The 69,195-nt window shown below is 44.7% G+C and overlaps 2 protein-coding genes and 1 non-coding gene across 4 annotated transcripts; 2 read left to right on the top strand and 1 right to left on the bottom strand.

Moving 5' to 3' along the window:
- Positions 1–814: 814 nt before the first annotated feature.
- On the bottom strand, positions 815–25,817 carry SPATS1 (spermatogenesis associated serine rich 1). The gene is made up of 8 exons (XM_072733114.1): positions 25,675–25,817; positions 18,448–18,595; positions 14,868–14,989; positions 13,304–13,465; positions 9,401–9,521; positions 8,758–8,820; positions 3,193–3,308; positions 815–2,949 (listed from the first exon to the last, which is right to left on the bottom strand). Exons 1-8 carry the CDS (start codon positions 25,799–25,801, stop codon positions 2,921–2,923), a joined length of 888 nt encoding a protein of 295 aa, XP_072589215.1. The 5' UTR covers positions 25,802–25,817; the 3' UTR covers positions 815–2,920.
- Positions 25,818–41,325: 15,508 nt separating this feature from the next.
- On the top strand, positions 41,326–41,429 carry LOC112914279 (U6 spliceosomal RNA). Its single transcript, XR_003233828.1, has one exon. It is a non-coding gene; the product is annotated as a U6 spliceosomal RNA (small nuclear RNA).
- Positions 41,430–55,830: 14,401 nt separating this feature from the next.
- AARS2 (alanyl-tRNA synthetase 2, mitochondrial) lies at positions 55,831–68,101 on the top strand. Of its 2 annotated transcripts, XM_025991002.2 has the most exons (22): positions 55,831–56,107; positions 56,924–57,115; positions 57,663–57,808; positions 58,029–58,196; positions 58,946–59,090; positions 61,127–61,272; positions 61,496–61,604; positions 61,945–61,983; positions 62,093–62,204; positions 62,697–62,830; positions 63,237–63,381; positions 63,637–63,809; positions 63,933–64,046; positions 64,135–64,275; positions 64,882–65,019; positions 65,108–65,217; positions 65,375–65,483; positions 65,779–65,901; positions 66,144–66,254; positions 66,793–66,876; positions 66,978–67,088; positions 67,459–68,101. In XM_025991002.2, the coding sequence occupies exons 1-22, from the start codon at positions 55,865–55,867 to the stop codon at positions 67,621–67,623; spliced, it is 2,958 nt and encodes a 985-aa protein (XP_025846787.2). In that variant the 5' UTR covers positions 55,831–55,864; the 3' UTR covers positions 67,624–68,101. The 2 variants fall into 2 exon arrangements, with proteins under 2 accessions (XP_025846787.2, XP_025846788.2); XM_025991003.2 differs by lacking the exon at positions 66,793–66,876.
- Positions 68,102–69,195: the final 1,094 nt, after the last annotated feature.

Raw genomic sequence — 69,195 nt, 5'->3', positions numbered from 1 at the left:
CCAGGTTGGGGAGGCTCAGTGTTTACTCTTCAAGTCATCAGGGGCCCCCCACCCCCAGGGTAACCCTTCCTAGAGTTCCCCAGCATTGGAAGGACACCACACAGGTTCCCACATCCTTTCCCAGAGCCCACTGGGAGGCTGGCCAGTAGACCATCCTACATCAAACCCATGGCTCAGTTTCAGGTCAAGGCATCACTCTGTCCTGATTTTCAGCCTCTCAGTCACTGGCATAATCTGGAGGAACTCTGGCTCTAACATACTTCAGCAAGTCAAATCCTATAAACAAGGCTTTTTATCTGCTCAGCTTCTGAGGGCCAAATGCCTCAGAGCAAAAGGAAACAGTCCAATCAAACTGGACACCTCATACTGGAAATGTAGACAATGAATGGAATGATACAGACTATTTGTAAATCGTGCATGGAATGTAAATTATTAGCATCCTAATATCTTAATATTTGATAACTGAGAGTGCTGAGACTATACTAACAGGATTGGAATTGTCTTCATTTAGTTTATTTGGACTTCAGAGCCCCTAGCACTAAACAGAATACTCCCTCCACCATAGGGGCCCATTGTCATTTTTCTCAGGATCTGAAATTAGAATACCTTGCGTACAATGCCAAATTGTTACCCTAATTTTTTTTAAGATTTTATTTATTTGAAAGAGAGAGAAATAGCATCAGAGCATGAGCGGGGGGAGGGGCAGAGGGAAAAGCAGACTCCCCACTGAGCAGAGAGCCCGACATGGGGCTCCATCACAGGACCTGAGCCAAAGGCAGACACTTAACTGACTGAGCCACCCAGGCATCCCAAGTTGTGACTCCAATGAATTTATTTGGAAATGTCATGTACAATCTGTTTCTATTAAGCCTGTGAGCTGCAGTTATTTAAAGAAATGAACATATGCACACACCCACATGCACACCTGCACACCCATGCTATTTACCATGGAACCTAAAGTGAGGTGAAGGTAATTTTCACATCTTAAAAGATCCAATATTTTTGTGCCTAGAAAGAAGGACTGGAATGACAGTCCTTCTATGTCATCCACATATTTTTCCCATTTGGCCATTTGGTCTATGCATTACTCTCCCCAAGAGATGCATGCACATGCCTTTATGTCCTGCCCAAAGTTAGCAGTGGAACTCCTCACCTGCCAGCTTTTGTCAATGCCATGGAGTAAGTCCTGGCCACTGAGATGTGCCCACAGAGAACCCCAAATCCAATAAAAAATTACCCTGACTTCCAGGAGACGGAATGTGGCCCTGCAACTCCAGGAGGTCAATTATTCAATAGCTTTCTTTTTTAATCATACCTAGTTCAGTTTAGAGCAGCATGTAGGAATTATATAGACCTCCTTGAAATTTTGAGACTGCTATGCATCTTCTAAAACTGTACTTCAGTTGCTTAATACATTTACTGGGACTTTGGAGGGACTTCTTCCTCCAACACACCAGAATCCCCTCTGAGAGCAGTTTCCTGTTCCACCTAGATAATCCCATCTGGAAATTCCTGCAGAACCATTTTTTGCGTATACACTGTGTTCTCCATTACCCATCCACACGGGTGGTTGCAATTGACCTTTTCATATATTTTAAGTAATAGAAGCACAAAAACTTTTCTCAGGAGTGAATGTATCTGAGAACATCTGTTGACGCCTTCTTTTTTCTTTCCCTTTCTTAATTACTTGGTCTTATTTTCTTTTCTGGATTTTGTTGGGGATGAGCTTTGTGTCCCAGGGGCAAGAGAATCAGCACAGAGGCATGCTGATGCTAACCCAGAGTGGTCAGACACAGTTGTTGGCAATATAACCACCATGTTTTCTGCTAGTTGGTCCAATGATGTGTATGAAGAAAGCACGAATATACTGTGTTCTAAACCTGCTTCATTTACTCTGGCTATGTCTAGAGATATTGTTTTGACAGGGAAAGAAATCATATCTTGTGTCTTGGGCATTTTGAGTGTCAGTCTGGGCCCCAATTCTCTTTCCACTTTAAGGTTTTAGGAGACCAGACCTGCACCCCCCATTAGCCAACCAGAGGGTCTCCTTGGCAGAGCAGACTGGCTATGAAAATGCCGAGTCACTGGCTTGTCTACAGAGGATCACAGCCCACCTATATACAGTTGACTTCTGTTCCCGTCTTTTTCTCCAAGTATTTGCTTCTTGTCTGATTGATGAAAGGCCCTAAGATTCAGGAATGGTACTCACTGAGCTTTCGTTCTGCTTGGCTGTGTGAACAAACCATCAGAAATGGGGAATGGAGTAGCAGGACAATGTACGAATTACCACTGGCGATCCAGCCTTCACATCTTTCTGACATGTACCAAATGAATAGGAGAGAAAAATCTCAAATAGTATTAATAAAATGAGAACAATTTTACCAAACTAATGAAAGTTTCATACCTGCATTCTACCATTGATTTGAGAGCATCCTTCAAAAACTAAATTTAATTGAATAAAACCGAAGGCAGGCTGTCTACCGGTAGAATTGCATCAGTGTTAAGTTCCCTGAATTTGGCATTTGTATTGCAACTGTTGGGAGATCTCCTTGACCTTCAGAGATACATATTAAAGTATATAGTCTATAGGAGTAAAAGGTTATGACATCTGCCACTCATTCTCAAATAATTCCACAAAATAATAATAGCAATGAGAGAGAGGGAGAGAGAATGCACAAATTTTGACAAATGTTAACAATTGTAGATTCTGGGGGAAGGATATGTAGGTAGTTGCTCATTGTATGATTCTCACAACTTTAAGTTTGAAAACTTTCAAAATATAAAGTTAAGAAAAGCAAAGCACAATGATTACTCATCAAAGTCAAACATTTGATTTAGAACAGTCACACTGACAGAAGTGGTCAATTGGAAGAGGCTCTCCAGACTACAGTCAGTGCATGCTCCATGGGCCTCTTTCTGTTCAGGATTGTCTTGGGGAATCCAAAGAACCTGTGGATAGAGGCATGGAGTTAAAGGTTGTGCTCCATTACAAGACTAACCATGCTCAACCAACACACTCAACTAGCGATGCCTGGCCATGATTTCGGCCCAAGGGACTACGTTGGGGTAAAGGACACCATCCACTCTGGGAAAGGCTTTGCCTTCTCTCCTCTCTACTGCAAAGCCTCTCAAAAGCCTCTTCTGGGCTTGCCTTCAGTTTTTATACTATTCTATGAAGGTTATTTAACCCACCAGCAGGGAGCAAATTGTGTATCAAGGGGGATGCTGGTTGCCAATTGTCAAGCTCCTCAACCTCTCTTATCTCATTCTTCAGCCTGTTGGCCTTCTCCTTCACCCAGAAAGGCAAGCTGTAGGAAGAAAACAACACCTGAGTTTGAGTTTGTCTGATGCAAAATGTACAAACACTTTCAGGACATAAGGAATTACATCCTCCAAAGTAAGAAGTCCTCCAACTTAGGACTGATGACAAAATAAAACACCGTGTTAGTTTTCAGCATTTGTCTCTCTCCCAAAGTCAGATCTCTTTTCTGCCCTTCTCTGCCCAGTGATCTGACCCCTGCAACTTGCATCACCTTGAACCCATCATATGCCCCTACCTTTGAGCTGGGCTTGGCTAATCCACTGGAGGCACCAGCAGGAGACCAGAAAGCAAGGAGAAGTTGGGTGAATTTCTCACCTAGCTCCTCTACTCCCGTTGATATCCTGAGGAACCCCAGTTTTGGCAGTGGCTGCATTTTCCACTGCCACAACCTCTTCCAGAAAATCTTTTTCCATCTCCTGCCACACTGAGCAACAAGATCACTCTTCTTGCTGTTCAGACCTGGGAGTGGTAACAGCTTCCCACTGGAGAGAGCCTCTGACTGTTTCACCCTTTCATGTGAGTTCCCTCAACCTGTTTATACATCTGTAAACAGCCCTTTCATTACGCTCTCTTCAGAATCCCACCTGAGTGTGCTTTGTTTTTTTGTTACGGCCTCAGCTAATGCAGACGCTTAGCCTCCTCCCAAGTCTGTAGAGATTTGAAAGGACATATGCTGGGCTACACTGCGTATGTTCCAAGAGTTACCAGGAATTGTGACTCCTGATGAGTCAGAGAAAAGGGATGAAGAATCATTTCATCTTTTGGCAGCTATAATTTTCATACATCTAGGGAGAAATGCACCATGATTGGAAAAATGCCCCAATAAATCTGCTAGCGATGAGGAAGTCCCTGCAAGCAGGAAACAGGGGATGACCACATGGGTAATAGGTGGGAGTCAAGGGTCTCATGCAAAACTGACAGAACAATAGTAGAAGCCCAAGTAAGACCGGTATGGGATATAGAAAGATTCTTCTATAGAAATAGAATATAGAAAGATTCTAGCATATAGCAATATAGAAAGATTCTAGCATAAAGAATCACTGGAACAAAACCACAAGCTTTCCTAAACATCAAAACAAATAATTTCTTTAACTTTTCTTGAAGCAATCAAAACAGTAAGACTCATGGTAAAAATAATATAATATGCATAATAATTGTAACAAAATATGATAGAATTGAAATCAAATATGTCAAATCATTAATTCAAATTATCTTAATTCACCTATTTTTTTTTTGAGAGAAAAAAACACAAGTGAGTGGGGGGAGGGGCAGAGGGAGAGAAAATCTCAAGGATACTCCCCATTGAGTATGGAGCTTGATGTAGGGCTCCATCTCACAACCCCAAGATCATGACCTGAGCTGAAATCAAGAGTCTCAGACACTTAACCAACTGAGCCACCCAGGTGCCCCTCCATTCACCTATTAAAGAAAAAAAATTTTAGGGTGGCTCACAAAATCAAAGTCCAATTCTGTGTCTAAAAGACAAACCTAGGGGCACCTGGGTGGCTAGTTGGTTGAGTGTCTGCCTTCAGCTCAGGTCATGATCCTAGGGTCCTGGGATCAAGCCCTGTATTGCTGAGCAGGGAGCCACCTTCTCCCTCTGCTGCTCCCCCTTGCTTCTGCTCCCTCTCTCTGTCTCTCTCTCTCTCTCTCTCTCACACTCAAATAAATAAATAAATAAATAAATCTTTTTTAAAAATAAAAAATAAAACACAGACCTAAAACAAAGTGATTTGAAAATGTAAAAACAAAAGAATGGGTAAAAGTATATTAGTCATATACAAACAAAACAAAGTAAGAGATGTAATCTTTATATCCAGCAATGTATAATATAGGACAAAAAGCATTAAATGAGAAAAAGAAGATTTTAAAAAAAATTTAATTACAGTCAGTTAACTTACAGGGTTATATTCATTTCAGGTGTATAATTTAGGGATTCAACAATTCTATACATTAGTCAGTGCTCATCATGACAGGTGCCTTCTTCAATCCCCAGGATTTGCTTCACCCATCTCCCCACCCACCTCCCCTCTGGTAACCACCAGTTTCTTCTCTACAGTGAAGAGTCTGTTTTGAGTTTATCTAAAAAGAAGATATTTTTATAATGTTAATGGCTACAGTTAACAATAGAGACAGAAATATATTAATATTTGCACAACCATTTTCAGTCCAAGCTAGGACAAAAGAACAATTTTAATTAAAAAGATAAATCTGGGGCACCTGGGTGACTCAGTCAGTTAAGCATCCAACTCTTGGTTCAGCTCAGGTCATGATCTCCTGGTTGTGAGATCAAGACCCACGTTGGGCTCTGCTCTCAGTGCAGTCTGCTTCAGGTTCTCTCTTCTTCCCACTCACATGCTCACTCTCTCTCACTCTCTTGCACATGATAAATAAATAAATAAAATATTTTTAAAGTAAATCTTCTGGGTATGTATCTAACTTTGCATCTTGATGAAATAGACCACCTTCAAATATATATAGAGACAATCCCCAAATTAAACATGTATTACATCACAATGAAGAGTTGTTAAGTTTCATAAAATAAAAGTAATAAAAACAACATGTTCTGGTCATTAGATGATAAAAGTAAAAATGAATTACAAAATAAAAATCAAAAACCTCTTTCACTTGGAAATTTTAAATCAAGTAATGTTTTAACCAAAAGAAAGAGACCAACACAAACTGCAGAATTCTTCAAAAAAATAAGGATAATCTAGGGTGCCTGAGTGGCTCAGCCAGTTAAGTCTCCAACTCTTGATTTTGGCACAGGTCATAATCTCAGGGTCGTGGGATTGAACCCTACGTTGGGCTCTGCACTGGGCATGGAGCCTGCTTGGGATTCTCTCTCTCTCCCTCACCCTCTCCCCCTGTCCCTTCCCCCTACTGTCTCTCAAAAACAATTTAGATAGATAGATAGATAGATAGATAGATATAAAATATATATACATATGGATAACCTACACATCAAAATGTATAACATATAAGCAAAGCAGTGGTCAGAGGCACTTTCATAACCCTTAGTATAGATATTAAGAAAAATTTAAAACTTTAAAAATTAATTAAATATCCCATTCAAAAAACAGAAAAAGAAGGGCACCTTGCTGACTCAGTTGGTAGAGCATGCAACTCTTGATCTCAGGGGCATGACTTCAAGCCCCACACTGGGTGTAGAGATTACTCAAAAAAAAAAAAAAAAAGAGGAGTGCCTCGGTGGCTCAATTGACTAAGTGTCCAACTCTTGATCTCAACTCAGGTCTTGGTCTCAGATCATGGGTTCGCACCTCACATTGGGCTCCAGGCTGGGTGTGGAGTCTACTTTTAAAAACGAAGAAGAAGGCGGAGAAAAATAAACCAAAATAAGCAGAAAGGAGGAAATCATAACAATAGAAGCAAAGATTAATGTTTTAAAAACAAAGAAAGAGACAATATGTAAAAAGAATACTAAAATTTTTAAAGCTGCTTTTAAAAGAACATATACACAAACAAACCACTATCTAACCTAATGAGGAAAAAGGGGGATAGAGCACAAACACACAAAATAAATGAAAAGGGGAAAACAATAAGTGAAAGAAGAGAGGAAAAAAATTTTTAAAGATTTTATTTATTCATGAAAGGCACACAGAAAGGCAGAAACATAAGCAGAGGGAGAAGCAGGCCCCCTGCAGAAAGCCTGATATGGGACTTGATCTCAGGACCCCAGGATCATGCCCTGAGCCAAAGGCAGATGCTCAATTACTGAGCCACCCAGGTCCCTGAAACTTTTTAAATAATAAGACTTTTTGGAATAAAAAATAAATTTGAAAATGTAAAAAATTGATAATATCCTAGAAAAATTAAATATATGAAGATCTTGAACAGTCCTCTATGTGTTGAGGAATAAGTATGTTCCCTCTGTACCCAGTTTGTTGAAAGTTTTTACCATGAAATTTTGGCGAGTTTTTTCAAAAGCTTTTTCTGAATCTGCTGAGATGATAATGATTTTTATCCTTCATTCTGTTAGTGTGGTAGATCACACTCATTGATTTAGGGACATTGGACCATCTTGCATCTCTGGAATAAATTCCACTTGATTATGGTATATGATCTTTCTAATGTACTGTTGAATTTGATTTGCCAATCATTTGATGAGGATTTTTCATCTATGCTCATCAGGGATATTGGCCTGTAATTATTGTTTCTGGTAGTGTCCTTGTCTAGTTTTGGTATTAGAATAATGCAGACCTCATCAAATGAGTTTGGAAGTGTTCTTCCTCTTCCACTTTTTTAGAAGAGCTTGAGAAAGAATGAAATTAACTCTTCTTTAAATTTTGAGAGAATTCACCAGTGAAACCATTTGGTTCTGGGCTTTACTTCATTGGCAGGTTTCTATTTTTTTTTATTTTTATTTATTTATGATAGTCACAGAGAGAGAGAGAGAGAGAGAGAGAGAGAGAGAGGCAGAGACATAGGCAGAGGGAGAAGCAGGCTCCATGCACTGGGAGCCCGACGTGGGATTCGATCCTGGGTCTCCAGGATCGCGCCCTGGGCCAAAGGCAGGCGCTAAACCGCTGCGCCACCCAGGGATCCCATTGGCAGGTTTCTAATACTGATTCCACCTCCTTACTAGTCATTAGCCTGGTCAGATTTATTTCCTCATAATTTAGTCTTGTTAAGTTGTATGTTTCTAGGAATTTATCCAGTTTTTTCTAGGTTGCCTAGTTGTTTAGAGTATAATATTTTTAAAGATTTTATTTATTTATTTGAGAGACAGCACAAGCAGAGCGAGGGGCAGAGGGAGAAGCAGACTCCCCACTGATCAGGGAGCCCATTATGGGGCTCGACCTCGGGATTCCAAGATTATGACCTGAGCCAGAGGCAGATGCTTAACTGACTGAGCCACCCAGGCGCCCCTGGAAAGTGAAATTTTTTATACTGACACATATCGTTTTCTAGGTCTAAACCCTACTTGGGAAAATAGCTGAGGTTCAGAATGGAGCTGAACTTAAAATATGAGATCAGAGGAATGATAGTTCCCCTCAAGCATGAGACTATTCCGATGGGTTTTTCTCTGCCTCTTCAAACTCTACCATCCTCCCTGGCTGCATTCATTTAAGCATGGGTCTTTCTTTTCCAACAGCTCTTAGGTTTTAGAAATCAGGGACCCTGTCTTTTTTCTCCAATAAAACTCCCCATAGTGCATACCTAGCACAACACAGGGCCTCTGGCAGGCTGTCCATTGTATTAGCTGAAGACGTGGGCAACCCAGCTGCCAGACTCCATAGTACTTGCCCTCCAAGTGTCTCACCAAAAACCCTCTATACAAACTTCCCCACCCCTGCTGGTGTGTCAAAGGTCCTCTGTGTTGGGTGTCTATGAGCTCCTCCATAGGAGAAAATTATAAATAACTGATAACTTTGTAAAGATCGGTTAGTATAAAACATGGTGAGAGAACTCACGTAGGAATTTGTGGAAGAGGCTCAAGTGGAATAAATGTATCATATTTCTTTTCATAAGGCACTCTGAAAAAAAAAGTCAACCATAACATTGGTATGGCTTCTACTTCTATCATTGTATTCAATAAAATGTCTTATTTTCTGGTTTTAATGGCCACCCATGGGCTTCAAAACTGTAAAGCTATAAAGGTGATAATTCCTATTTTAATTTTTACTAAACATGCTTAAGCCAAACATGATCAGTTTTTTTTAAATATTAATGTAATATGCCAACTCTTTTCTTTTAACCTAATGAACCTCCCTTTCTCCTCAGTCGCTTCAGTCTTAGTTTCAAGTGTACATCAATCCAAACAGAAGTCACTAATAAACAATCTGATTCTGTATGAAACTGAAAAGTCTTCAGATTTGTGGTAATAACTAATAGGGGCAAAATTAACAACCACATTTTGGTAGTCAAGATCCTGTGTATAATTTCAATTACACATATGCATGTGTACAGACACTAAGGAATGAGAGATGAAAGTTTTTAGGAATTGTCAGCAACCATGTTTTGTTGGAATCTACTCCTTATGAAATATACCTCATATATAGTACAGAGAGATTCAATTCCTTTAAAATTAGTGAACTAATCCTGGCATTCACTTACATGGAGAAATTCACTGGTGGGAGAGTTGATCCTGCTTTGTGGAAGTCTTTACTCTGTTCTGGGTACATATATGGGTTATCTCCTGGAGTTAACTTTGGTATTCCATTCCTAGGATCAATATCTGTGAAAGATATTTAAAAACAAGATCATAAAAAGGACTGAAGGCAATCCAAAGATATGCTCTATAGATATGACAATGGAAACAGGAAAATGTCATGTTTTATTATGAGGTACATATTATTATGCTGTTTGTGATTGTCTTCCCTTGAGAAGACGAAAAGTGTGCTTGAGAAACGCTGTGTTGGGAGATTTTCCAGAAAGTGTCATGATTACCTCACCCTGGGAAAGAAGAATAGCTTAGGTTCAGATGGGATGTTTTTTGGTTTAAAGTGAATGGTGAATCAAAGGTAACTGCAACGAATGAGAAATTGTTTGAAATCTGAGCATTGGTGCACTTTGAATCCCTGTGTCCTATAAAGCTTAAGAAGCAACCGTAATTAGACTCTGCCTCTCTGACTGGATCTCAGAAGGAAATTAGCTAACGAGGAAGAGCTATAGAAGACAAAAATTATATCTTCAGGCCAATTTCCTTACAACCCATAACCACAGACCACATTTTGTTCTTCCATTTATGACAACAAGTTAGGTCTTTAAGGAACTCCACCAATGGCCTCATCATAGCTAATGGGTTAGAGTCAACCATTTATGAAACATATTTTGATTGGGTTTTTTCTATAATAAATGTGTTGAATTTGGCTCTGATCATGATCCTGGGGTTCTGGGAATAGCCCTGAGTAGGGCTCCGCGCTCAGTGGGGAGTCTGCTTCTCTCTCTGCTCCTCCCCCAGCTCGTGCTCTCTCTCTAATAAATAAATTAAATCTTTTCTAAAAAGAGAGAGAGACTTGAGAGACATTTTAACTAATCACTAAGTGTGGATCTTATTTGGATCCTAATTCAAACTATAAATATGTTTAAATTTTGTCATTCATGAGGCAACTGAATGTTTGAACACTAAATATTTAGTGACATTAAGAAATTATTCACTTTTTAAGATATGAAAATGGTATTGTGGTCATATTAATAAAAATAATCCTTATCTATAAGAGGTACACACTGAAAATATATACAGATGCAATTATCTGATGCCTGGAATTTGCTTTAAAATAATCCCTGGAGGAGAGGGATAAAAACGAAACAAGATAAGCCACATGTTGATAATTGCTGAAGCTAAATGATCAGGTAATATTATGCTCTTCTCTCTAGTCTGACATATGTTTGAAAATGTCCCCCCAAAAAACCTTTTCTTTGTAATAAAGGCAAAATAGGGATTATCAGTGGAGTTAGGGGAGAAAATATGTCATATTCAGGAAGAAGCCTCTCAGAAACTTCAAATATAAAGACAATACTCCATTTCTTAAACAGAATAAGAAGCATGCAAGTGATTGTGATAATTTATTCTATATACTCAATAAATATTTCACAAGTATACCTCTGCATTTATTTAGTATGTATAAAGACCATAAAACGAAGGAAGGAAGGAAGGAAGGAAGGAAGGAAGGAAGGAAGGAAGGAAGGAAGGAGGGAGGGAGGGAGGGAGGGAGGGAGGGAAGGAAGGAAGGAAGGAAGGAAGGAAGGAAGGAAGGAAGAAAAGAATAAATAGAAGGGTAATAATAATAAAATTCAGGATAATGTTTACTTTGAGTTAGAAGGGAAGTGATAGGCTAGGGTTAGGATTTGAGTCAGTCATGATCATCCCATTTATTTTTGATAAATACTTGCTACTGGCCCAGTTCTAGGCAGTGAGACACAGGTGGAAGGAAGGCTCCTAAGGACCATATGAGAAAAACTTCCCTTCATTCTAAAAGGGGAAGGCAACAAGAGAGATTCCTCTTTTTCATGTTTTGAAATATAGGCATGATGCATGGAACTGCAACAGTTCTCTTGTGGCCATAAGATGACAAGTGTGAAGACAAAAATTCAACACAACTTAGAATAGCAACACAGAAAGACAAAATGAGTCTATATCTTTGATGACATCACTCAGCAACCAGTCCATATAGGCCACCTAGATTCCAAAGCTTCTTGTTAAATATATAATAAATATCTTTTGATTTAAGCCTCTGATAGTTTGGTTTTCGTCTTACCGTGACCAAGAGCTTCCTAAGTACTCTACAGCTAAACTTAGTCCCTTCCTGATTTTTCTCAGTTGTTTCATATTTAAATAAATCATTTCTGTTCTACAGTATGGCTGCATGTCAGCTGGGAGTGAGAAGGGTGTGTCCAACAGGCTCATATGATGTCGGGGCTTTGGTGGAAAGCTTTGGGTCACTGTCCGCAAACCACACTGGTATCTGATATCCACCTTATCTCTGCTACTCTCTGAAGGTTGGCATTTTATTTCTGTTGTCTGCTAAAATGTGTCATCTAGTCTGATCCTCAGGAAGCCAGCCTCCTCCACAATGAATCAGGTGAGGCATAAATCTGTTCTATGATCCCTGGCCTGATGGTCCCCAGTGCACCATACGGTGATCTCCCAGCATTTCAATTGTGAGACCTGGGCAGCTCTCCTGGCTTGCCCTCTTCATTTCATCCTTTCTCTGTGTCTAAACCTCCTCTGTCTTCATGGGGCACAAATGCAGCTGTTCTTTCACATCTCCTGGGTGGGTGAACCCCTGAGGCTGGTTTTCTGCCCAAACATTGCCCACAGCTCTCACTACTCTGTTGCTCAGTCAGAGCAGATGCCATTCACTCTGACGCTGGAGGTCCTCCCTCAACCACACTTTGAAGCAGAAACCCCAGCTAGAGCCACATCTGATCACCTGCTAGATTTTGGTGTCAGGAATCAAGCAGGATGCAGGACTCCTCAAGGCTCCCGCATCAGTGACCACTCTCCTGTCTCCCTTAAAAAGGTTTCTTGGGCATCTCTATTCAAACAAAAGCTTTGATCTTCAAAACTATTTGCCCCTGCTACAAGTTTAAAGGTCTGTTTTGAAACTCAGAAATGAAAACTTTCAGGGACGCCTGGGTGGCTCAGCAGTTGGGCGCCTGCCTTCGGCTCAGGTCATGTCCTGGGATCCAGGATCCAGTCCCGCATCAGGCTCCCTGCAAGGAGCCTGCTTTCTCCCTCTGCCTATGTCTCTGCCTCTCTCTCTCTCAGTCTGTGTCTCTCATGAATAAATAAATAAATCTTAAATAAAAAAATAAATCTTTAAAAAAATGAGAACTTTCTCTTTTTTTCTCTTTGTATTCCTGCCACAGCAATACATTCAGCAATGGCTGCCTCCTATACAGGTATTTCTAGAGAAAAATGTGCTATAATGGTCCATTGGTACTCAGCAACCCTAGGATCTTTTTGTAAATCTATTTTGGGTAGGTTGGGACAGATAATTCACCATGTTACAAATATATATATATGTATATATATATATATACACATATATATATATTCATCTCAATTACTTTTAATATAATAAGCTATGAAATAAAGTGTGCACTTCAGGTTAGGGTTTATGGGATATTTTCCTTTTGAAGACTATAATGCACAATTTAAATACATATGATGGGCAGCATCTAACTGAAACAAAAATTATTTTCTTCAGACATGAATGAAGGTTTCTATTAATAAATAGCTGAGAGAACTTATCTGAGGACTTAAATGTCACATTAGCATTTTCTGAAATTCAGAGAAAAACAAAAATGTGGATCAGCATATGTTGGGAGTTCTTTGCCAAAAAGTACAGTCTGCCAACCATACCCTTCACTTTCCTTTCTTCCTGGCTGCACTAGAGTGACATAGTGACCCCAGAGGGCTGACACCAGCCACGGAACATTGGGCCTGCAGAACCCAACTCAAGAAAGTATTTTTAGGCATGGCACAGTCAAGGTCCAGGAGGAAAATATTACCATATTTCTTCCTCCCAAAGCACTTGTCCACTATTCTCTCTGATAGAGACCTCCTGTTGCCAAGGAAGACTCCATTAAAGAAACACTGCTTTCCAACATGGTAGGTGTGGATATTGCTGCTAAATCTCGGGTAAAATGTCCACTCAGGACGATGCCCATCTTCTGCAAGACATCAGAAATCCTTCCATCAGCATCTCTCCCAGCCTCACATAATGCAATTAAATGACAGAAAAGTTGTCCCAGGGTAACTCTGACTGTACTGTACTTTATCAACGTGTATAATTCCTTGCTTCCACATCAGGGGCAGGGTTAATCTCTGGGAGATTAGGTTCCAAAAGGAAGGGAAGTGGAGAGAAAGGTATCTAAGAGGCCTCTTTTTTTTTTCCTTTTTACCCACTCATCCAAAAATAAAGCCAATTTTATGGTTGGAAGTGATGTACAGAATGGGAAGCTCAGAGAGTTTTATAAGCACCTGTGATCCAACCTTCACTCTGATAAGCAGATAGGAGGAACAGAAGGCCCATCAACCAGGGAAGGGCCAGGCCAACCATGGCAACTTAGCCAGATAGACCATGGTGTTGGCAGCAACAATGGTGCACATATGCACTAGAATGACACAGGAAAATGTATCCATGAAACCCTAGCAAATGAGGACAGCCCCTGCGTGCCCTCAGGCAGGTCTTTGTTTCCTCATTCAATCCTTTTTCTATAAAATTGCTAAAGTGAGGGATGCCTGGGTGGTTCAGCGGTTGAGTATCTGCCTTTGGCTTGGGCCTGATCCCGAGTCCAGGGATCAAGTCCTGCATCGGGCTCTCTGCGAGGAGTCTGCTTCTCCCTCTGCCTGTGTCTCTCTTCCTCTGTATCTCTCATGAATAAATAAATAAATAAAATATTTTTTTAAAAATTGCCAAAGTTATTTTAAACAATGAGAGATCCTTAACAGCTCTATGGTTGCTTGAGAAACCCTTGGGCTCTGTGGTGGCCAAGAAAGAACATGGGCTCTGGAAGCAGGCAAGTTCGGATCCTTATCCCATCACTGTACTTCCTAGCTAGGTGTTCTTGTATGAGTGACCAAGTCTCTCCAAGTCTTCTGTGTAAAACGGGTAGGTCTATATTAGCCACCTAGATTTATATGTATTCACACAGAAAGAAATCCATGATCTCTTATGTACTATTTTCCACTAGTGCAAATATGGTTGTATATATACTACAACCTATATATACATAAGTACATACGTATACACACATACATGTTTCAAAATTCCTCATGGCTATGGGGAAAAATGGGGATACTGCTGGAAAACACTGGAGAAGGGGTTTTTATACTCTAAATATTATTTTAAAACTTTGCCATGGTACTTTTATCATTTTTATATAAAGCCATGTCAGTTTTGAAAAATATATAATGATAGCTCTGCAGCAGAGTCACTGTAAGAATTAAGACAAAATGTGTCAAACACCTAGCACTTCCTGAGTCTTCAGTGAACAGTGCCCAATAGTCTGGCAGACTTCTGGAAAGCCCTGGACATGCAGGCAGGCAGAGGAGGTGCTATGACATACTCACTTGTCTGTAATTTAAGCAAGCTGAACTCCTCAGGATATTTATCCTTCGGGTCCTCAGGCAATGATGTTTCAGAGGAGTGAACAGAATGTGAGGAGGATTTCAGATCTAAATCTGCAGCAAGGCTGGAAAGAGGAAGAGGAACAATTAGATTCTTCTATGTTCTTAAATGGGTAGTTAGAACCTGATTTTACACAGTTTACACTAGAACTACCCTCACAATAACGAGGCCTGCCCCTCCATAAATGTCCACATCCTATCATTTATTTACTCACAGTCTGACGGGACTGACACATAGTGAAAAGAAGCATCCTAAAAAACAGTGTGGTGGCTCTCAAAAAGTTAAAATATAGTATCCCCATATAACCCAGTGATTCCACGCCTACCCAAAGAATTGAAAACAGAGACTCAAATACTTGTAAACAAATGTTCTTTGCAGCGTTACTCACATTAGCCACACAGTGGAGACCACCCAAATGTTCACTGGCAGGTGAACTGATAAGCAAAGAGTGACATTGACATACAATGGAATATTATTCAGCCATAAAAAAGAATGGAGTTCTGATACATGCCACAACATGAATGAAACTTTAAACATTGTCCTAAATGAAATAGGCCAAATACAAAAGGACAAATATTGTATGACTCCATTTATATGAAATATCTTAATAGGTAAATTTGGAAAGACAAAAGGTAGAGGTTAGTAGATTAGGATAGATTAGAGTACCAGGGTCTAGGGAGAGGGGAGAATGGGGAATCATTGCTTAATGGGAACAGTGCTTCTGTCCGGAGTAATGAAAGTGTTTTAAAAATAGCAGTGAGGGACGCCTGGAAATCTCAGTGGTTAAGTGTGTGCCTTTAGCCCAGGGCATAATCCTGGAGTCCCAGGATCGAGTCTCACATCCGGCTCCCTGCAGGGAGCCTGCTTCTCCCTCTGCCTATGTCTCTGCCTCTCTCTGTCTCTCATGAATAAATAAATAAAATCTTTTTAAAAAATAGCAGTGATAGTTGTGCAACATTGAAAGGTAATTAGTGCCAGTGGGTAAAAATGGATAAAATGGCAAGTGTTATGTTATATATAATTCACCCCAAATTTTTTTTAAAAAGGAATGATGTACTGATACATGTTGCAACATAGATGAATTTTGAAAACATGACAATGAATAAAAGAAGCCAGACACCAAAGATCACATATTCCATTTATATGAAATGTCCAGAATAGGCAAATCTATAGAGATAAAAAGTACATCAGTGGTTGTCTAGGGCTGGGGTGATAGGGGACATGGTGGGAGTGGCTGCTCAAGAATACAGGCTTCTTTTGGGGGTGATGAAAGCATTCTAAAAAAATGTTTTTAAGATTTTATTTGTTTATTTATTTGGAAGACAGAGTAAGTGAGGGAAAGAGAGCACATGAACAGGGGCAGGAGAAGGAGAAGCAGACTCCCTGCCAACCGGGGAGTCTGGCATGGAGCTCAATTCTGGGCCTGCAAGATCATGACCTGAGCCAAAGGTAGACGCTCAACCAACTGATCCACCCAGGTGCCCCAAAAATGTTCTAAAAACCATTGAATTCCACACTTTACAAGGGTGAATTACACACTATGTGAATTACATTTCAATAAAACTGTCACCAAAAGATATGCATGTTTGATAAAACCATTAAATTGAAATGAAAAATCAATAAATATAAAGAGAAGAGGAAGACGTAATCAAAAAGCAAACCTAAACTGAAATGGTTGTAATAACAGAGCATTGCGTTTAGTGCTGAAGTTCCTGGCCATTAGGAAAAAACCTACAACAAACTATTTTTCAGCAGAAAAAGCAATCACTTCTGGTTTAAGTGATGTTGCATTTGACAGGTGGCCTCAGCCGGTGTCTTTAGGTATCTGTTATCAAATCATGGAATATTTTCTTATAATATTACATCACTGTCATAGTTGAATAGCTTCCAAGCAACTTCATGATCCTCGTCTCATTTGCTCTCTGCTAATACCCCTATGAAGTAGGTAGGACCAATATAATAATTTCCATTTGAAAAGGAAATGGACCACAGAGAAGGTAATGCTGAAAACACACATAGGGTCAGAGCTGGAGCTGCAGTCTAACTCTTTTATGGTGCCTAGAAATCATAAACAACTATAGTACAGTAACTCACAACTCTTATATAGCATGATCTCTGGTTTTAAATTTTATTTTTTTTAATTATTTATTCATGAGAGACACAGAAAGAGAAAGAGAAAGAGAAAGAGAAAGAGAAAGAGAAAGAGACAGAGACACCGGCAGAGGGAGAAGCAGGCTCCATGCAGGGAGCCCGACGTGGGACTCGATCCCAGGTCTCCAGGATCACGCCCTGGGCCGAAGGCAGGCGCCAAACCACTGAACCACCCAGGGATCCTCTCTGGTTTTAAATAAACATATGAATACAAATATCCTTTAACTTTTATAACATGCAGATAGAGCAAAATTGCAATAACTCAGAGTCCCCCCACCCAGTTCGGAACATATGATAATTTTAATATTCGGGTGATATATGTCTCTCCTAAATATTTTTTTTCCTAAATATTTTTTAAAGGCTTTCCTAAACAAATTATATAGAAAAGATTGCAAAGATAAAAGGAATTTTCAAAAAAAAATTTAGAACAAATAATGTTTGTTTACTCAACAAACATTATCTAAGTACGTTTTGTGGCAAACACCATTCTAGACACTAGGAATTCAAAGATAGTCTCAGCCTTCAGGAGCTTAAGATCTAGGGGGAGAGGGCACCTGGCTGGCTCAATGAGTATAACATGAGACTCTCAGAGACATTCCATGGTCCATCTCAGGGTTGTGGGTTCAAGCCCAATGTTCAGTGTAGAAATTACTTAAAAATAAATCTTTAAAAAATATATTAACATTGATTCTTTAAAAGGTAAAATTATCATGATTTATAACATTGTTTTTATACTTTCAAAATTTCTACAATGCACTTACTTTCATTGTTTTTAAAAAAGGCTTTCAAAACTTTTTATCGTAAAGAAATCTAAACAGAGAAAAGCACTTACAACAAATACAGTTTTACAAACAATTGTAATGCCAGCCTTCCCCTCGCACTCTTCCCCTCACCCACTATTCACCGGAAACCATGTGTGTGTCCCCATCCTCAGGAATTAACCACTATCCTGACTCTGACTCTTATGGTAATCATGGCTTTGCTTTTCTTTAAGATTTACCACTACGTATGTATTCCAAAAAATATAGCTTAGTTTCGCTTGCTTTTGAACTTCATAATAACAAGCTTGCACAGGCAGCACATATTGTATGCCATGGAGTCTTCCAATCACTTTCCATGTATTTACTTATTTAATCCTCAAAACAATTCTATGAAATATTATCTCCATTTCATAGATGAGAAAACTGAGACCCAGGAGGTAATATTTCCAAGTTCATACAGATGAACTTGGCAGAGCTAGGGTTTGAATGTAGACAGTCTGGCTCCAGAATCCATGCTCTGGCCAAACATGACATGCTACCTCTCAGAATGTTGGGCTTCCTGGTCAGAATTTACCCCAGTAGTTATGGTCTTCATTGCACCTTTACTTACTCTAGGTGAACAGACACTTTGCACGGGCCTGGAGGCTCACTCACACTAAGACATGTTTCAACAGAAGATGAGGGGCTGACCTTTCTGCCAGAGGGTGTTGTATTGGCAAAGCATCCCTTAGATTCCAGAAAATCACTGTGTTTAGTACCTGAAAACACATCACCATTGGATTTCATTAAGGAAATTATTTTTTTTAAACATATTTTTTTAATTTTTTTTTAATTTATTTATGATAGTCACAGAGAGAGAGAGAGGGGCAGAGACATAGGCAGAGGGAGAAGCAGTCTCCATGCACCGGGAGCCCGACGTGGGATTCGATCCCGGGTCTCCAGGATCGCGCCCTGGGCCAAAGGCAGGCGCCAAACCGCTGCGCCACCCAGGGATCCCCATTAAGGAAATTAAATGCCCACCCCTCCCTCTTGTTCCCTAGATTATATAAATTAGTTTCAAAAACTAACATTTATTGAGCAGTTATTGTTATTGTGTATTGGGGATCATATTAACACCTTACACACATTATCCCACTTAATTCCCATAACTCCTCACAGACATAAGTATTGCTTATCCTTCCATTTTACTGATGAGAGAACTAAGGCTCAGATGAGGTTAAGCAACTTGCCTAAGATCATACAGAAAATAAACACCTAGGTCCAGATTTGATCACAGCTCTTGTGACACTAATGTCAAAAATCCTAACTACAAAAAAAAAAAAAAATCCTAACTACTATGCTAGACCACTTGTCCCTCCAGAGTCTGCCTACTTTGAATTAAGTGGAAGAGAGAACATCTGAATCAAGCTATACATCTGTACATTGTATTGAGCATCTCAAGACAATATTCCAAAGGATTTATTCATGGAAAGACTGATGAATAATCCAAAGAAGTGCCATCAGAAATTTCCATGGGTTCCCCTCACACTGTAGTTGTCATTAATTTATATATACGTCTTCCCCACCAGACTTATTATGATGTCTTATTCACCTTCGCAGTATCCAGAATAGTGTCTGACACAAAGTAGATGCTCAACAAATATTTGAGCACATAAGTGAAAAAGAATTATAACTCCCCAAACCACTTTCAATTACAAATAAGGCAGTCCTGAAAGCCAGGGCTGTCAGCTAGAGAATCATAAGTATTATCTTCACTCTGCTATACAATTACTGATTCGTGAAAGTCAATCTGTTCTCTCATCATTTTATAGAGCTGTGTGCCTGGCCAGTCACTTAAAAAAAAAGTCAGATGAATGGTTATTGCATTTCCATATATGCATAACTTTACAGAGCATAGAAGCTCCATAGATACAATGTAACCTGTAGGCATAAGGAAATTACAAAAAGTAGGAATCAGACCTACGTGACTCTCCAGTAATTTCCCTCCCCCCGCCAGTATCCCCATTCTTGGGTTTTTCAGGATATGGCATAGGGACTTCCTGCATCAAAATTACTTGGGAAGCCTGTTAAAAATACAGATTCTCAAATCCCATCACAAACCCACCGAATTAGAGTCTCCCTAAGTGAGGCCTGGGAACCCGCATTTTGAGTAAGTCCTCCTTCCCCTCCAGCAATTAGCCTCATGTTCTGCAGTGATATTGCTTCTCTTCAAGTCTAGCTCCACCACTGCATTCTATCCCATCCCACTTGCTGATTCACAAATGCACAGAATTTCTCTAATTTGCTTGGTTACGAGGATCACCCTGGGGCGCTTGTTCAACATACGTATTCCAGGGCTATGACCCAGACCTACAGGGGAAGACCTGGGTATCATTTGGTTAAGAAGCATCTCAGTAATACTCAGAGCCAGGCAAACATAGGAAGAGTTATTCTGGAATATGCCACAGTACCTAGAGCAGTCCCAGGTAAAGGAAGGGTCAACAGATTGCTTGAGGTGTGAGTAGCTGGGTGAAGTGGAGCCCAGGGGAGGGGCTGAAAAAGACATGGAGCTATGAAGAAGAGAGCACAGGTTCCCAGTAGCCAAAGGAGCAACCACCCACCTACAAGCCATGAAAGTAGTGTCAACAAATGTAATATAGACCACACTGACCACAATGCAATACAATTAGAAATCAATAATAAAAAGACAGCCAAAAAACATCCATAAGCTTGGAAACTCAAACCACACTTCTAAATATTTCATATAAAAGAAGACATGGTGATGGAAATCATGAAGTGCTTAATGGTCAATGACATAAGTACTATAAATCAAAACTTGTGGTTATCCAAGTAAAGCAGTAAGTAGAAACTAGAACCTGAAATGCATTTACTGTATATCCTGTATTTCACCAAATATGAGGCACCAGCAATTCTAATAACATTAGTATTTTATGTACTACAAAGAACAAAGGCTGCCAATTAAACTGTGACAGAATGCTTTATTATATATTTATTGAATCACTCTCTCAGACTTAATTTTAGATTTTAATCATGGATCATCCATGTGCATGTTCAAAGAAGGAAAATATAAGCAAAACAAATTGGTTCATATAAGCCATTCTGAAACCTTGCATTCAAAAGTCTGATTACTGAATCACTCTTCAACTCAATCAGCTATGTCCACATTTTCCACCTAAATTGACCTCAATGCAACAAGTATGTGGGTGATGCAGCACTTCTTAAATGAGTGCTCCTCAAAGCCTCTGGAACATTCTTCCAAGGCACTGACACACCTTCTGCGTTATTCAGTGCTCATTCAGCAAAGTTTCTAACAATGACTTCACATTTGCTGCTGGGCCCACTCAACCTCAGAGATGACAACTCTGAAAAATGTCCATGGTAGAACTGACTGGTTAAAAAACAAAGATTCCAGGGATGCCTGGGTGGTGCAGTCAGTTAAGCATCTGATTCTTGATTTCAGCTCAGGTCATGATCTCAGGGTCTTGAGATCAAGTCCCCCGTCAAGGCTCTGTGCTCAGCACGGAGACTGCTTGAGATTCTTTCTCTCCCACTCCTTCTACCACTCCTGCTGATACACCCTCTCTCTCTCTCTCTCTCTCTCTCTCTCTCTCTCTCTCAAATAAATAAATAAATCTTTAAAAACAACAAAAAAACAAAGATTCCAAAAGTAATGAGCTAAACTTGCAATGCAATAAATAAGGAAAAAAAGAATAAGCCCCTCAAAATGATAAGAAAGGATATAATAAAATAAAAACAGAAATTAATGAAATGGAGGTGGGGGGTTGGGGTAACTGGGTGATGGACATTAAGGAGGGCACATGATATAATGAGCACTGGGTGTTACATAAGACTGATGAATCACTGAACTCTACCTCTGAAATGCCCAATTACTTGTTCAAGGTTACAGAGCTATAGAGTATAATTTATAAAATGTAGTTTGATGTTACAGTAATCAAGATGGTATGGCACTAACCCTAACAGATAAATCAAGAGAACAAAAGATAAAATGTACATAGAATAAAGTTTTATGTAAAAGTGGCATTTCATATCTGTAAGGAAAGAATTGATCATTCAAAAATACTGTCGGGGCAGCCCGGGTGGCTCAGCGGTTTAGCGCCGCCTTCAGCCCAGGGTGTGATCCTGGAGACCCGGGACGGAGTCCCACATCGGGGTCCCTGCATGGAGCCTGCTTCTCCCTCTGCCTGTGTCTCTGCCTCTCTGCCTATGTCTCTGTCTCTCTCTGTGTGTCTCTCATGAATAAATAAATAAAATATTTTTTTAAAAAAACCTTCCATAGCAAACTATAAACTGAAGGAAAGTTTATAGCATACATAATATGAAAAAGAGTTAACAGTTACAACAAATAATGAGTTTTTATAAATGTATAAGATGAAAATAAATACACAAAGAGAAAAAAAATGGTCAAAGGACATGATTAAGTAATTCATTAAAACATACACACACACACACACACACACACACACACACATAGCCCATACACATTTGAAAAAAAAATCCATCCTTCCTAATAATCAAAGAGATGAATTTAAAACAAGATACCAGGGCATCCCAGGTGGCTCAGCGGTTTAGCACCGCCTTCAGCCCAGGGCGTGATCCTGGAGACCTGGGATCCAGTCCCACATTGGGCTCCCTGCATGGAGCCTGCTTCTCCCTCTGCTTGTGTCTCTGCCTCTTTCTCTGCATCTCTCTGTGTCTCTCATGGATAAATAAATAAAATCTTAAAAAAAAAACAAGATACCAATATTTGCTATGAGTTTGCAAATACCCAAAGTTGGCACAGCTTGGGGGAATGGCATTCTTGTACATTGCTAGTGGAAACATCTCCATCTTACTAAAAAGCACTCAGCCATATGCATCCTCCAAAGCCTGTGAGAAGTGCACTTCTGATGCAGTGGTTCTACTTCTAGAAACATATCTGTGAAAAAGGTATGAAATTTACCTATAAGTGGTTGACTTTATTTTTTTTTTAGATTTTATTTACTTATTCATAAGAGACATAGAGAGGCAGAGTCATAGGCAGAGGGAGAAGCAGGCTCCCTGCAAGGAGCTGGATGCGGGACTTGATCCCAGGATCCAGGGATCATGCCTAATCTTTTTTTAAAGATTTACTTATTTATTTTAGAGACAGAGAAGAGAATGCATGAGGGGGTGGGGGAGCAGAGGAAAAGAGAGAGAGAATTTTGAGCAGGGCTCAGATTCAAGCCTTCTGTCGAGGCTCAATTCCACGACCCTGAGGTCATAGAGTCAAAGTGAAAAGTCAGATGCTTAACATACTGAGCCACCCAGGGCCCCAGTGGTTGCCTTTTCATAGCATGTAAACATTCTAATTATATTTGCTCTTAGAGGACTGGAGAGTTCACCAAAGCAAGAACTGGTTGCTATGGATTGTTTTTTTTTTTTTAATTTTAGGACCAAATTTTAAATATATTACATAACCCTGAACAGCAAGCGGTGAAATCGTGTCTACAAATTTAGCATATTTCCTTGTTTGCTTAAGAAGTTTTGTGTTGGCAACTGTCTAGAAAGTGGCCTGTGGTTGCTGTAGCAGGCGAAGACTTGTCTGACAGGCAAGGCAGGTAGGAAGAGCCATCTCTCTGCTAAACAGGCAAAGAGCACATCCTCCAAATTGAACTGACTACAGGATCATTCTAGAAGTAACTAAGCCTCAAATCCAACCTGTAGACACTTAAACATGGCCTCTGGCTGCCTCTCCGCAATCCCTCAAGTAGAAGAGTGCTAGAATTGCAAGTCTGACCCCTCAGGTTCTGACAATGATGCTCTCTGGTTTTTTTTGTTTGGTTGGTTGGTTTTGTTTGTTTGGTTTTTTTAAGATTTTATTTATTTATTCATGAGAGACAGAGAGAGAGGGAGGCAGAGACACAGGTAGAGGGAGAATCAGGCTCCACACAGGGTGCCTGATGTGGAACCCGATGTAGGACCCGATCCCGGGACCCCAGGATCACCCCCCAAGCAGAAGGCAGGAGCTACACCGCTGAGCCACCCAGGGATCCCCCAACTCTTTGTAAACAAGTAACATCCAGTTACTTCAAGCAAGTCTATTACCTCCCCAGCCCAGCTCCCATCACCTGCCCCACCTCTATCTAGCTCACTGGGCTGCGGTGATACCAAGCAGCTAGGGCACATCCTTCTTGAATTGATAAATGTTATTCAAATTCAATGTCCAGTAAGCCGAATGGTAGGAAACTCTAACAAGTTCTAACAAGTTGGCTAAAACACTATGATTCAACAGAAAGGACCTAAGAGAAAGTTCTGGCAACAAGAAAGGAATTTAGGGAGAAATGGAGACTTTAGAAGAAAGTCTGTTTCTTTGGTACCATCTGTGGAATTCACGCTAATTATTTCCATTTCTTTAGGCAGGAATAACACCTTACATAACCAAGGCACTTTCACATACTTGTCATCACAGTCGATTTACACAATAGCATGGTCTGGCAGCAGAAAATAATACATTAAGCCAAGTTAGCTTAATATGGATACCTTTTAAACAAACACTCAGTTTCTCACCCCTGCTTATCTGCTCAACAAACAACCTAAGTGTATGTAGGACCGTGGTTTTTAACTTTTTTGGATCACAGAGTCCCCTGAGAAGTAATGAAAGCAATGGGCTCTCCTTGCTGGAAAAATGCACATACACCCACAGTTTTGCATTCATCGCCAACTGGTTCGTGGAGCCCCTTCCTGCTCGAAACCCATGAACTCCATGTTAATCTGAGCTCAGATACGGTCTGCTGACGGGACACACCTACAGAACAGAAAAGGAAGTCATACACCTTTGCTTAATGTGCTCTGGGGAATCTCAGGGTCCGGTGCTCTTCTAGTACCCCTAACTCAAAAACATGAAGCCCCTCTACCCCACCTTTAAAACAACAGCTCCCTCCATCACCTGGAGCTCAACCTGGAAGCTGCAAAAAAAGTCTGGAGCTTAAAGTTAGAATCCCAAAGCCTTTTTCTCCTTCACCTAGCCACATTGGGCAATTAATGGTTCTAACTCCTTCTGCTCTTCTGGTCCCCGCCTCTGGGTGGGCCCGGGGAGTCATACTTCTCTCTCCATGCAAAGGAGGAGAAGGAGAAGATTGGAGATCAGTAATACAAAAGACTGAGAACCAAGCAATGATCTGATGGGGCAGAGACAGAACATTCTACAATGTTCCCTTTTTGCAGCCTGCAGGACACTCACCTATAAATGCCAACCTAGGCATATACTCATTCCAAGGTTTTCCGAGAAACTATGGCTGTTCCGCTCCATGATCCTGTTCTCTAAAGGCAGTGTGCCTCCAAACACCCTTCTCAGCCTTCAGAACTGGTTAGGGAGCCACCATCCATTATTTAATTTAAACCTTTCCTTAAAGTATTCATACTTTCCACCTGAGCTGCCCCAGCCCATAAACAGTGCCACAAATATACTAACAGCTGAGCAAAGGGGGGCGGGGGGAGTAGTAGATGAAAGGGTATAGGTTTGGGGGACCAGAAGACTACCGTCAAATCTCAACTTCACCATTTATTGATTGAAGTCCTGGGCAGCTCAAACCTCTGGCTCTCTTTATCATTAGTAATATACCCCTGGGGCCGTTATGAGATCCAAGGAGGTAATTTTGAGAATCTCAGCTTTGAGCTGCTACCTGCCTCATCAGATCTTGGCTTAACACAGAAGTGGGCTACTATTCAGGGAGTTCTTTCTATATGCTCGCAAACTGGCCTCCCTTTAAATTTTAAGTGGTCTGAACTTCTCAGCTTTAGTATGCTTGGATCTGGGGACCAAATCCACACCCAGCCCTCCTGACTTCTTCAACTCAACTGTATCTCTTCTCCACCACCGTCATGTCAGAGTCTCTTTTCTCTTGAACCTTCTCCAGCTCTCTGCTGCGGGTCGCTCTGCAGATGGAGGGGAGATGATAGTCCCGTGGAGAGCTTCCAGCGTGCATGGACTCGGCTATGCATGTGCTGATTTTAAGTATTAAAAGCAATCCGGAGACAAAGAAAAGACCTTTGTAAGAAAGGCATCCATCAAAGCAAAGAAAGAGAAAGTCCACAAGCCCTTGAAAAGCCCAGAGGGCAGGGCTGACATGTGCATCAGAGCCTCCCTGCCGGCCTCCCTCTCTCCCTCTCCCCGGACTTTCCTCGTCCGGACGTCCCCTGAGTTCCCCTGGGGTCTGTCTCCGCCCGGGATCACTGCCCCGCCCGCCCCGGGTGCTTCTTCCCTTCCCATCCCCGGGCTTCCTTCCCCCGTTCCCCCCCCTGCGGAGACCTCCACCGTCTGCGCTGCGAGACCAACGCACCACCCGGCGAGCGAGGAACCCGAGTGGAGCGCGAGGGCGAGGGGCAGCGGGGCGGCCAGCTGCGCGGGGCGGGGGGGGGGGGGGGGGGGGTCCCCAGGCCCCCGGGGCCGCGCAGGGCTGTACTCCCCGCCCCTGCCAGCTATGAGAGCTGCTCAGTGTTTCTGGTTTTGTTTTTGTTTTTGTTTTTTTAAGAGTTGTGATTTTTCTCCAAGCAGATATCATTATTGGAACTGTAGCCCCTGGTGGCAGTTGAAAGACAGGCCTTGCACAAAGCTTGCAGATGCCTGTTCATAATTGGCATTGATTAGGCAGGATCACCTACCACTTTTCTGGGCCAGGCGCCCTGCTGGATGTTATCTTCTCTAAGCAGCCAGCTGCATTTTTCAAAATAGAAAGCTGAATTTGAGCAAGGACTTGCTCAAGGTCACCCAAAAAACTGAGATTCATTTCCAAGTTTCCTCCCTCCAAATCGACCACTCTTTCCATCATCCCGACTTGAATGTGTCTCTAATTCTTTCCAGCATCTAATTAATCTTGCATGGAAAATTTTTCCCCAAGTCTGGTTTAAGTCCCTCAATTCAAATTCAGACCTAATTTCTCCCTTGGTGAAGTGGAGAAAAAATTAGATTGTGTTTTTCTTCTTCTTTTTTTAAAAGATTTTATTTATTTGAGAGAGAACGTGAACAGAGGGGGGAACAGAGGGAGAGGGAGAAACAGACTGTCCCCCTAAGCAGGGAGGCGGACAAGGGGCTCAGTGGCAGGATCCCATGATCATACCTGAGCAGAAGGAAGCAGCTCAACCTCTCAACAGATTGAGCCACCCAGGTGCCCCCATGTTTTCACTCTTAATAACAACTCCTTACCAATTATAAAAGAAATAAATGGTCATTGTAGAAATCTTAGAAAATATAAAAAAGCAGATACCCAGAATCCCACAATCCTAATAAACCACTTTTTCTGGATATCTATTGATGTATATCAAATCACCCCGAAACTCTGGGGCTTTAAACAACTATCATTATTATCTCCTGATTATGGGGGTCGACTAGGCTAAGCTAGGCTGTTCATGTTTGGGGTCTCTCATGAAGTTGCAGCCAGAAGGTGCCTGATGCTTCCCCATCCACGTCTGGTGACTTGTGTTGGCCATCAGCTGGGACCTCAGCTGCGGCTTTGGTGTACATTTCTAGCAAGTTCCATGGTAAGGTCAGTGGGACATGGCCTGGTCTTTAGCTCCCAATTTCCCACTCTGAGGTTCAGGACTCCATTTCATGTTCACTGACCGGGCTCAGCTCTGAGAAGGGACAACAGATAGAAGGCAGGGTGGTGTAAGCAGGTTAACGAGGCAGGCTGCTGCAAGCACCAGATGGGGAGGATCCATTCCGGTTCTTGCTTGGCTGGGATGCCTCCGGCAACCCCAGGCCCTCAAAAGCAGGTGGAACAGCTCTAAGAATTAGGTGCCCAGGGATTCAGAAGAAACTAGATAGCAGAGGGGGAATACTATCAAATAAACTCTACCATATTCCTTTTGGCCAAGGCCAAACACAGAGTGCCTGAGAAATTTGAGCCTAAAAAAATGGCATTATCTGATGGCCACGTGGTCAGGGACACTGGTAAAAAGCCTCTTGTGTTTGGTAAGCCTCAGGAGCTGCAAGCTAAATTGAGGAGGGGGTCCCAAACATTACCTTTCCCCCCAACAGCACTGCAAGCAGCCCATATAGGGGAGCCTCCCTTCCCCAATGTCAAGAAAAAGTCAACGCAAACCTTCAGTTAGTATGCTTGTCCCACAAGTACCGGCAGAGGGCAGTGTAAACCAGGCCATGGGAAATACAAGGCGACAGAGTCTACTGCTGCCTTCAGGCTGAGGCATCACAGGACCTCAGACAAAGAGGGCGCTGGGAAAAGGAGGGTAGAGTGGATTATTGACACGCAATCACCTTGGAAGACCTTCAGTGGTAGGCAGGGGGGCTCAGCAGAGACGAGGGAGAGGGAGCATTAATGACCTGAGAACCCACTAACACTACCAGCACCCAAATCTTCAAAGGGCCTCACCGATCAGTTCACGTCTGGAAACGGCTCCCAAGCACCTGCTATGTGCCAGACTCTGTGCTAGGGGCAGGGATTCAAAAGCGAGTAAAACCCAGCCCCTTCCCCAGGGGAGTGCCTCTGGTATGCCAATCTCTTTAGGTTCACAATCTCATTTAATCCTTACAATTTAAAAATAAAAAATAAAAAAAAAAAACAATCCTTACAATAGTAAAGTGCTAGAAGAACCATCCCCCTGAGAAAAGACAGACTCCAGGGGTGAAGTACTAGTCCAGTCATAACTGACAAAGGGGGAGTATAAACTCAATCTCTCTAGATTCAGAACTGAGAGTCTCACCACTCTCCGAGAGCCTTCTTAGTACGTGCTCTCAGCAGGGAGAGGGTCCATTTGCCATCTCTGCATAAGCCAGGCTATTCCCATCCTAGGCTGCCGGAGTGCCCAGGAGAGGCCTGGGGTGATGCTTGTCCCCAGAAGTACAAAAATCCCCTTGGCCCAGATATCAGAATAATAGAAACAAATAAGATTTTAAAATATATATAACATATACAATATATAAAACAGACACACAGAGTAAGGATACCAGCAAATGGAGTGCAAGGCCTGTTCTCTATAGATTCAGAAGGGAGAAGGTTAAATTTGATGGAGTTGTTGTAAAATTCCTTGAATACCAGTTTGGACCCAATGAGAAATGGTCTCTACAGATCCCTCAGTAGAAGAAGGAGGCAAAAGTGGGGTATGCTATGTATCCTCATATCCACCCTTTGCCCCTCCAGGTCCACTCCCCACTGTCCCCACCCTACTCTGTGCCCAGAGACTGACCAGTATGGAATACATTCCCCAGATCCCTTGGGAGGTAATGGAGAAAAGGAAGAAGGGAGAGGGAGGGAGCTGTGCACCTCTACACAAGCTACTCAGCATCTCTGAGACTCAGTTTCCTCATCTATAAAGGGGGATAATAGTAGTACCCACTTTGAATGGTAATGAAGAGGATTAATGAATAAACACACATGAAGCACTTAGAATGACATGCACATGGTAAGAAACCAGCAAGTGTGCACTTTTGTTAAAAGCATTTCCTTCTAATGACTGATATCCATAACGAAGGACAAGCTCAAATCTGATGCAAGAGGAACTGAACAGCATTTGGCCTATTCTCTTGGAGAAGGAGAGAGGAGAAAAACAGTAGAAGCATCTTCATTGCTGCATGTTGTTGAAGAATTAGAGGCCTTTGGGAAGAGAGTAAGGTCATCCCCTGCTCACCACAGGCTCTGATAAGAGGGCTGCAAAATCCCCTTGCATCCCCACGCAGGTACTGAACCAGGACCAAGGACAAAGAGCCTCCAGAAGGACTGGCTATTGCAAGCAAATGCCTTCTGGGGCAGATGGGCTCCTCTACACAAACTCTAAGAAAAATGTAAAAATGGCTGGGCAGAGAGCCTACTGATCTGAGAAATTCTCCCCCAGAAAAAGAGAGTACAAGACAGAACTAGAGCAATCATCTACAGTGGATTAGGAAAATAAATGCAAGTTAGTGTGTGAGAACAGCCTAGCTAAAAATACCTTAGCTGAAGTTGTGATAAGGGTTATCTGATCCTTTTTATAAACCATAGGTGTGACAGAAGGGTTACCCAGTTCATGGTGAAAGAGCTAACTAGAAAATAATGCTACCCACAGCTCAAGCTGGTGGTAAGATGGGTCATGGGTCATCCTACTGAGCTCTGCCATCTGCTTCTTCAGGTCCACTTCCACCTTTTTTTCCCCTACAGGCTTAAGAATAAACAGACTTCTCTGAGAAAAAGAGAAGAGGGAGAACAAAAGCCAGTAGATTGCCTGATGTGGACTGAAGAAGAAAGTAGTAACTGGTGGGAGAACTGCTTTCGCTCCGAGTGGAGTCAATGAGAGTTTGAGACTTAGTCAGGTGTTACTAATCCATTGGGTGGGACTCCTGTCTTTAGAAATATCTAGACTCGGGATCCCTGAGTGGCGCAGCAGTTTGGCGCCTGCCTTTGGCCCAGGGCGCGATCCTGGAGACCCGGGATCGAATCCCACATCGGGCTCCCGGTGCATGGAGCCTGCTTCTCCCTCTGCCTGGGTCTCTGCCTCTCTCTCTCTCTCTCTCTGTGACTATCATAAATTTAAAAAAAATTTTAAAAAAATAAAAATAAAGAAATATCTAGGCTCAGAAAAACAAGATATGTCAATGCCTTCCTAAACATTGGATATCAGCTGTTACAAAATGGCAGCACGGTCACTGATAATAATTTATGGAGGGCCTCACTCTGCACCAGGCATTGTGTCAACTGCTCACTCTCTCACACTTCAGGAAAAGTCTATGGGGTTGGTATTATTACTATTTTGCTCTCTAAATCTCAGTCTGAAAAAATTAAATAACTTCCCCAAGGTCACAAGATATTTCAGATTCCGGCTCACACCAACCGTATGTGCTCCAGAGAACCAGTTCCCTGCTTAAAGTTAGGGCACATCCCAAGAGCACCTGGCAGGCTCAGTCAGGAAAGCATGCAACTTTTGATCTCAGGGTCATGAGTTGGATCCCCCCATTGGGTGTAGAGATTACTTAAAAATAAAATCTTTAAAAAAACATTTCGGTAACTGGGTAATGGACATTAAGGAGGACACGAGATGGAATAAGCACTGGGTGTTATGTAAGACTGATATATCACTGAACTCTACCTCTGAAAGTAATAATATATGTTAATTAATTGAATTTAAATTAAAAAAAAATTTTTTGGTGGTGCTAATACCCCTCTGTCCTTAGATTTCACATGCCCCACCTCTCCATTATTGCTCCATCTACATATTGCAATCAGGAGCCCAGGTAGACCCTAAAATTGGAAGTCTACACCTTCCTAGGAATCAAACACCGACTCCCTCTCTGGAAACCTCTCAGATAACACTGAACAATGACACCAGAAAAGCCCAGTGCTTATCAAAGACACAGAGAGGCTAGGGTGCGTGCATGTGTGTGTGTGTGTGTGTGTCCTGTGCCACTGCCCATCCCAACATCTAAAAGAGCTCCAGTTCTAGTACTCCTTGCCTCTCATCCTCACCTTATTCTTCTTGGAGGCCCTTCCCAACTTGTTTTTTGTTCAGACCCCACCATCGCTTCTTTCCTTCCTTAGGTGTCAGCCATCTGCTTCACTTAGCCTTTTACTCTCTGCTTCTGCAGTTTGGGCTTTGTATCAGTCATCTATTGCTGTAATACTGCTCTGTAACAAACTTCCCCAAAACAAGTTTGTTTTGGCCCACGACAAGCATATATTTGATCACTCATGAATTTAGAGGCCTTCAAGGTCAATAAGCTTTAGACTACAGGTCAGCCTGGCTCCAAGGTGCAGCTCAGATTCAGATTTGCTCCCTGAGATGGGTCTCCCCAAGGCACACGCTTCTCATGTCCAATGGCATAAGCACAAAAGGACTAAGTGAAATGACATACTGTCACTTCTGCCCATATTCTGTTGGCCAAAACAAATTACACGGGAAAGACTAAAATCTCTGAAGGGAAGACATATACTCCATCCATATCATTGATGGGTAACACAGAATCAAATGGCACAGGGTGTGGCTGTGTACTTTTAATACTGGGAGGATACCGTGTGTTGAGAACAATAATTTGATCGAATGAACTTCTTCCATCCTCAGTAGTCCCTCCAAAACACCCACGTGGTTTGAGGCTGTTTGTTGGTCCTTGTTACTGTAACTTTGTTAAAGATTTTATTTATTTATTTATTTATTTATTTATTTATTTATTTGAGCCAGAGAGAGAGAACAAGCAGGCAAAGGGAGAGGGAGAGGGAGAGGGAGAAGCAGGGAGCCTGATGCAGGGCTCAATCCCAGGACCCCCAAGATCATGACCTGAGCAAAGGCAGATGCTTAACAGACTGAGCCACCCAGGCACCCGGGTCCTTGTTACTTTAAAGTAGAGGGAGGGGCAGGCTCAGCCGTTTAGCGCCCCCTTCAGCCCAGGGCCTGGTCCTGGAGACTCAGGATCAAATCCCACGTCAGGCTCCCTACATTGAGCCTGCTTTGCTCTCTCCAGCTCTCTCTCTCTCTCTTTGTGTGTGTCTCTCATTAATAAATAAATAAAATCTTTTTTAAAAAAATAGAGGGAAACACACTTTCTCTCCTGTCTTCTCCAATTCCTGTGACAAAACTGTGATCCACTTTTCTGAGGCCTGGACTGCTCACTGGGTTTGTTCTATGGGGCTTTGGAGAGAGTAAGGCCTCACCTGCAGGGCTGCCCACTTCCTCCAAAACAAATGTCCTCATGATTCTTGTGCCCCGGAATAAGGCATGGACACGTTCTCCCTACACACTCCAATCTTTTCAAATTCCTGTTCTGCTTTCTCATTTTCCAGAAACACTCTAAACCAGATGTGCCATTCCCCCGGATGAAACAGGTCTTTAAAAGTTCCAAATGTTCCTTGCTCAGCTACCCAGGATTCAGATTTTGAGAAGGAATCGGGGCAGGCAAGAGGCAGAACTGCAGACTTTGCACATTTTTCTTTTAAGCAGAGACTCTTGAATACAAAGCCCTCATATTTAGGGAGCAAGTCTTTCAGAGCAAATGAAGAAGAAAAATTCAGAAATCATCACTATTGGAAGCAGCATCATTCAAACACAGCTTCGATTTATTCTAAGGGATGGCATTCAAACCACTACTTAACCAGATCCACTCAAGGGGAAGGAATCCATTTATTACTGTGACAGGCAAGAGATGTTAACCAGGAAGCCCACAGCCCCTGCTACTCACACTGGAGACCGTGGTCTGAAACTGAACCATTAGCTGCAGAGCAGTCTCTCCTGGTGATGACAGGAAATGAGAGAAAAATCTATGAGCACAGCCTTCAAGGCACCCTTGCTGGCTGGGGACTGTCATCACACAGCTGGACATTAATAAATTTACACCAGTAAAAAGAAATGAGAGGCACATCATGTCTAGTCTCAGGGCCAGAGCCAGTCCACTTCATATCAGAAGCCCATGGCCCTGTAGGAGGTCCCAGGAGGACTCAAATACATAGAGAAAGAAAGTAGAATGCTGACTGCCAGGCACTGGGGAGGGGCAGAGGGAGCTGGTGTTTCCTGGGGACAGAGTTTCAGCTGAGATGGATAAAAATGTCCTGGAGAAGGGTGGTGGTGGTGGTGGCACAGCACTGCAACTGCACTGAATGCCATCCAGTTGTACACTTAAGACAGTTAAAATGGTAAGTATGTAGCTTTTACAATAAAAATAAATATTTTAAGCCCACAATGATCAGAAAATCTGTCCAGCAATTCACCTAAGTGCACTTTTCTGCATCTATGTTATATTTCAATGACAAGGTTTAAAATGGTAGAGAAATAAATGTGAAGATGAGAGGAATCAGTCAGTTGGGCTCTGCCCCAGGCTCAGATCATGATCTCAGAGCCCTGGGATTGAGCCCCACATTGGCCTCCTTGCTCAGTGGGGAGTCTGCTTCTCCCTCTCCCTCTGCCTGCCACTCCCTCTGCTTGTGCTGTCAAATAAATTTTTAAAATTTTAAAATCTTTAAAGGGACACCTGGGTGGCTCAGCAGTTGAGCATCTGCCTTTCGCCCAGGGTGTGATCCCGGGATCCGGAATCGACTCCCACATTGGACTCCCTGCAGGGAGCCTGCTTCTCCCTTGGGCTGTGTCTCTGCCTCTATCTCTCTCTCTGTGTGTCTCTCAAGAATAAATAAATCTTTTTAAAAGTTGGGCTGAATTTATTTTTTAAATCTTTTAAAAAATAATAATAAGTGCTGTGAAGGAAGTCAAACTGAGTAGAAGGACAGAAAACATGAAGGGGAAAATAGGGCTTGCTAGACGAGGCTGCAAATTTCACTCTTTCCTAAGAACATCAGAAAGCAATTTCATACTTCTTTTTTGTTGTTGTTCTGCGGGCAGCGATTAAATTAAAATTCAAGTACTCAGTACAGTGTGCCAAAGAGTTACTGCTCAATATATTTATCTATTATATCAAAGAGGACAATGTTCATTCCAAGTAAATAGAAGCTTTTTTATTTATAATTGAAATATCATTTCAGCAAAATTCAAGGGCTTTTTGTTTTGATATTTTATTTATTTCATTTTTAGGATCTTTTTTATCCTGCCACAGTGTTGCATGAAGAAAGAATATGATAAGTATTCCTTAAAAGTCATCAAAAAACATCTATATGTGTATATATGTGTGTGTATATATATGTGCGTGTGTACATACATATACACATGTATATGTATATGTGTGTGCACATATGTGGGGAGAGAGACAATCTTCCTTGAAATAAAATTTAAGCAATTTTCTTAAAAATCCATGACCAGGGATCCCTGGGTGGCTCAGCCGTTTGGCACCTGCCTTTGGCCCAGGGCGTGATCCTGGAGTCCCAGGATCGATTCCCGCATCAAGCTCCCTGCCTTGAGCCTGCTTCTCCTCCCTCTGCCTGTGCCTCTGCCTCTCTCTCTCTGTGTCTCTCATGAATGAATAAATAAAATCTTTAAAAAAAAAAAAATCCATGACCAGGGCACCTGGGTGGCTCAGTGGTTGAGCGTGCCTTTGGCTCAGGTCATGATCCTGGGATCCTGGGACCGAGTCCCTCAGGGAGCCTGCTTCTCCCTCTGCCTATGTCTCTGCCTCTCTCTGGTGTCTCTCATGAATAAATAAATAAAATCTTAAAAAAAAAAAAAAACATGATCACGGACCGCCTGGGTGGATCAGTGGGTTAAGCATCTGACTTCAGCTCAGGTCATGATCTCAGGATCCTGGGATCGAGCTCCCCCCACTTCAATGGTGGCAGGCTCCCAGCTCCCAGTTCCCTGCTCAATGCTCAGCAGGGAGTCTGCTTCTCCTTCTCCCTCTGCCTGCCCCTCCCAGAGCTTGTACTTTCTCTGTCTCACTCTCTCAAATAAATAAATAAAATCTTTTAAAAAAAAATTCATGACCATATACTGCTAAATTTTGGCTTTAACTTAGGGCTCCACTGAAATCATACCCAAGTCTTAACTCCGGGTTAAGCAAAAAGTCTGGGGTGAGATCCCAAGGAAGCTAGCCTCCAACCCCAGTTCAGGGAATGACAGCTCTCCTGACTGCTCTACTCTCTTTCCTAACTTGTCTGTGTTCTGCAGCTCACCTCTTCACCCCTCTACCCCAACTACCACAATCTGGATGCTTCCCCTGAGTTAATACTGTCTGGGGAAAAGAAAATGTCAAGTGTCTTTCAGGCATCAATATTTCTCAAGACTACTCCAAAGTAATTAATTCCTGCCTTTCTTTCTCAGGCTGCCAAGTGCCATCTAATACCTTCGATTTATCATTCCCTACAGTCCCCTGCTCCAGTGAGGGTAACATCATCATCCACAGAACTGACAACCAGAGTTAAATAGCTTTCCCGTTATCTATCAGCCTGTCATTGAGGGTGAGAGAGGGAGCCAACTCGTGCTTTTGAAAGCACAGATCTAATTTCTGAGGCCCCTGGCCACTCCTTCAGCTTTTACCATTACTTAACGATGAAAGAACAGACACTATTAGCTAAAGACCCTTCTCATTGCTGGATGATATATCCTGAGTAACGTCTGCTTACCCACATCCTACCCTAAAGTTTGCTGGAATCTGTCCCATGCATGGGAAGATCCTGGATGAAGAAGGAAAGGACAAAGAGGGAAACTCAAGATATCAGTTACATCTCTTTTTAAGATTTTATATTTTTTAAGATTTTATTTATTTATTCATGAGAGAGAGAGAGAGAGAGAGAGGCAGAGACACAGGTAGAGGGAGAAGCAGGCTCCGTGTAGGAGCCTGACATGGGACTCGATCCCAGGACTCCAGGATCATGCCCTGGGCTGAAGGCAGGGGCTAAACCGCTGAGCCACCCGGGCTGCCCTAGAGCAGAAATTTTAACCTAGGCAACCACCTCTCTTGACCTTCAGCCCAGGGCATGATCATGGAGACCCGGGATCAAGTCCCGTGTTGGGCTCCCTGCATGGAGCCTGCTTCTACCTCTGCCTGTGTCTCTGCCTCTCTCTCTCCTCTCTCTCTCTCTCTCTCATGAATAAGTAAATAAAATCTTAAAAAAAAAATTCTGCTCTATCAGGAGCCAGGCTGCCTAAGTTCAAATTTCTGCTCTATCTCACTATCTGTATGCCCTTAAGCAAGTCACTTAACCTCTCTCAGTTTCTTCATCCATAAAATGGGAACAATAATAGCAATTTCCTCATTGGGTTGTGAGGATTAACTAAGTTATTATATATAAAGCATGTTACCTGGTACATAATAAGTGCCCAATAAGGGAAAGCTATTATTTTTTTTAAGATAAGAGACCACTGAGAGACCACTGAGACCACTGAGCCACCCAAGCATCCCAGGAAAGCTATTATTATTAATATAAAATAAGTTACTGATTCCACAGGCCCTGAGTGAGGGTGGGAAAGAGCCTTCTTTGAACTGAACTTCTTGAGCTTTATGGCTGCACTTCTCACTGCTCAGGGCATCCTTCTCACCCGCATGCTCTGGGCTGGGTCCCAAATGGCTAAAGTCACTAGAAGCTAGATAGCCAGAGCAATGGAGTGTCAATGGAAATCAGAATCAATATGAATTTTGATGTTTTATCTCACGCACATCCTGCATCCATTTCTTAATAGCATCTCAGAGACAATAGAGTAAGTGGAGAGCAAATGAAAATTGCATTAATGTTAGGATTCCTAATTCTCTGTTTAGTTTTCCATTCTCCAGACATCCTCGCAGACAGGCAGAAGCCCCATTTCCAGAAAGGATAATGGAAGTCTGTGTTCTAATTTATTCAATACTTTTTGCGGAAAGGCTTCTTGTCAGAAGTCTCTAGCCCAAAGCCACAATGACTATCTGCATCCCTAAAAGCTCAAGTGACAAGGAGGGAGCCACAGGGAAGTCAGATACTCTGGCAAGTGAGCAGATTTGATTCCCAGGAACCACAAACATCACATAATGCCTGCTTTTGGAGCATGTGCTCTAGAAGACAACATTATTCTGCATACCCCAAATTCCACAAAGGCCAGGGTCTGCCCAGATACCTTTGTGAAAGGGGAAGCATGTGATGATAAACATACCTATAGAATAAACAAACGAACAAAATTTTTTTAAAAAGTAAAGAGAAATAAAACCAGTATCAAAGTAATGTAGCTTGATAGTAGAGCCACATACACAACACTTGTTAGGACACAGAGTCTGGGGATGTCTGGGTGGCTCAGTCGGTTGACTGCCTGACTCTTGATTTTGGCTCAGGTCATGATCTCAAGAGTTGTGAGATCAAGCCCTGCATCAGGCTCCTCCGCTGGGCGTGGAGCCTGCTTAAGATTCTCTCTCTCCCTTTCCCTCTGCCCCTTCCCCAGCTCACTCTCTGTCTCTCTCTCTCTCAAAAATAAATAGATATTTATATAAAATATAAATATAAAAATAAATAAATAAATAAATATTTATTACTTATTTATAAATATTTTTATTTATTTAGATATTTATTATTTTATTTATTTAAATAAAAAATAAAAAGATCCTCTCAAGAAGAGAAAAATACACTCACAGGACACCTGGCCATGATCAACACTGATAAGAGAATAGATTTTTACTCATGCAGCCCCTAAGAAAACTGCTCAGGTACTTTCACCAGCAAGAATTATGGGCTAGTCAAACCTACTGCTGAGCAACAAGGCCGGGCTCATAGACATGCTCTTTGTACATTGTTTTTTGTTTTGTTTTTTTTAAGAAAAAAACATTATTTATTTATTTATTCATGAGAGACACAGAGAGAGCGTCAGAGACATAGGCAGAGGGAGAAGCAGGACTTCTCTTCTCCCCCGATGTGGGACTCGATCCCAGGATCCAGGGATCACACCCTGAGCCAAAGGCAGATGCTCAACCACTGAGCCACCCAGGTACACACCTCTCTGTATCTACATTTACATTTGTTAAAATGAAAACCACAGGCCCAAAATGGGATCACGTAGGTTAAGGCCCCAAGTTGGTAAACCTAGACTTAGTACCTAACCTAACTGCACTTTCAACCCCCCAGAAATGTGACCTTTTAACCAGTCAACACAGGAATTTCCTGTGCAGCCCTAAGAAATTTGCTGATGGCTGCCTTCGGTTCCCCTTAGGAGGGCGACCTTGCATAAAACAATGGATTCTTTGCCCATAAGTTCCTTGTTTCTGCTCCCTCTCTACCTTTAAAACATTTCCTTTTCTGTAGCCCTTTGAAGCTCTCCTCTACTTGCTAGATGGGATGCTGTCCTATTGATGAATCAGTTAATAAAATATTAAAGTTAATAAAACCAATTAGATCTTTAGAATTTCCTCCATTGGATTTTTGTTATTTAACATCTTAACCCCTCTTCCAGCCCCTCACAGCACCAGAGCATCTCAGACCTATGACGGAAAGGTAGTTTCCCACACCACACAACCTCATCACTTACAATTACACTTACGTGATGCTACTCAGTCTTCAGCTTTTCTACATTGCACATGCACTCCTGAAATTAGAAAAAAATTAATAAATATGACTTTCTACAAATCAGTAAGTGATGATGTGCCATTATCATGTGGCCTACAAGCTTTGTGCCTGTTTCCCCATTGTCTAAAATGAAGATCTCTAAAATCATCCTATTTCAGATGCATTTCACAATATGTTACAAATATCAGAAAACTTTACCCCCTAAACAGTTCAGCATTCATGTCATCAACTAGACTCAATATTGGTTCAGTGTGTTGTTTTTTTTTTAATTACACACAGTGAAATGTTTTGACACAAGTCTTGACAAACGCCTACAATACCTCAGCTAGCCAAGATCGTGATGTTGCACAATTTTCTATCTGCCAGTCAGGTAAAGGCTGCTTTGTTAGGGGTTGCAGCTGGGGTGGTGAGAGAAAATCCCATCAGACTCAACATTAGTGAAAAGTGGATACTTGATTTAGCTCAGACCAAAGATGCACTGTAGGAATAGAATGTTATGGAAAAATGCCACTTTCCAAAGCATCAAAAATAGTTCCATGTACCAGCTGGGAAGGGTAAGTGGGAGGCATGCAAAACTCACAGGATTAAAATTCAAACAGAAGCTATAGAGACCATAAACTCTGAAAAGGATCTGACTTAAATAGTCTGGGTGCTCAACTGGCTATCTATCTCTACAATTACCTTTTCTTCTTTCTTAGCACCTCCCGCCCCTAACCATGCATTACTTTTTTTTTTTTTTTTAGATTTTATTTATTTATTCATGAGAGACACACAGAGAGAGGTGGAGACATAGGCAGAGGGAGAAGCAGGCTCCATGCAGGGCGCCGGATGCAGAACTCAATCCCAGGACCCCAAAATCACACCTGAGCCGAAGGCAGGCACTCAATTACTGAGGCACCCAGGTGCCCCCTCCAACCATGGGTTACTTTATGTACCTCTGACTCCTGCTACAGGTAGCATACAAAGGTGTGGTTTAAAAATCATTGAAAATACCCACAAGATAACTGACTTAAGATGTCACAACCTAATCCATTGTGTCACGTGAAGTAAAAATCTGTTAACAGAAGAAATGTAGTGTCTAGAAAAGAGAAGACCACAGATCAAGAACATGAGAATGTGTCTCCAGCCCCATCCAGGGGAGATTGTGCTAAGTCCAGTCAAGGCACACGTTCCAGTTGGATTTGCATCTAACCCCCTAAGTCAACGTCAGCCACTAACCCATCATCACAGTCATTCCCCTCACTCCCCTTGCTATATGTTTCTCTGCTCATTAAGGAGGCTTCTGAAGATACTTGTTTCTCAAGCCCGCAGGAAAGAAAATGCAATGGCCATCTGTCCCAAGCATCTGATCCATTTGGCAATTCCAGATCTCACCATTCTGGTTTGTTAGTAATCTCCTGTGAAGTGGACTAGCAGGATCTGGGCACACATGGGACTCTCAGATGTTTTCATTTCTAGATTTCCAATCATGAAAACCAAACTCTAGCTCTAGTATCTCATGCCATTTGGAAATCCTGCCTAAGTGGTCAGCTGAACTTCACTAGCTCACATTGCTGTGAGCTAGTGACACTCTCCGGCTTTAAGTGCCTAAGACAACAGGAAAACAAGTAAGTAATATACGTAATCTCCTTGCCCAGAGACATTCAAAGGTAGATTCTAATTGCCCACCTTCTTTCCCACTCTCCATACCTGGTCCCCTTGATCCCCTTACTCTTTCCTGTCCCACCTCAGCACCCATGTACCTCTAGGGTCCTAGTTCCAGGCCAGTTGGTCCCACTTAGTTACCCCCTGAGGCCTCTGCATTGTTGGAGGGGGTACTCTCAGCCTCTCGGGTCCCCATTCACTAAAGGACTCTCACTCCTTCACAGCAAACCTTCCCCAAGACAAATAAAATTTCCCCCAAGAAAAAATTATGAAAACTTCAAATACAGAGAAAAGTTGAAAGAATGATACAGTAAGCACTCATATACTCATCACCTAGATTCTATAATTGTTAACATTTGTCTGTATGTGCCCCATCCCTTCATCACACATCTACACCTTTCATCAGTGAATCCATTCTATTTCTGATGGGATTCAAAAATAAGTTGCAAATATCAGGACACTCCATTCCACTCCTAAACACTTTGGCATGCTTATCATCAACTAGATTATTTCTGTTTCAGTATTTTTTTAAAGCTTTTATTTATTTGAGAGAGAGAGCATGAGCAGAGGGGGAGGGGAAGAGGGAGAGGGAGAAGCAGACTCTCCATTGAGCAAGGAGCCCAATACTGGGGCTCAATGCCTGAGATCATGACCTGAACCATCCAGGCACCCCTAAGGGCTTTTTTTAAAAAACATTTCTACCCTTTATTCTTGCTAACAAAAATGGTTCATGGGGTACCTAGGTGGCTCAGTCAGTTAAGTGTCAGATTTATGATTTCAAGTCCTGAGATCAAGTCCCAGAATGGAACTCTGCACCAAGTTTGGAGTCTGCTTGAGATTCTCTCCCTGTCCCTCTCCCTCTGCCCCTCCCTGCCACCCCAGCTCTCATGCATGCATGCACTTGTGTGCACAAGCTCTCTCTCTAAAAAAAACTAAAATAATTTTTAAAAAGTTCAATTCTTCTTGCACGTTTAGTGTTGTTTTGTTACTGTGTGCTCACTTCAGTAGCATATGTACTAAAACTAAAATGATACAGAAATTAGCATGGCCTCTGCACGAGTATCACATGCAAATTTGCAAAATATTCCATATTTTTTAAAAAATTAGCATGGCCTCTGCATGAGTATCACATGCAAATTTGCGAAACATTCCAAATTTTTTTTAAAAATTTTTAAAATTTTTTTTAAATTTTTAAATTTTTTTTTAATTTTTTAAAATTATAAAATTTTTAAAAATTATTTTTAAAATATGTGGTAACACCTTACATCCATTAGGATGGATTCTACCAAAAAATAAATGTTAGGGGTATGGGGACCCTGGTGCACTGTTGATGAATGTAAAGCAGCCACTGTGGAAAACTGTACAGAGCTTCCTCAAAAAATTAGAAGTACCGTAAGATCCAGCAATTCCACTTCTGGGGTTATACCCAAAAGGACTGCAGCAGAGTCACAAAGATATATTTGTACATCCATGTTCAGAGCAGCATTAGTCACAATAACTAAAACGTGGAAGCAATCCAAGTGTCCAGTGGATAAAGAAAATATCGTCTATACATAGAGTGGAATATTATCCAGCCTTAAAAGGACAGGAAATTCTGACATACACTACAACCTGGATAAACCTTGGGGACATTATGCTAAGCGAAAGAAACCAAACACAAAGGCAAATCCTGTATGAGTCTACTCACATGAGATACCTCGAGTCATCAAATCCATACAGGTATCAAGTGGAATGATAGTTGCCAGGGGCTGGGGCAAATGGGGAGTTACTGTTTAAATGAAAAAATTTTAATTTTATACAATGAAGAATTCTGAAGATGGGTGGTTGTACAGCATGAATGTCCTTTTTTTTAAGATTTTATTTATTTATTCATGAGAGACACAGAGAGAGAGAGGCAGAGACATAAGCAGAGGGAAAAGCAAACTCCCCACAAGGAGCCCAATGTGGGACTCGATCCTGGATCCCAGGATCACATCCTGAGCTGGAGGCAGACACTCAACCACTGAGCCACTCAGGTGTCCCCATGAATGTCCTTAATAGCACCAAACTATACACATAAAAATGGTTAAGATGGTCAATTTTCATATGCTTTTCACTGCATTAAAAAATTGGAAAAGGCAGCCTGGATGGCTCAGCGGTTTAGCACCGCTTTCAGCCCCAGGCGTGATCTTGAGACCCGGGACAGAGTCCCACATTGGGGTCCCTGCATGGAGCCTGCTTCTCCCTCTGCCTGTGTCTCTGCCTCCCTCTCTGTGTGTCTCTCATGAATAAATAAATTAAATATTTTTTAATTGGAAAAAAATAAAAAACAAATTTTAAAAAATTGGAAAATTGGGGGCACCTGGGTGGCTCAGTAGGTTAAGTGTCTGCCTTTGGTTCAGGCCATGATCCTAAGGTCCTGAGATGGAGCCCTGCGTCAGGCTCCCTGCTCAGCAGGGGGTCTGCTTCTCCCTTTCCCCTTGCCTGCAGTTTCCCCTGCTTGCCCTCTCTCTAACTCTCTGTCAAATAAACAAATAAAATCTTTTTTAAAAAATTGGAAAATTGCATATGAAAGGTTTTTTTTTTAAAGACTTTATTTATTCATGAGAGACAGAGGGAGAAGCAGACTCCACACAGGGAACCCGATGTGGGACTTGATCCCAGGACCCCAGGATCATGTCCTGGGCCAAAGGCAGGCACTAAACCACTGAGCCACCCAGGCTTCCCATATGAAAGGCTTTATTTTTTTTTAAGATTTTATTTATTTATTCATGATAGTCACACAGAGAGAGACAGAGAGGCAGAGACACAGGCAGAGGGAGAAGCAGGCTCCATGCAGGGAGCCCGACGTGGGATTCGATCCCGGGTCTCCAGGATCGTGCCCCGGGCCAAAGGCAGGCGCCAAACCGCTCCACCACCCAGGGATCCCGAAAGGCTTTAATATGAGTTTTGACAAAGATGTATAACAGTGTAACCCAACTCCTATGAGGAAAGAACATTTCCATCCCCCAGAAACTTCCTTCAAGTGTTCCCACTTTTTTAAAAATCAGATTTAAAAAACAGATGCATTTTAGGGCATCTGGGTGGCTCAGTTAAGTACCTGATTTGATCTCAGCTCAGGTCTTGATCTCAGGGTCCTGAGTTCAGGCCTCATGCTGGGCTCCACACAGGGTGTGGAGCCTACTTAAGAAACACATACACACACACACACACACACACACACACACACAAATGTGTTTCCCCTGTTCTAGAACTTTATAAAATTGGAATCATCAAGTATCATCATGTACATATTCTTCTGGGTAAGGTTTCATTCACTCAGCATTTTTTAAAGATTTATCCATATTGTATATACATGTATATTCATCCATGTACATCAGTAGTTTGTTCTTTTATACAACTAAGTTATATTTCAACATATGAATATACCATAATCCTCCCGGGTTTTTTAAAGATTTTATTTATTTATTCATGAGAGACACACAGAGAGAGAGAGGCACAGTCACAGGCAGAGGGAGAAGCAGGCTCCATGCAGGGAGCCCGAGGTGGGACTCGATCCCAGGTCTCCAGGATCAGGCCCTGGGCCGAAGGCGGTGCTAAACCAGTGAGCCACCTGAGCTGCCCCATAATTGTCTGTTGATGGACACTTGGACTGTTCCAAGGTCTTGGATATTACAAGTGAAGTTGTTATAAACATCCACGTATAAGTGTTTTTGAAAATACGTGTTTTTGTTTCTTTCGGTTAAGTACCTAGAAGAATTACTATGTTGTAGGATGTTGTAATTCTTGATGTGACTGGATTTAGGTCCACCATTCTGCTACTTGTTTTCTGTTTGTCCTGCATGGTTTTTGTTCCTCTAGCCCTCCTTTCCTATCTTCTTTGGAGTGAACTACATTTTTTTAAAGACTCTATTTATTTGACAGGGAGAGAGCCAGAGAGCACAAGCAGGGAGAGCAGCAGAGGGAGAGGAAGAAGTAGGCTCCTCACTGAACAGGGAGTGGGATGTGGGCTTGATCCCAGGACCCTAGGATCATGACCTGAGCTGAAGGCAGATACTTAACCAACTGAGCCACCCAGGAGCCCCTGGAGACAACTATATTTTTAAATTCCATTTTAACTTCTCCATTGCCTTTTTAACTATACTTTGTTACTTTTTTTAAATTGAAGTGAAATTTACATAATATAAAGTTAACCAATTTAAAATGTTCAATTCAGGGACACCTGGGTGGCTCAGTGGTTGAGCGTCTGCCTTTGGCTCAGGTTGTGATCCCGGGGTCCTGAGATCAAGTCCTGCATCAGGCTTACCATGGGAAGTCTGCTTCTCCCTCTGCCAATGTCTTTGCCTCTCTCTCTCTCTCTCTGTCTCTCGTGAAAAAATAAAATCTTTAAAAAGTATAAAATAAAATGTTCAATTCAGTGGCATTTAGTGCATTCACGATGTTGTGCAATCACGATTTCTATCCTGTTCTAAAATATTTCCATCTTCCCAAAATAAAACTCCATAACCATGAAGCAATCTCTCTCTATTCTCCTCTTCCTAAGTGACTGTCTACCACAAGTCTACATTGTCTCTGTGGATTGGCCTACCATGAACATTCCACATAAATGGAATCATGCAATATGTGGCCTATTGTGTTTAACTTCTTTCAATTAGCATAATGTTTTCCAGGATCATCCACATGGTATCATGCATCAGTACTTCATTTCCTTTTCCAGCAGTCATAATTGCATGTATACACCACATTTGGTTTATCCATTCCTCCACCAATGAACATTTGGATTGTTTTTAGCTTTTGACTATTGTGAATAATGCTGCTGATTGTATTATTTTTGAGTGTTTGCTCTAAAGGAGCCATTATCAAGCATTTTGGTTTCAGGACCCTTTTATACTCATAAAAGGTATTGAAGATCCCCAAAGACCTCTTATGGTCTTTATGGGGGAGAAAATACAGATATACAGATACATGAAAGTAAACTGAAAATTTTTTAAATATTTAAATATTTTATGTTAACATAAAGTGTTTTTATGAAAAATATATTTTTAAATATATTTTAAAAATTAATGAGGAGAGCACTGTTTTATGTTTTTGCAAATCTCTTGAATGTCTGGCTTAATAAAAGACAGATGGATACTCATATCAACTTCTGCATTCAATCTGGCGTGATAGGCTGTTTTGGTTGGCATACAGAAGAAAATACAACCTTATATACATATGTTATTGGAAAAAGGAGGACCTTGCAGCCCTCCTTAACTGGTTTTGGGGATCCCCCAAAGTCTTCATGTCACACTTTACGAACCATTGCTCTAAGGATTTCACTACATACCCTTAACTTTTCAGAGTCCACTTAGAGTGAATATTATTCCACTCTATAAAATATAAGAACTGGGAGGCCTGGATGGCTCAGTGGTTTAGCGCTGCCTTCAGCCCAGGGCGTGATCCTGGAGTCCCGGGATTGAGTCCTACATCAGGCTCCCTGTGTGGAGCCTGGTTCTCCCTCTGCCTGTGTCTCTGCCTCTCCCTCTCTGTGTCTCTCAAGAATAAATAAATAAAATCTTTAAAATAAATAAATAAATAAAATATAAGAACTTTGCATTGTATGATTCCACTACCACGTCCATCCTTCATGTCATAACTGTATCTATGACATATATATTACATAACATAAAGAAGAGCAATAAATGGAATGATACATTTACAAAATTATTGTTTTAAATGGCTAAATGTTTTTTAAATAAATTGAAGAAAAAAGATAGCCTGTTATATTTATCCCTAGTTATCAATCCCAGTGTTCTTCCTTCACCTAAAGACTCCATTTCCCATCAGGGAGTATTCCCCTTCAGCTGGAAGAATTTCCTTGTGGTGCAGTCTAATGAAAATATGTTCTCTTCATTTTTATCTGAAATTGTATTTTGTCTTTATTCTTCAAAGATATCCATGCTGGATATGGAATTCTGTATTGACAGGTTTTTTTCTTTCAGCCCCTCAAAACTGCCTGTCTACTGTTTTCTGGCCGTATTTTTCCTGATGAAAAGTCAGCTTAAGCACAGATTTTTCTCTTGCTAAACCAGTGACTATTTCTTTAACATAACTTTTCAGTGTTACAGGCTAAGAGTCTTTTGTCCCTTTTCTTCACCTTAAAAAAACAAACAAACAAACAAACAGAGTTTCCAAAAGAGGAAGAAGGGAGGAGCCACATATCATATATAGCATGTTTTTGTTTAAGGTTTGTGTTTCAAGACCGGGGGCATGATGTCAACTAAAACTATTGGTTGAGATGAGCACATATAGAGATAGGGTTTCGAACTCAAATATGGAACAAAGTACAGACCTTGAACCAGTCCCCTGCAAACACTATTACTTACGCCTGACCCCCTCGCTCCATCACATTCAGTAGAACTCCAGCCCTAATTACTAAGCCCAATGATTTGTTTGCTCTGTGCTTGCACTTGAGCAGCTAAGCATAGATGGAGAAAATTCCACTGTGTTGACCAGTCTGTTTAAATCCATGACCTCATATCTTTCTCTCTCTCTCTTTTTAAGATTTTATTCATTTAATCATGAGAGACACAGAGAGAGAGAGAGAAGCAGAGACACAGGTAGAGGGAGAAGCAAGCTCCACTCAGGGAGCCGGTCGCGGGACCCAATCCCAGGTCTCCAGGATCACACCCCGGGCGGAAGGTGGCGCTAAACCGCTGGGCCACTGGGGCTGCCCTCTTTCTCTCTCTCTCTCTCTCTCTCTCTCTCTTAAGATTTATTTCTTTATTTAGGGGGGAGCAAAGGAAGAAGGAGAGGAAAAGAATCCTTGAGCAGACTCCTCGCTGCGCATGGACCACCATATAGCTCAATCAATCCCAGAACCCTGAGATCATGATCCAAGCCAAATCAAGAGCTGGATGCTCAAATGACTGAGGTACCCAGGCTCCCCCAAGTCTTTCTTTTTTTTTTTTATTTAAATATGGTTGACAGGGGTGCCTAGGTGGCTCAGTGATTGAGTGGCTGCCTTTGGCTCAGGGCGTGATCCTGAGGTCCTGGGATCAAGTCCTGGCTTCTCCCTCTACCTCTGTCTCTGCCTGTCTTTCTATGTCTCCCATGAATAAATAAATAAAATCTTAAGAGAGAGAGAGAGAGAGAGAGAGAGATAATTGACATACAACACTGTGTTAGTTTCAGGTGCATAACATATTGCTTTCAATATTTGTATACATTGAGATATTTATATATGTGATCATCACAATAAATCTAGTTACCATCTGTCACCTTACAGAGCCACAAAAAAGTTATTTTTACCTCAAATCTTAAATGAGCAGCCAACACTGTCTACTACACTTCCCTAAATCTCCTTCAATAAGTTTTTCAAGGCAGAGGTGCCTGGGTGGTTCAGTTGTTAAATGTCTGCCTTTGGCTCAGGTCTTGATCTCAGGGTCCTAGGATGGAGTCCTGCATGGAGCCCCACCCCACATCAAGCCACACCCTGCATTAAGCCCCATATTCAGCTCCCTGCTGAGCAGGGAGTCTGCTTCTCCCTCTCCCTCTGACCCAACCCTCTGCTCCTGTGCTCTCTCTTTCAAATAAATAAAATATTTAAGAAAAAAAAAAGAATCAAATGCATGTTTAAAATAAAAGAAAAGGGGCTTTTCAAGGCAGCAATTTCATCTCTTCACCTCACTACATGTTCACTAAGGAAACAGACGCAGGAGAAGGAGCACTCCCTGGCTTTTCCAACCCTAGCTCCGCAATCTACTAGCAGTGGTATCCAGACTTCCTTCCCTTGCTAATAGTAGTGTCGCAGCTCCTGACTCTGGCCTATTTCTCCCTTTTATACTGAACTTTTCTCTCTCTTTTTTTTTTAAGATTTTATTTATTTATTCACGAGAGACACAGAGAGAGAGACAGAGACACAGGCAGAGGGGGAAGCAGGCTCCCCATGGGGAGCCTGATGTGGGACTCAATCCCAAGACCCCTGGATCATGACCTGAACCAAAGGCAGATACTCAGCCGCTAAGCCACCCCGGTGCCCCTGCACTGAATTTTTCAATCTCTTCAAATACTTAAAAACTTTGCCACTGTAAAAGTCCTCTCCTTCTCTGGCTTTATCAGTTTCTTCTCTGTACTGGATCATACCTATCTGCCCACAAACAAGCCTTAATGTGGCCATTCTTAAAAAGAAATGAACACAGAAAAAAGAGAGAGGGAATGAGATAGATCGACCCCTTGGGCCGAGTTCCTTCCAACCTCTACTATTTTTTTCTGCTTCTCTTCCCTGCAAATTCCCTCCAGAGTTGCCTATATTTCTGGGGTCCACCTTCTCAACTCCCCCCACCCTCGCCTCCAGCCCTTCTCACCACCTTGGCCCTTCTTTCCCACGAATCCACTGAAATTTCTGCAATCTCTCCCAGTCCATTGGTCAGGTCTCCACTCTCATCTTGCCCAACACTCAATACAACTGGCCATTCTCTCCTACAACATCATCTCTTCTTGACATTTTGGTGTGACCACCCTCTTTCTAGTTTTCCTCCTGGCCCCCAGTGCTTTTTCAAGCTTCCCAGCTGGCTCTCCTCTTCTGGCTCCCCAGGACACAACTGAGAACTGACCCTCTTTGCTTCTCCTTCATCTCACTCTTCTACTAGGTGATCTTATCTCATCCAGGACCACAGATGTACTAGTGACTCCCAAATTTATAGTTGTAGCTCTGACTTGCCTCTGCTCGACTTTTATACCCATCGGGTGACATCTCCACTAAGATGTCCAAACTTAAACATAATATATCCAAAGCAAACTCTTGTTTTCCCTTCCAGAGACCTTCTCCTTCTGCAGACTTTCCCATGCCAGTGAATGGCACCACACACACCCCCACCCCAGTTCCTCAGCTCTTAAACTTAGAATGAGTCTCCTCCCTCCTTCACAGCATCCCATCCATTAGCATCAATAGCTGTCTCCACAGATAGCCTGAATCCAGCAACTTCTTCTATTCTCTGCTGCTTCAGTCTTGTCCACCACCTCTTTCCTGGACAACACCATCCTAATAAACATTCCTGCTTCCCCTCCTGCTCTCATAGTCCAAGCTTTCACGGTGGAATGATCTTTCAAAAGTATAAATCAGATCATGTCACTTCCATGCTTAAAACCCTCTAATGAAGGGGTGCCTGAGGGGTTAGTTGGTTAAGCATCTGACCCTTGATTTTGGCTCAAGTCATGGTCTCAGGGTCGTGAGTCTGAGTCCCACATTGGACTCCGTGCTGGGTGTGGAGCCTGCTTGAGATTCTCTCTCTCCCTCTCTCTCTCCCTCTGCCCCCCCCTCCTGCTCGCTCGTGTGCGCACATGCACACTACCTCTAAGGAAAAAAACTTCTAATGGAACACTTTATCTGTAAATAGATATTTTTCCTATCTCTGTCCCCCATAAAAAACTAGAAACAAAGACCAACTCAATAGCAATGAGCATCCCAGCACCCAGTTTGTTGTTTGGAAATGTCATTTCCTACTAAAAGTAACCAGGGCTTTTGGAAATGGCTGTTTCCAAGTCTGAGACAAAAAACGTACAATGTGAGCCAGAAATATCTTGTCATAACAGAAAGTAAGGAACCTATCAATGACTACCAGGGTCATGACAAAAAGACTTGGAAGTCAAATCAAAGAGAATCTTGCTGAGGAAAGATGGAACAATCTTAGTTTTAATAGAGATAACAATTGCAATGGATTGATATCATCAAAAATGCTGCAGTTCATAATTTATACTGAAAAACATAATAGATCACCTTTGAAGGGTGATAGGAAACAAATTCGCTATCTTAAAAGCTGATAACTTAATAGAGAAAAATCAAGCATGTATCCTGCCTTTTCTACATTAACTGTACCACTGGTGAAAAAAAAAAAGATTAGAGGAAGTATCTCTTTTTAGAAATATTCCAACTGATAAATGAAAAAGAAATGATAGAATATAAATATCACCATGTGGCACCTTTCACTGAATTAACAGATACAGACATTTTGTGTATGTTGCTACTAAGATCAAAGAAAAACAACCAGACACAGGGACGCCTGCGTGGCTCAGTGGTTGAGCATCTGCTTTCCGCTCAGGGTGTGATCCCAGGTCTGGGGATCAACTTCCTGCGAGGAGCCTGCTTCTCCCTCTATGTCTCTGCCTCTCCCTCTGTGTCTCTCAAGAATAAATAAATATAATCTTTTAAAAAAGAAAGAAATGAAAGAAAAGAAAGAAAGGAAAGAAAAGAAGAAAGAAAGAAAGAAAGAAAGAAAGAAAGAAAGAAAGAAAGAAAGAAAGAAAGAAAGAAAACCAGACATCAATGTGCTCTCTGATGAAAGAGTACACTACAATGTAGAGTATCACCAAAGTGATCCAAACCTGTGTCAGATTATGTTTCCGGATCTAGGTGCTAACTTGATTGAAATAAGAGAGGGCAGAAAATGTTGAATGAGTTCAACACTGAATATGCAGTCAGCAAAAACAGACTGAAAAATTCTACACACCATAAGGAAAAGAAGGAGATTAAGAGGAAATCCACAGATAAAAAGTCTGAAAGTGCATTTTAAGAAAGCTTTTTAAAATGCATCTAAGGGGGCACCTGCGTGGCTCAGTAGGTTAGGCGTCTGCCTTCAGCTCAGGTCATGATCCCAGGGTCCTGGGATAGAGCCATGTCAGGCTCCCTGCTCAGCCTGGATTCTGACTCTCCCTATCTCTCTCCCTCTGCTTCTCTTGCTTGCTTGTAACTCTCCCTCTCTGTCTCTCAAATAAATAAATAAGATCTTTAAAAAAAATTAAAAATAAAAATAAATAAAATGCATCTATGGATGTATATTTGGGTGATAAAACTGTAAAGACACCCCAAATCATAATTACTATGAAAGTGAGGATAGTGGTCCCTTTCAGAAGAAGGAACGTGGTTGGGTAGGGGGTGAGTCCAAGGAGGGCTTCTGGGGTTGCTGCAAAGTTTTATTTTGTGACCTGGATGGTGAATACAAAGATGTTTGCCTTCTAATAATTAAGCTATACATTTGGTTTGGTTGACTTTTCTACATCTGTGTTTTATTATGTGATTTAGTGGGGGGATGGGTAGTACAAAAACAAAAACAAAACAAAAACAAAAAATCTCTAACACAGGGACTGGCCATCTTTTTCCAAAGGACCAGATAGAGAATATTTTAGATTTTCCTGGCAAGAGGCGAATCGAGGATGTTATGAAGGTACTTACATATAACCATTAAAAATGTAGTCATTAAAAAAAATAATAAAAAATAAAAATAAAAATGTAGTTATTTAGGGCAGCCTGGTGGCTCAGCGGTTTAGCGCCACCTTCAGTCCAGGGCGTGATCCTGGAGACCTAAGATCAAGTCCCACGTCGGGCTCCCTGCATGGAGCCTGCTTCTCCCTCTGCCTGTGTCTCTGCCTCTCTCTCTCTCTCTGTATCTCTCATGAATAAATAAATAAATAAATCTTTTTTAAAAATTTATAATAAAAATTAAAATTTAGTCATTTAAAAAATGAATATGGACAAACAGGGCATTGCCACACTGAGGCTCCACTAATCACTGAATTCCTGATACCAGGGGGCTCCTATCCGTGGAACCCCGCCACCCACACCCCCACACCCTCGCCAGTCCTCACAGGCTAGGCTCTGCCCCCATCCCCTGCCCCTGCTCCCCTCAGCCTCCCCATCTCTTAGCAACAGGAGGACGCAGGTCCCCACCTTGACCCAAGCTGAAGCTGGTGGCAGCAAGCATGAACACGGGGAGGCCCCCCACATCCCCCCAGCTCCACCCACTTGCTCGGGGGGGAAAGGGGAGAGAGGCCAAGAACATCCAAACCCTAGGACCCTGCCCCAAGCAAAAGCCTGTGTCCCGACTCTTGCCACAAGTCCTCTACCACAGCCTTGTCACTCAGGGTAAGGTCTCCTAGGCTAAGGCCAGCAAGAGCACCACCCAGGAGCCTACTTGATACACAGAATTTCAAGCTTACCCAGACCTACTGAGTCAGTGTCTGTGTTTTTAACAAGATCCCATGAAATCTCTATGCATACTAACATTTGACAAGTGTTGCTTTCACAATCGAGATAAGTCAAAGCCATAAATAAATAAACAAAACTAGAAATACCTCTTATGGGAACTTTTCACCTCGACACTAAAAGACAGCTTTTATGATGAGGAAGTTCCCAAAGCTGAGTTCCCTATGATCAGTAAGAGTAAAAATTCCCTTGTGTCTCCTCTGACCATCAGTCCAGGACAGAATGCATCACTGACCTCAGGTTCCTGCTCTCAAAGCCAATGGGGAAATCAGGAAGGACAATTTCCATTCCCAGAATAAGGGCGTTGCTTCTCACAAATGAGGCAAACAGAGAAGGCGCAAAGAATGGGCGTCTTGGACCTGCCAAGATAAGTAAGCCAAACAACAAGACAAAGGCAATCCCAGACCCAGGGAAAGCAGCACCCAAACCCAGCTGAACAGCTCCCAGGAAACCAACCAAATTTTGCCTTTTACACCCCAAAATGCAGTAACTTCCCAGTCGGGTGAGTTCTCTCCATATGTATGTATCTTGAGAAACTGCAGACCTTAAGCTTCACTTCCTCATCAGAGGACAGTGGCAAATCAGAACATCACAATTCTAAAAGACTTACTTGACTTCACCGGAGTAAAAAAAGAGACTGACTACCAGAGAGTATCACATTTTTTTAAAAAGATTTTATTTATTTATTCATGAGAGACACAGAGAGGCAGAATCACAGGCAGGAGAAGCAGGCTCCCCGTGAGGAGCCCAATGCAGGACTGGATCCAGGACCCCAGGATCATGACCTGTGCTGAAGGCAGACGCTCAATCACTGAGCCACCTAGGTTCCCCAAGAATACCACATTTAAAGAAAAGAGAACGATCATTTTTTAGTGGCAGGGACAAAATAGTAAGATGGAGAAAAAACCCTTCTTCAAACAGAACTCAAGAAATACATTTCCAAAAATCCACAATACATGCTATAACATGGGATAAATCTTGAAGATATGCTAAGTGAAAGAAACCAGTTACATGGGATGCCTGTGTGGCTCAGTGATTGAGCATCCGCCTTTGGCTCAGGTCATGATCTGGGGATCCTGGGATCACTTCCCACATCAGGCTGCTTCTCCCTCTGCCTATGTCTCTGCCTCTCTCTGTGTCTCTCATGAATAAATAAATAAAATCTTAAAAAAAAAAAAAAAGAAGCTAGTTACAAAAGACCATATATTGTAATTCTATTTATATGAAATGTTCAGAATAGGGAAATCTACAGAGACAAAGTAGATTAATAGATGCCTAGGCCTGAGAGGGCTGGGGGCTGCTTAACAGGTAAAGGTTGTAAGGTTTCTTTTGGTGGTGATGAAAGTGTGCTGAGAATGATTATGGTAACAGATGATGAATGTACTGAAAGCCACTGAATTGGTGCACTTTAAATGGGTGAATTGTAAGGTATGTGAATTATATTTCAATAAAGCTGTTTGGAAAAATAATCCACGGCTCCACACCGGATTCACGTTTGTCCAAACACAGAGTCCCTGTGGCACCTGGGTGGCTGTTGGTAAAGTATCTGACTCTTGTTTTCACCTCAGCTCATGATTCAGGATCGTGAGATAGCCTCGAGTCAGACTCCACACTCAACAGAGTCAGCTTGACATGCTTTCCCCTCTCTCTCCCTCCCCTCTGCTCTTCCTCCTGCTCTCTAAAATTAATAAACAAAATCTAAAAACCCTTTGGAAAAAATCTGAGAAAGAAAGGTAACATCAGTACTGGTTGGAGGCCCCAGCTAGATTTTCTCTAGCAAAACACTCCCATCTCAGTTTGGGGAAGAATTTCACAGTCTTGTCTCAAGATCATCAATCTCATAGAAATCCCCATCTGGCTTTGGGTTCCTGTTCCAAAAACATTGGAAAAACCAAAACAGGCAAAACACACTTTCAAAACAACTCGTTTAATTTACATGGGCAAGGGAAGAAACAGAGGATCTTGGGATGGATGCTACGCGCTCTGTCAGAATACAATGTTGATAATTCACTATTGCTATAGAAACTCAAGTCCAAAAAAAGACTACACATTTCCCAAGGAAACCATGTTTCCAAAGTCCCTAAAGAACATAACTCATAAAGAAGGATCAAAAGACCACCACGGTGGTTAGCTAAGGCCTTGTAGGTGACCACCCTGATTTCAGCTCTGCAGCCCCCGTTGGGCTTTTTTTCTCTTCTTAACCTGTTTAATTTCCCAAACCAAGAGCAGAGGTTATCATGAGAAGCCCCATGAGGACCCTGGCTGTACCCTCAAGGGCCTGTGCCGGATTTGCGGTCACAGCTGTTACCATGGAGAAAAAGACAGAAGCAGGAGGTGGAACAGGTATCTCTCTTGCCCTAATGCAAAACACACAAAACCCTAGGGCACTGGGAAGCCAAGAGAGAAATCTCTGCCGCTGTTGGTCAACAGCTTCTTCTTGCACTGACAACCTGGATTCTCTCTAATCCCCAGGCAAATCAAAAGACCAAATGTTGGGACACCTGGGTGGCTCAGCGGTTGAGCGTCTGTCTTCGGCTCAGGGCCTGGTCCCGGCTCAGGGCCTGGTCCCGGTTCAGGGATCGAGTCCGTCCCATATCTGGCTCCCCACAGGGAGCCTGCTTCTCCCCCTCTACCTGTGTCTCTGCCTCTCTGTGTCTCTCACGAATAAATAAATAAAATCTTTTAAAACAAGTAAAAGATCAAATGTTATTAAGCAATTAATAACGGAGCAGATGCTGTTTGTTGTGTCTCCACTAGACTCCTGTCCCAGAGGGCTTGCTTTGGTCCCTAAGAACAAAAGGGCAAAGGGCTTTGGCAAGTCTCTGGAAGGGTGCCTGGCACATAGCTGATACTCAATATGTATTTACTGAATGCTTCTTGAATGAATGCTGGTATTACCTCTCTTGGTACTTCAGCCTTCCTCCCTCAGCCTGGAAACACAAACACACACACGCAGTTGAATCCCGGCCTGTTCACTGCAATTCCAGCTGCAACCTTGCAAAATTAATAAACCTAACGATTACTACTACAATACAGATCTCTGGAGAGCAAGGGATTTTGGTTAATGTTGTGACTAATATACCTTAAGGGCCTAAAACAATGCCTGGCACTAGGCTCTAAATCAGTATTTGTTTGGGACGCCTGGATGGCTCAGCGGCTGAGCGTCTGCCTTCGGCTCAGGGCGGGATCCTGGGGTCCCAGGATCGAGTCCTGCATCCGGCTCCCTGCGAGGAGCCTACTACTCCCTCTGCCCACGTCTCTACCTCTCTCTCTTCTCTCTATCATGAATATATAAGTAAATCTTAATAAATATGACAAATTAATTAAGGGCCTACTACATGCCGGGCAGCTGTGCTAGCTAGGCCTACTCCTGCTGAAGTCCCCTTCCCAGTCACTTCCACCCAGGAGGCAGGGGTTGCCTTGAGTCCTCCTACCGCCAGGGGCCGCTGTAAAAAGCGCGCGGCTTCCTTCCCCCGTCACCGTCCATCCCCGCGGTGTCCTTTGACCCCGTGAAGTCACTGCCCCGAGTTAAGATGGCGGCGTCGATGGCATCGGCCGCCGGGGGACTGCGGCGGGCCATTCGAAGGTCGCCCCTGTGGGGGGGCCCCAGCCGCCGGCCGCTCTCATCCCAGCCCCCTCCGGCCCAGGCCACCGCCGTGCGAGACGCCTTCCTAAGCTTCTTTCGGGACCGCCATGGCCACCGGCTGGTGCCGTCCGCTTCCGTGCGGCCCCGCGGCGACCCCAGCTTGCTCTTCGTCAACGCCGGCATGAACCAGGTAGGGGCGGGGCTACCCTGCGCGGGGGCGGAGTTTGTGAGCTATCGTGGGAGAAAGGCGGCGCGGGATTGGGCGAAAGAGGCGAGGGGCGGAGCTCGTGGCTTGTGGGGGAAGGGCCGCGCGTGGTTGGGCTGTGATGCCCGGGCGCGGGTGTGGGCTTGGGCAGGGCCAGCCTGGGGAACGCCAGGGTTTGGATGGAGTTTTAGGTCCAAGAATGGAGGGTGTGGTGTGTGGCGTTCTGCGGAGGCAGACTGGTGGGGGAAGTCTGGCTTCATCTATTCATGCTTTAAATAAAGAGAACTGATTCATTAAATAAATGTTTATCGAGCACTTAATATGTGCTAGGCTGCGTTCTCTAAGCATTTGACTTTGAGCACCACTTACTGTCCTGATTTCTTTGTCTTCCTCTGTAAAATGGGCGAGCAGGGTGAGGGGAATAGCTTAACCTTCAAGGCTGTTAAACGCTGACTTTGTGAAGTGTGCCCTGTGGTCTGGGTTTTATACCATTTATTGGGTGTGGTTTGAAGAAGCTGAAATGGGGGATGGAGCCATTCAGTGTTCTGTTTCCAGCCAACACACACCTCCTTCTTCTACCTTGCCTGATTTACTAGCAGGAGGTCTCTGTTTCGTGATTTATTTACCCCTGGTCTGCTCTACACACACCAGAGATGGGTGCCGTCATGCTCCCAGATTGCCCCCTGGTCCAAGACCCCACTGCACTCTCAGGGGCACAGCCAGCCTTCAGTCTGAACACCCCACTCCCCACCTTTCCCTTCTCCTGAGGGAGTGAGCACTGGGACCTTCATGTGTTTCCAGTTCAAGCCGATCTTCCTGGGCACTGTGAATCCACGAAGCGAGATGGCAGGCTTCCGACGAGTGGCCAACAGCCAGAAATGTGTGAGGGCTGGAGGACGCCACAACGACCTGGAAGACGTGGGCCGGGACCTCTCCCATCATACCTTCTTCGAGATGCTCGGCAATTGGGCTTTTGGGGGTGAATATTTTAAGGTGAGTCTCCAGGAAGCCCTGAAGTTAGGAAAGGGTCAGTTGTCAGCCAAGCAGGGCCTCAGGATTAGTCCTGTCTCCATTCCTAGTGTCTCCTTAGACAGGACTCCTACTAGACACAGAGGTGAAGTGACACAAGTGAACATGTGTGGTAGGAATGTGTTTCACTTCCCTAATTGGATTGTAAGCTCCTTGAGGACCAGGATTGTGCTCCTTGCCTAATGGCTAATCAGTAATTGAATGAATAAATGGTCAGACAGAAATACTAAAATGCAGGAGTTAGGAATCATCCCAGGGTTAGGGTGGAAAGACAATTTCATGAAGAGGGTGGGACTTGAAAGAAAGGATTTAGAAGAGGGGAAGCTTTCTAGGCAGGACAAAAAAAAAAAAAACTCAAGCAGAAATGGTCATGGTTTGTTCTGGAAACAAGGTGGGCAGTGCAATTTTGTCTAAAGCTGAGGGCTAAAGTCTTGTGGCTTGATTGACACTTCAGTGGAGCCAACTTCTTACCCATTTTCCTCCTCCCAACCCATGTGGGTTTCCCCTGCAGGAAGAGGCTTGCAGCATGGCCTGGGAACTGCTGACTCAAGTCTATGGGATCCCTAAGGACAGGCTCTGGGTCTCCTACTTTGGTGGTGACCCCAAGGCAGGGCTGGACCCAGACCTAGAGAGCAGGGACATCTGGCTCAACTTAGGGTAAGTCTGCCTCTGCCCCTTCTGTCCATCTCTGGAGGGCACAAGGACTGGCAAATAGAGAGTACCAGCATCAGTCATCAGAGTTTCAACATATCCTAGCAGACTGGGGTCAGCCTTGTCTCTCCTCTTGATGAGCTTGATGGAGAGGCTCTCATGGCAAAGAGGGTTCTGGCTTCCAGGTTTGTCTGTCTTCCTACTACTCATCCGGCTTTCTTCTCAGGGTGCATGCCAGCCATGTGCTTTCCTTTGGACCACAAGAGAACTTCTGGGAGATGGGGGACACTGGCCCATGTGGGCCCTGTACCGAGATCCACTATGACCTGGCTGGTAGAGTGGGAGCCCCCCAGCTGGTGGAGCTTTGGAATCTGGTCTTCATTCAACACAACAGGTAATGGAATGCTGAAGCAGGAGGAAAATCCCTGGCCAGAAATGGAAAAGGCAGTAGCCAAGAGGCTTTGATCTGCTTCTTATTAAAGAAAAACAAACACTTAAATGGTGCTAATTGTGTGCCAGGCACATTGCTAAATACTTTTCAGATAATAATTGATTTAACTCTAGTCTGTGCACTTAACAGTGTTTGTTTGTTTGTTTGTTTGTTTGAGAGAGCACACAGGAACTGAGGAGGGGTGCAGAGGGAGAAGGAGAAAGAGAGAATCTCAGGAGAATCCCGGGCAGGCTCCATGCTCAGCATGGATCCCAATGCAGGGGCCTGATCCCATGACCTGAGCCAAAACCAAGAGTCAGATGCCCAACTGACTATGCTCATAACAGTTTAAACTAGTCATTGCTCCTCTCAGGCCTCTGCTGTTGTATCACAGGATGAAGCTGAGCTTCATGATCTCTAAGATTTTCCTCCAGCTGTAACGTGTCTCTTTCTCAGGACAAAGAATTCTATCCCAGAAAGGGGACGTGTGGGTCCCATTGAGGGGCGGAGGGGTGAGGGTGGAGATCACCCTTTATGAGAAAGTACACACAGGAACAAAGGCCATCGCTGTCTGTCTTCAGTGGGAGGGGTGGATACTGCCTTCTGGTTCCTCCCACTCTCAGCCCCCTCCTCATTCCTCCACTGCATTTGGGCATCTGCCTCACCCCTGAAATCCTATGTGGGGCCTCACCTTGCACACCTTCCCTGGCCAGAGAGACAGATGGAAGCCTGCAGCCCCTGCCCCAGCGGCACGTGGACACGGGAATGGGCCTGGAAAGACTGGTAGCTGTGCTGCAAGGCACACCCTCCACCTATGACACTGACCTCTTTTCCCCGCTGCTCAAAGCCATACACCAGGTGAGCCTGCCTCTTCCCTTCCAGAAGCTATTGCTTTCCGTCTTTGTTGAGTACTTCACGTATTCCCTCATGTGGAAACAGAGACCAGCCAAGGATACCAGGGTCAAACATGAGGCTGAGATTCATGTTTGTTATCTGATACTGCCCCTAACTCCTTCCTTCCTTCCTTGCTTCATTCATTCAAAAAGTATGTGTTGAGTGCCTATTTTGGGTGAAGTCCTTTGTACTTGGTATGGGAAAATAATAGTAAACAGAAAAGAGATCACAGAGATTATGTTGTAGCCTAGGAGATAAATAATAAATGTGTGAAAGAACAAATGGCAGATTTAAACAGGATTGCAGGTTGTGACCAGGCAGTACAGGTGGGTGATAATAACAAGAGGGGGATGGGTACAGAGGAATCTTAGACCCGGTGTGTGGGGAAGGCTCATCAAAGAGATGATCTTTGAGCTGAAACCTGAAAGAGGAGGAGCCAGCCACAGGAAGCTCATTCCAGGTAGAGGGGACAGCAGGTACCAAGGCTGTGAGGCAGGAAAGGAACACAAGGGTGGCCAGCTAGCTAAAGTAGAGTCACGTGGGATGTAGCTGGAGAATGTGTCACTGAGATTTTGCTGTGTAACAACCCACCTAACACTTTGTATTTTAAAATAATAAGTTATGTAGCATGAGTCTGTGGGCTAGCAATGCTAGCTGGGTTTTGTTGGGTCATTCTTTTGGTCTTCTGTGAGTTCATTCATAGACCTGTAGTCAGCTATGAGGAAGTTCTACTTCCAAGGATCAGCTGGCTGGCTGGCAGTTCAGGGCATCGTGGGTGACCAGGCTACATGTCGGTCAAGCACCAGACTAGCTGGGGCTTGTTCACGTCATAGCTCAGCAAGGTTCTAAGAAGAAAAATAGAAGGACACAGAGGCCTTTTGAGGCCTGGGCTCAGAACAGTGTCGTGTCCACCTCATTCTGTTGGCCAAAGGGAGTCACAAGGTTAGTTAGCCCAGATTCAAGGGGTGGAGAAACAATTCCATCCCTGGATGGGAAGCAGCTTTGGTCACATTGTAAAGTGGCAAGCACACAGGAAAGGGAAGGATTGTGGACATTTTTGAAACAGTCTCCCATAGAAAGGAAGGCAGAAGTCAAACCTCCTGGGGCCTTGAAGTGCACAGTGGGATTTTTATTCTAAGTGCAATGAGAAGTGCTCTAAGGTGGGAGGCAGGCATGCCACTCTCGCTGTGTGGAGGATGGGCTGGAGGGAGACCTGAGAAGAAGAGTAACTGGGAGGCTTTTGCAGAGTCCAGGAAAGAAACAGTAGGGCATGGTGTAGGTGGAAGTGGAGAAGAGTAACTGATTTGAAAGATCTCACAGAGATGGGAGCAGAAGGCCCCAGTGATGGATTGGATGAGGAGGGGAAATAAAAGTCAAGGCCTGCTCCCTAGTTTTTGACTCTGAGCAGTGTGGTGGATGGCAGGACTGTGCAGGGAAAGGGGGAAGCTCAGAAAAGAGACAGGTTTGGGGCTCCAGGTATGGAGCTTGATGAATTAGGCATCTGCTTCAGTGCACTTACACGTAGGCACAGCTGACACCCACCCCCAACCCCATAAAGGCTGGAGGAGTGGGTATGGGCAGCCGAGAGCGCCTGGAGTCAGACAGACCAGCTTTAAATCTCAAATCTGCTCGTATGGATTGAGTGGCCTGTGGCACTCAGCTCCTCTGAGCCTCAGTTTCCTCTTTAAAGCGAGGCTAGTAATACCTCCCAGAGCAGGATGTTTCGGATATTAGACAACGCATCATTCAAGTACCCACACTGTTCTGATAGTGGGAATTCATTACGTGATCACAGCTGTGATCACTGTTAGTGCTGAATGTGGCCCTGGGAGGACATGGACTGGCTCCCATTCATGTTTGAAGCCCCTCCAGCCAGGATGTTCCATATAAGTGGCCGGCTTTAGGCGTAAAGGTAAATGCTCTAGGAATGACGAAGAGCACTCCACCTGAGCCACGTCAGCTGGGCCAGCATCCATGTCTCCTTGTCTCCCACTTGCCAGGGTTGTGGGGCACCCCCTTACTTGGGCCAGGTCGGAGCAGCAGACGAGGGTCGCACAGACATGGCATATCGCGTGGTGGCCGATCACATCCGCACACTCAGTGTCTGCATCGCTGACGGTGTCTACCCTGGAATGTCGGGTGCCCCGTGAGTCTGGAAGGGCTACAGAGAGAGGCAGGGGCTGGTGGTGGTTGTAGGGGAGAGGAAGGAAGGGGATGGAGAGGTGGGTTGGGTAGAGATGGCAGGAGGAGTGGGGAAAGGCAGGGAGCTCTGAGATGAGAGCACATACTCTGGACTTTGTCCTCCCCACTCTCCATACTGCTGACCAAGGGTTGCTGGGCGTTCATATCTGGCCTCTGAACCCCTCCAGGCTGGTTCTTCGTCGGATCCTCCGTCGAGCTGTGCGGTTCTCTACAGAGGTGTTGCGGGCACCACCAGGGTTCCTAGGCAGCCTGGTGCCTGTAGTGGTGGAGATACTGGTGAGGGCAGAGCCTACTCTTCTGGGTCTCCCTAGGTACTCAGGAAGCTTACAGCTGAGTCCAGACAGTGCCCCCAGCCTAGACTCCCCACCCAAAGTGTCCAGCGCAGGTCCTGTGGGGCTCAGAAAGCTGGGATTGCATACAAAAAGTGGAGAGCCCTCAGGAGGCCTCCTTGCCCAGGCTGCTGAGCCTCTGAGTTTGGGACCCCTTTCTGCCTACATTCCCTAATCATCGGCCTGAGCTGAGCTCCCAAGGCTGGTGTCGTCAGAGAGGCCCAGGGAAGGGAGGTACCAGCAGGCCGATTGCCTTTCACATCTCCTCCGCCTTCTACCTCCCTCAGGGGGATGCTTATCCAGAACTACAGAAGCACTCAGCCCAGGTACTGGCTCTGGATGGGGAGGGGGAGGGGGGGGCAACAAGATCCTGGGTGGAAAGCGGCTCTCCTGAGGAGGCCTAGATCCAGCGCTGCCCTGCCCCTCCCCTTTCAGATAGTCAGCCTGGTATCAGAGGAGGAGGCAGCCTTCCTGGCCTCCCTGCAGCGGGGTCGGCGGATCATCGATCAGACCCTGAGGTGCCTGGGGCCTTCTGAATTGTTCCCTGGTGAGTGAAGTGCCTAGCCACGGGCGGTGTGAGGGCCTCACTTAAGCAAGCCAAGACAGGTGGAGGGAGCTCTGGGGCAGGCCTGTGCCTAGCGTCCACACCCTCCCCCCTCATGTCCCTCTCCCTGCACCATCTCCAACACCCAGACCTCTCTGTGGCCGGACACCACCCTGTTTCTCCCCACTTCCTCACTGCCCAGCTGGCCCGGCCTCCAGTCTGCTTTCCAAGGCTGGCGTCATGCCGAGATCGAGCTTCCCTTCTCCTCTGAAATGACAGATGACGAAGTGCCCTGGGCTACCCCCAGCTCTGGCCTTAGAGCCTGAAGGCTAACCCCTCCTGAACCTACCCAGTGTAGGAAGGGGACACTTGTTCTTGGCACCTGGGGACTTCTGTGTGCTTAGAAGAACCCCAGCTCTTCCTCGTCCTCCTTCATTCCTTCCCCTTCTATCCTGCCCCTTCACCCTGAACACCCTTTGTCTTTCTTCCTCAAAGCTGAAGTGGCCTGGTCCTTATCACTGTCTGGGAACCTGGGGCTCCCCCTGGACCTGGTAGAGCTAATGCTGGAGGAGAAAGGGGTGCAGCTGGACTCTGCTGGGCTGGCACAGTTGGCCCAGGAGGAGGCCAAGGTACAGGACAACCCCTTCCCCAGCCCTGAGTTCTTGGGGGAGGAATGCAGCTATTAAGGGAAACGAGGTTGAGGTAGGGTCTGTCCTTTACCCTGTATGCACAGCCTGTAGAGGACACTAGTGCAGTGGGCTAAACAGGAGCAGAAGGGGAGAGGGCAGCACAGCGTCCCAGAGAGGGGACCCCCAAGGGCAGCAGTGAGGGAGGGAGGACTGATCCTGGGACCCTGCATGATGGGAGGGTCACTGGCCAGCCCACGGTCTCTAGTGGCCAGCCAAGTCCTGTGGGCTTATTCCAGAGGGGGCTGCACGGTCCACACAGCTGTGTGGCAGGGACAGGGCTCCATGAGGCTCAGATCCCGTTGCATCGTCCACTTGCCCCTTCCATACGCATACGCCTGTCCCACAGCTCCGGTCACGGCAGGCCGAGCCAGTTCAGAAGCAGGGACTGCAGCTGAATGTCCACGCACTGGGGGAGTTGCAGCGCCGAGGCGTGCCCCCAACTGACGACAGTCCCAAGTACAACTACTCTCTGCGGCCCAGCGGAGGCTATGGTGAGAGCCTGGACTGAGGCTGGTGGCCACAGGTGTGCCTGGCAGTGACCGAAAGGGATGTCTATGACGGTTGCTCCCAGCACTGTGCATCCCCTGCGATAGCCCCCAGGAGTCGCTGTGACACCTGAAAGTGTGCCCCTCCCCCGCCCCACCCCCCAGCCACGTGCCTGTTGGCTTCAAGTAAGGCACAGACAGACCCACATCCCACCTTGCACACCCCTGCCTAGCCCTGATCACTATTCTTCTCCCTGACAGAGTTCAACCCCTGTGAGGCCCAGGTACTCCAGCTATATTTGGAGGATGGGACAGCTGTGGCCTCTGTGGGGAAAGGCCAGCACTGTGGCCTCCTCTTGGACAAAACCAACTTCTACGCTGAACAGGGGGGTCAGGCTTCAGACCGAGGCTACCTGGTGCGGGTGGGCCAGGAGGTGAGCCCTCATACACACACACGTTAATTTCTGCAAACGGCAGAGCTGAGCTGGGAAGGGAGCCAAGGGGAGGGAAGAGCTACAAGCTGTCACTCTAATGCCTAAGCCCCTGCCCTTCCCCAGGATGTGCTGTTCCCAGTGGCCCGGGCCCAGATCTGTGGAGGCTTCATCCTACACGAGGCTGTGGCCCCTGAGGGCCTGAAGGTGGGGGACCAGGTGCAGCTACATGTGGATGAGGTAAGGATGCCACCCAGACACTCAGAATATCCTGCAGCGTCTCGACTCTCCCTGCCCCCCAGGATCCTGGGTGACAAAAGTGTTTCAGGCCTGGCGTCTAGGCTGCATGGAGAAGCACACGGCCACGCACCTGCTAAACTGGGCCCTGCTGCAGGCCCTGGGCCCAGGCACGGAGCAGCGAGGTTCCCATCTCAATCCCGAGCGGCTGCGCTTTGACGTGGCCACGCAGGTGAGCAGGGCACAGAAAGACAAGCTTTGAGTGAAGCAGCAGGCTTACAGAGAGATGGTCTGATGAAGGCCGGCGGGGGTGGGGGGGGAGGGTTAGCCAGTCCGAGGACCTGTTGAGCCCAAGGAGGGGTATCTTGCCCTCAGGCTCCCCCCGTACCAGGGAGGGGGCAGGCCACATGGTGTCCAGAGCCCTCCTTTCACCTCCAGCCACCCAGCTTCCTTCTTCCTGCTGTCACCCATGACCTTGCTCAAACTTGAGCTGTCCTCCCTTCCTTGCCACTTGTCTCCCTTCCTTCCTCGCACATCTGGCTCCTGCATCCCCCTCATCCCCTGTTTCCCCTGTAGGGCTGCCCCTTGTGGCGAGCTCCCTGGGTATAGAAGAGCGTTTTCCTTTCTTCACCAGCTTCTAGTGCCTAATGAAAGGGCTGAAGTTTCCAGCAGGCCCAGCTTCTAGGTAGCTTTATAAGGAGAAGAATTGTCTCCTCCACAAAGGTTAACTGATTAGAACCTGAGGATAGTCGGTGAACATTGACTGCCACTTACTGCATTCGTTATAGGCACGGAGATGACTTCCGGTCAATCTGTTTCCCCTCCCCCATCCCACCAGGCTCCACTGACCCCAGAGCAGCTCCAGGCAGTGGAGGGCATTGTACAAGAGGCCGTGGGGCAGGATGAGGCCGTTTACATGGAGGAGGTGGCCCTGGCACACACTGCTCATGTCCCTGGCCTGCGCTCTCTGGATGAGGTGAGTTGGGGAGCCCCCGTCGGTGGAGATCAACTGCCCCACATACACAGGCTAGTTGACAGACTTGTCCCCTTACCCTCTCTTGCAGGTATACCCAGACCCTGTACGGGTGGTATCAGTGGGGGTGCCTGTGGCCCGTGCACTGGACCCAGCCTCCCAAGCTGCACTGCAGACCTCTGTGGAGCTGTGCTGCGGGACGTGAGTCACTCCTGCCTGCCTGCCCGCCCTGACCTGGGGCCCTGGATCCTCATCCTTCTTTGGTCTTTGGAGCCTCCAGCCCCCAGTTTGGAGCTTAGGCAGCTCTTTTCAATCCCACCATCCCCACTGACTTCCTTCTCCCTCCCTCTTCCCACAGGCACCTGCTGCGTACAGGGGCTGTAGGGGACCTCGTCATCATTGGGGAGCGCCAGCTCACCAAGGGCACTGTCCGCCTACTTGCTGTCACTGGGGAGCAGGCCCAGCAGGTCAGCATGCCAGCGGGGTTCAGGAGACTGCTGGATGTGGATAGGGGGGCGGCAGGGGCACACATGGCTGACGCTGTCAGGCTGGGGGATGCCCAGCAGCAGAACCAGGGTTCATACCTGTGTGCTAATTGTGCCATCACAGCTGTTGGCAGCTCTTGTGATTATTTGGTGCCTTGATTGGTCCTGATTGTTAAATATTTCTGATTTGGCCCTGGCTGACAATGGGTTGAGAGCCCCTGTCCTGGAGGAGTGAAAGTAAGCCAGTAGCCCCAAGCATCGTGTTCTATCCTTGCAGGCCCGAGAGGTGGGCCAGAGCCTGGCCCAGGAAGTAGAAGCTGCCACAGAGCGGCTTAGTCAGGGCAGCCAGGATGTAGTGGAGGCTCACCGACTATCCAAGGACATGGGACGACTCACTGATGTGAGGGTCACCCCTGCTGTGCAGCTGCTCCCCACCCTCTCCTGGCCCTCTTCCTTTCCCCTGCCTCCCCAGACCCTTCCAGTCCTTCCCCAGCATTCCTGTTGGACTCCAGCTGGCCTAGATGTTTGTTGCTTGTCTGCAGGGTGGGGCGTGGTGGATGTGATATCTTCCCTCTCCATGCTGGCCCCCACCTCAGAGTCTGGGCTCAGGGAAGGGCATGGCTGATGGGCTTCTGGCCATAGGCTGTGGACACGGCTGTGATGCCTCAGTGGCAGCGGCGGGAACTGCAGGCTGCCCTAAAGGTGCTACAACGGCGTGCCAACACGGCTGTCCGAAAGCTGGAGCTGGGGCAGGTAGGAGGAAGTTCGGTTGATACCCACAGCTCAGCAAGGGTCAGAGACACTCTAGCATGCACACTGAGAAGCCTCCAGGTCTGACATGGGGCAGTTGCGGGGGGCGGGGGGGGCGGGGAGCATAGGTCCTGTCTCTCTTGTTAGCTAGGCACCAGCACCAGGCCATTCCCCTACTTCCCTCCCTGCCAAACTGTGCTTCTTCTTCAACTCCCAAGTCAGCCTCAGACTCTGCCTCCAGGAAGCCAACTGACTCAGGCCATTCAACCCTCATTGCTCCTTGACTGCAGATCCACCTTCCTCCCGCCCCCTTTTCGTCCATATGTGCTCCAGCCATAGGCCTTCACCTTCAGTGTCCTATTTGTGGGGGCCTGGAGCAGTGGCGAGAGGGAAGAGGTAAAGGGGATGGGAAGAACATAAGCCATTCGAGGCAGAGCACCCCGGCACCTCCACTTAAAGCCAAAGACCTTTGCTGGGGGCGGGGATTTCTGGACTGGGGCTCACTTTAGAAGTGAGGGCTGGTTCCCTTCCCGCCCCCCAGGCTGCACAGAAAACCCAGGAGCTGCTGCAGCGGCACTCGGAGGGGCCCCTGATCGTGGACACAGTTGCCGCCGAGTCCCTCTCAGTGAGCATTGGGGCTGGGTTCAAGGGGGTGGAACATCCTGAGTGGGAGGTCGCCGGGAATCCAGAGAGTGGTGGGGTCACCATCGGCCCTCCCTTTCCCAGGTGCTGGTGAAGGTGGTGCGGCAGCTGTGTGAGCGGGCACCCGGCACATCTGTGCTCCTCCTCAGCCCCCAGCCACGGGGGCACGTGCTGTGTGCCTGTCAGGTGGCTCAGGTAAGGGATGGAAGAGGGCAGACTCACCAGCCCATCCTGGTCCAGCTCTCAGGTTCCACACCTTTGATTCCTCCAAGGAGGAAGAATAGAAGGGTAGAGGGGATCTATGAGGACACCCCAGGACAGGGATAGGGCCATCTCTTCTCCTTAACCATAGCCCTCCAACCAGAGAAGGCACTGTGAGCCTCCCTAATTACCACCACCCCCTCCAGGCCACACACCCTTGCAAACAAGGAGCAGACATTCGTTAACCCCACACACACAAGTTCCCAGCCCAGTGCTCTCCCGCCTCCTTATCTGATTCCCTTCTCATGTGCCCAGCTGGGGAAGGGCTGCTCTGCCTCACTGCCACTTCTGTTTCCGTCCCCAGAGTGCCATGCCAGCCTTCACAGCAGAGGCCTGGGCACTGGCGGTATGCAGCCACATGGGGGGCAAGGCCTGGGGCTCTCAAGTGGTGGCCCAGGGCACCGGAACCACTGCTGACCTAGAAGCTGCCCTCAGTACAGCACGAACCTATGCCCTCGACCAACTCTGACCAGCTCACCCAGGGACTCACATAGACTAAACAGCAGACAGGCCAGTGCCAGGAGCCCTGCAGGAGCCAGCAGAACCTCCCTGGAGGCTGGAGCAAAGGACTGGAGCCTGGAGGCCAAGCAGCTAAGCCCAGGAGGGCCGGCCATCCTGGGCCATCCCCCGTGTAGACACAAGGAGATGGAGCTGTAGAGAAGTGGACCCAGAGATACACCCTCCCACAGGGTGAATGTCGAGCCAGGGACTGTCTTGGCTGTGATTGCATATTACAAAGTATTTCTCCAAGGGGCACCTGAGTGGCTGCTCAGTCGGTTGAGCATCTGCCTTCGGCCTAGGTCATGATCCCGCGGTCCTGGGATGGAGCCTGGCATTGGACTCCCTGCTCAGTGGGGAGCCTGCTTCTCCCTCCCCCTCTGCCCCTCCTTTCTTTTGTTTACACCCTCACCCCCCACCCCTGTTAAATAAATAAAATCTTTAATATATATATATATATATATATATATATAATTTCACCAAGGCTAGGAAGTTCCAGAAGGTCTTTTATTTAAACAAGAGTCACTTTCCCCTCCAAGCATCCTGATATAGGTGTCCTGTCACCTGTCTGATCCCTCACATAGGATTGAAAAGTCACCCAGCATCCAAATGAGAACCATTCTCATTGCCCCAAGTGCTTAACGAATGGGCTTTCCACACCAGGGGGTTCTGGGCACTCACAAAGGTGTCCCTAGCTGCTGAGACCCAGACCTGCCCTGTGAAAGTCATTACAGCAGTGCAGATCCTCGCTGGTGCCACTTGTTTCATTAACAGTAACTTCCCATTTTCAGGAAGGCAGGCCCTGGTGATTTGTCAATGAAATGAGCAGCAGGTACTGGTCAGCTGCTGACAATGTGGTGAGAACCAAAGGCATAAAACTTCCTGCACTTGTGGAGCTTTCTGCTAGCAGGGAAATACGCAGTAAAGAGAAGGCAGCAGATGGAAGGCAGCAATGAGGTCTGCAGAGAAGGCAGGACAAGGATTGGGAGGGGTGACTTCGTTGTTTCACTGGGAGGTGGCACTGAGTGGAGGGTATCTGAGGGAGCAGTGCCCCAGACTGAGGGCACAGCCAGTGCAGGGGCCCTCTGGGGGAGGTGAGCTGGTGCGGTGAGCCGTGAGTGGCAGGTGATGGGGTCTGGAGAGCACAGGGGCCAGAACCACCCAACTCTTTAAGACAAAGTGCAGGGCACGGGCCCCAAGCCTGAGCTGAAGCTGAGAAGTGGCAGCTCAGAGTGGGAGGAAGCTGAGAGCCAAAGGGCAACCCTCCTTCCCTAACAGGATGAATGCACTCAGGACCAAGCCAGACTCGGGAGCTCCACCTCTGTTCCCAGCTCTCTGTTGCTAGAGGAGGGAAAGGATCTCAGGAGATCCAAGTTAAAGGCTCCCTGGTGACCAAGTTCCGGGGCCGTTTAGTTAAAATTATAAGCGCAGAGCACGGCTTCCCACATGATTTCTCATTCTAATTGCACCAGTTAAAGGGTTTGCAAGGGACCAGTCCCCACCGGGATGGGATGCCGGAGATTCCTTCTCGCTCAGCCCTGTG

This window comes from Vulpes vulpes, chromosome 1 (assembly GCF_048418805.1).
Source record: "Vulpes vulpes isolate BD-2025 chromosome 1, VulVul3, whole genome shotgun sequence".
NCBI lineage: Eukaryota > Metazoa > Chordata > Mammalia > Carnivora > Canidae > Vulpes > Vulpes vulpes.
Note: the sequence above shows the minus strand (reverse complement) of the source record. Positions and strands in the feature narration are given on the sequence as shown.

Excerpts from the sequence above, each read along its gene's own strand:
- SPATS1 (XM_072733114.1), bottom strand. The coding sequence starts at position 25,801 with ATGCACGCTGGAAGCTCTCCACGGGACTATCATCTCCCCTCCATCTGC. Across the intron at positions 13,466-14,867 it reads CTTGCTTAAATTACAGACAA|AAGATGGGCATCGTCCTGAG; the intron begins GTGAGTATGTCA and ends GATGTCTTGCAG. Across the intron at positions 8,821-9,400 it reads CCACCAGTGAATTTCTCCAT|AGTGCCTTATGAAAAGAAAT; the intron begins GTAAGTGAATGC and ends TTTTTTTTTCAG.
- AARS2 (XM_025991002.2), top strand. The coding sequence starts at position 55,865 with ATGGCGGCGTCGATGGCATCGGCCGCCGGGGGACTGCGGCGGGCCATT. Across the intron at positions 63,810-63,932 it reads TGGTGCGGGTGGGCCAGGAG|GATGTGCTGTTCCCAGTGGC; the intron begins GTGAGCCCTCAT and ends GCCCTTCCCCAG. Across the intron at positions 64,047-64,134 it reads TGCAGCTACATGTGGATGAG|GCCTGGCGTCTAGGCTGCAT; the intron begins GTAAGGATGCCA and ends AAAGTGTTTCAG.